This window comes from Aulonocara stuartgranti (assembly GCF_965226115.1).
Source record: "Aulonocara stuartgranti genome assembly, chromosome: 12".
Classification (NCBI taxonomy): domain Eukaryota; kingdom Metazoa; phylum Chordata; class Actinopteri; order Cichliformes; family Cichlidae; genus Aulonocara; species Aulonocara stuartgranti.
This window is the reverse complement of record NC_138948.1, coordinates 8,474,402-8,546,490: the sequence shown is the minus strand read 5'-3', so window position 1 is coordinate 8,546,490 and position 72,089 is coordinate 8,474,402. Positions and strand designations below refer to the sequence as shown.

At 39.0% G+C, this 72,089-nt stretch overlaps 1 long non-coding RNA gene across 1 annotated transcript; it reads left to right on the top strand.

Moving 5' to 3' along the window:
• The first annotated feature begins 15,904 nt into the window (after positions 1–15,904).
• On the top strand, positions 15,905–50,320 carry LOC309718901. The gene is made up of 3 exons (XR_014280107.1): positions 15,905–16,060; positions 48,300–48,385; positions 48,954–50,320. It is a non-coding gene; the product is annotated as an uncharacterized lncRNA (long non-coding RNA).
• Positions 50,321–72,089: the final 21,769 nt, after the last annotated feature.

Genomic DNA, 72,089 nt, shown 5'->3' with positions numbered 1-72,089 from the left:
CGTTTGCAGACCCCCCATTCATCTCACCTGAGACGCCTTTGTTCTCTGGCCCTGGAGGCCGCAAACGCCGACGCAGAGGGAGAAGATCTGGCGTTCTGGTTCGACTGAGACGGCGCACTTACAGACCACCGTTACCCAGTTTATTACTGGCTAATATGCAGTCTCTGGAGAACAAGCTGTGCGAGCTTCGGGCACGGATCTCATTCCAGCGAGAGATGCGGGACTGCTGCGTGATCTGCCTCACAGAAACCTGGCTATCGGACAAAGTACCGGACTCCGCAATACAACTGCCGGGGTTCTCTGTGCACCGCGCGGACAGGTCACAGGATCTTACTGGGAAAAGCAGAGGCGGTGGTGTGTGTTTCATGATCAACAACAGCTGGTGTGATTATGCGAACGTGCACCCGGTCAAATCCTTCTGCTCACCGGACCTGGAGTACCTGATGATTAAGTGCCGGCCATTCTGGCTACCGAGGGAATTTACAGCAGTGATTATTACGGCTGTTTACATTCCCCCACAAGCCGACACTGACCGTGCACTCAGGGAACTGTACAGCGCGATCAGCAGCGAGGAAACCGCACACCCAGAGGCAGCGTTTATCACAGCCGGAGACTTTAATAAGGGAAACCTGAAGAAAGTCTCACCAAAACTCCATCAACACATCCTTTTCAACACACGTGGAAACCGGCAACTCGACCACTGTTACACCTCTTTCCGGGATGCGTACAAAGCCCTCCCCCGCGCCCCATTCGGCCAATCAGATCACTGCTCCATCCTGCTCCTGCCCGCCTACAGGCAGAAGCTGAAACAGGAAGCTCCAACCCGGAGGGCGGTGCACTGTTGGACGGACCAATCGGAGTCTGCGCTGCGGGACTGTTTTGATCACGCGGACTGGGAAATGTTTCACGTGGCCGCCAGAGACATTGATGAATACACAGACTCAGTCTGTGGATTTATCAGGAAATGCGTGGAAGATGTCGTCCCATCCAGAACAGTCAAATCCTTCCCAAATCAAAAACCCTGGATTAACGGAGATGTTCGCGCGGCACGGAACACCGCCTTTGCCTCCGCGAACACATCGGACTACAAACACGCACATTACCAACTCCGGAAGACGATCAAAGCAGCCAAACGTGAGTACAGGGACAGGGTGGAACAACAGTTTGACAACCCTCGGAGTATGTGGCAGGGACTAAACACGATCACAGACTTTAGAGGGAAAACCAGCACACCGCAGACCACGGCCTCTCTGTGTGAGGATCTAAACGTATTCTACGCTAGATTCGACACAGCGAACACCATGAGACCGGACAGTGTGCGCACCGCGGATGACATCAGTGCGCACACTGTGTCTGAGGAGGATGTGCGGAAGTGCTTCAGGAAGGTGAACGCACGCAAAGCTACTGGTCCGGACGGGATTCCCGGCCGCGTCCTCAGGTCATGCGCGGCTCAGCTGGCTGGAGTGTTCACGCACATCTTCAACCTTTCCCTCTCTCTGTCTGTAGTCCCAGCCTGCTTCAAAATGGCCACCATCGTCCCTGTACCCAAATCCTCCACCATCTCCTCATTGAACGACTGGCGACCTGTAGCCCTGACCCCCATCGTAAGCAAATGCTTCGAGAAGCTGGTCAGGGACTTCATCTGCTCTGCACTACCCGACTCACTGGACCCTCTACAGTTCGCATACCGCCACAACAGGTCCACTGATGATGCCATAGCCCTGACACTACACACTGCCCTGTCACACCTGGAGAAGAGAGACACGTATGTGAGGATGCTGTTTGTAGATTACAGCTCAGCATTCAATACCATCGTTCCCTCGAAGCTGGACAGGAAACTGCAGGATCTAGGACTGAGCAGCTCCCTCTGCAGCTGGATCCTTAGCTTCCTGTCTGACAGACGCCAGGTGGTCAGACTGGGCAGCATCACCTCATCCCCCATCACACTGAACACTGGTGCTCCACAGGGGTGTGTACTGAGCCCTCTCCTGTACTCACTCTACACCTACGACTGCACAGCCACTAACAGCTCCAACATCATTGTGAAGTTTGCGGACGACACTACAGTGGTGGGTCTTATCACCAACGGTGATGAGACGGCTTACAGGGAGGAGGTCAGCGCCCTGACCCACTGGTGTCAAGACAACCATCTCACCCTCAACGTCGCAAAGACAAAGGAGTTGATAGTGGACTTCCGGAGGTGCAGAGAAGTACACACCCCCATCACCATCAACGGCGCTGCTGTGGAGAGAGTGAGCAGCTTCCGGTTCCTTGGTGTACACCTGGCTGAGGATCTTACGTGGTCAGTACACACAAACAAAACAGTGAAGAAGGCGCAGCAGCGCCTCTTCTTTCTCAGGAGACTGAAAAGATTCGGCATGAGCCCCCGCATCCTCAGGACCTTCTATCACTGTGCCATTGAGAGCATCCTCACTGGATGCATCACCACCTGGTATGGCAACAGCACCGCCTACAACTGCAAAGCTCTCCAGCGAGTAGTGCGGTGCTCTGAACGGATAATTGGAGGTGAGCTTCCCTCCCTCCAAGACATCTACAGGAAGCGGTGCCTGAGGAAAGCGGGGAGGATCATCAAGGACTCCAGTCACCCCAGCCATAAACTGTTCAGACTGCTTCCATCAGGAAGGAGGTTCTGCAGCATCCGGTCCCGTACCAGCAGACTGAGAGACGGCTTTTTCCATCAGGCCATCAGACTGCTGAACACGTCATAGACACCTCAGCTTCACTACTGGAACTTCAACATTATGCACTCCACACTGTATATAAATGCCACTTGTTTTGCACATATTCAACTCTGTATATTTTATATCTTTTATTATTATTATTATTATTATTATTATTATTATTATTATTATTATTATTTTATTTTATTACTATTTAATTTGTAAAAATGTGTATACACACACACACACACACACACACACACACACACACACACACACGTAGGAAAATATTTAGTATACACATCCAGAAATGCATACACTATTATATATTGTACATATATTTATTAGTTTCAGGTTGGCCATTCTTGTATTTTGCTCGTTTGTGTTGTTGTGTTTGCACATCTCTGTTGCTTGTGGGGCTCGCACACAAGAATTTCACTCGCATGTGCTGTGCCAGTGTGCCTGCACATGTGATGTGACAATAAAAGTGATTTGATTTGATATATATATATATCTATCTATATATCTATATCTATCTATATATCTATATATCTATATCTATATCTATATATCTATCTATATATATATATATATATATATATATATATATATATATATATATATATATATATATATATATATATATATAGATAGATAGATATCTATATATCTATATATCTATATCTATATCTATATATCTATCTATATATATATATATATATATATATATATCTATATCTATATCTATATCTATATATATATATCTATATATATATATATATATATATATATATATATATATATATATATATATATATATATATATATATAAATAAAACACCCAGCACGCCCCTGCGGGCGGTTTATCCTTCAAGCTCGGATCCTCTACCAGAGGCCTGGGAGCTTGAGGGTCCTGCGCAGTATCTTAGCTGTTCCCAGGACTGCGCTCTTCTGGACAGAGATCTCCGATGTTGTTCCCGGGATCTGCTGGAGCCACTCGCCTAGCTTGGGAGTCACCGCACCTAGTGCTCCGATTACCATGGGGACCACCGTTACTTTCACCCTCCACATCCTCTCGAGCTCTTCTCTGAGCCCTTGGTATTTCTCCAGCTTCTCGTGTTCCTTCTTCCTGATATTGCTGTCATTTGGAACCGCTACATCGATCACTACGGCCGTCTTCTTCTGTTTGTCTACCACCACTATGTCCAGTTGGTTAGCCACCACCATTTTGTCCGTCTGTATCTGGAAGTCCCACAGGATCTTAGCTCGGTCATTCTCCACCACCCTTGGGGGCATCTCCCATTTTGACCTCGGGACTTCCAGGTTATACTCGGCACAGATGTTCCTGTACACTATGCCGGCCACTTGGTTATGGCGTTCCATGTATGCCTTGCCTGCTAGCATCTTGCACCCTGCTGTTATGTGCTGGATTGTCTCTGGGGCATCTTTACACAGCCTGCACCTGGGGTCTTGCCTGGTGTGATAGACCCCAGCCTCTATGGATCTTGTGCTCAGAGCTTGTTCTTGTGCTGCCATGATTAGTGCCTCTGTGCTGTCTTTCAGTCCAGCTTTGTCCAGCCACTGGTAGGATTTCTGGATATCAGCCACCTCCTCTATCTGCCGGTGGTACATACCGTGCAGGGGCCTGTCCTTCCATGATGGTTCCTCGTCTCCCTCCTCTTTCTTGGGTTTGTGCTGCCTGAGGTATTCACTGAGCACTCGGTCAGTTGGGGCCATCTTCCCAATGTATTCTTGGATGTTCGTTCCAACATCCAAGAATATATATATATATATATATATATATATATATATATATATATATATATATATATATATATATATATATATATATATATATATATATATAACTATTTGGGCTAAGTATAGCATAAATGCTTCAATCTGTACAGTGAACCACTGGGTGAATCCCACTGGTAGTATAGCAGTAGATGCACTTCATTTGTTCATCATTCGGAGCTCTGTAAGTGCCGTACTCATATTCTGGGAGAAATAGTACTAAAATATCCATGAGATGGATAGGCCTGGTCGAACCTGGCCTTTCAAGATCAGCCAGGATGGAGCATCAATAATATATTATCAGTCATCAGTGTTGCATATTAGATGGAGACTCAGAGACAGGCTACAGTACTAAGGTGATTACCATCTGTAACCCTCCACTGCTCTTTAGCTGGACTTTGAACAGAGGTACAATTTTTCTTGGCAGTATGCAACACTGACGGGAAGGTTTGCAATTTTTAAGAGTCCTCTGTTATCCATCACTAAGCTGAAATCTTTAAAAGGTTTCACTTCTGTGATTTTGTTTCTGAGAGCAGTAAAGCAGCCTTCTATGAGACTTCAATATGCTATCAATCATTATTTTGACATTACATACTTTGTTGTTCCAAAATAAATTAGCCTGGTATCAACAATTTAGTTCATTTCAGTGAGCTACAACAAATTGATTTATTCTGTCTATTCTGAAAGTTAACATCAAAGTGAAATAAAGGATGTAAACTAATGTAGAGCTTTAAAGCTGATATTAGTAAGGGGAAAAATTTTTATAATAATCCAGAGGGTAAAATATATTGGATATCGTATATTGTTTTGAGTTTTTTTCCATTTTTGATCTTTGATTTCATCATTGTTATCACTATTAGTGATATTAAGTCTCTTTCTCAGTATTTCCAACACTCCCGTTCTTTGTTCTATGATTTCCAGTTCTTAGGTTTTGTTCCTGCGTCCCTTTTGCTCAGTGTCAAGTCTGTGTCTCTGTCTGTCGTGTACTTCCTGTTTTATTTTGATATCCTGTGTGCAGTGTGTCTGGTTTTGCTTCCTCTTGTCTCGTTAGCCCTGATTTCTCCCAGCTGTGTTTCCCTCCTGTCTCCCATTCCCTGATTACTCCAGTGTGTTTACAGCCCCTGGTCCAGTGTGTATTTGTACCCTCACCATGCTGTGTGTTTTCCCTCTGTGTTCCTGGGGAAATTCAAGTTCCCAGTCCTAGTCCATTTTTCTTAGTTTCTAGTTTTCTAGTTAGAGGTTTTGGTTTGTTTTTGTGAAGTTTACTTTTATGGAAAGTCTCCCAGCATTAAACGCTGCCACCTTCCGTTTCCAAGTCCTACATGTGGGTCCTTCATCCTGCCTGCTGCACAGCACATCATGACAGAAACTGCTCCCCCCAATTGATGCAAAAAACCTTGAACCAATCAGATTACCAGAACTAAATGTTGGTGAAATGGCCATAAACCAGGACTTGATTAGTGATTAAGTGGAGGCAATATTTAAGATCTCAGATTAATGTGTTAGATTTACTGTTCAGAATGCAGGAGGTGAGCATCTGTTTATGAGGGCGGACAGTGACATTCAAGAATCAGACATGAGTGGGAGTTCTTGCAAAGCTTTGAATTCAGACATAAAAGTGAAAAGTTGATGTATGAAAAGTGAAGAAGTTGTTTGATCTTGTGATTTATTTGCCCTTTCAGTAAATTGTTTTGGGAAATTAAAATTAATTCCTCAATTCAATGTTTTGTTTCTCATGTCAGATGTGCAGGGATTTGATTGTACTCCTACAGCCCATTGAAACAATGCTTTATTGCTCCTGAAAAATGATTTAGTTAAATCAGTTCTCTGTTATATAACTGCAGTTTGATGTTAATGTGATCACCTCACTGAATATGGATCAGAAAATCTGGCTGTTAAAAGATATAAGAGCATCTGCAATCTCCAAGTAGCGCTCCCATTTAGCTATAAATATGTGAAAAATGGAGGGGGCTTGATTTTGTTTTGAAGCTGCTTTGCTGCATCTTGCACGGGAAATCTTGAATCTGCAGGGCACAGCAGAGGCGGAGCCAGACATTGTATACACCCGGGGCTTAGCCCTAAAGGGTAATACGTGCGCGGGGGGTTGGAAATGACAAAAAAACCTGCTATGAAGTTGAAGATTTATTAGGCTGTGTTGTAAGCTTTAAAGAAAAAAAAAAACTTAATATGAGAAAAAAATATCACATATGTAGCTTAAAAACAGTTTTTTACTTAAACAGCAAGGCAGAACAAAATTAGGGCTGTTTCAAGATACGGGGACTAAACCCCATTTCAACCACACCCAGAACTGATCCGGAATGAAAACAGGACTACTTTAGTAAAGTAAAGTAAAGTGTGCGTGTTAGTCCCCATAGGGAAATAGTTCCTCTGCATTTAACCCATTCACCCAGTGAAGCAGTGGGCAGCCACCAGTGCAGCGCCCGGGGAGCAGTGTGTAGGGACGGTACCTTGCTCAGGGGTACCTCAGGGTAGCCGTTCAGTGGAGTCGAACCCCCGACCTTCCGATCATGGGGCCACCACTCTACCTACTGAGCTATCCCTGCCCGTTAGGACTTAACCAACAAAGAACCAAAATCAAAACTAGATGACAGTAGCACTGAAAATCATCACAGATCTGCACTACACTGACAACACCTCTTTATTGTGGTAACATGAGATTGTATCTGCGAGGCTTGAGTTTTGCAAACCTATCAATGACATTTTCAGGGTCAACATTATCCAAGTACTCCTTTTCAATAGATAATATGGCCAAATCATTCAGCCTCTCTTGTCCCATGGTTCTCCTTAGCCACATGTGGAGATGACGCAAGGCACTAAAAGAGCGCTCACAGCTGCAGCTACTGACAGGAATGGTTAGTGCAATTCTAAAGATGACCTTCAGAGTTGGGAACATGTCCTCGTCAAGCAAGTGGAAGGCAGTTGTGATGTCGCAAATGTCCTCTTTTTCCATTTTTCTTTTCATGAAGTTTTTTGCCACAACAAGTTCTTCAGGCTTTATCATCACATGGTAGTGTGCCACAATGGGTTTTAAGGCACCTTCGGAAAGGAATGTTGAGGAGGATGGATTGCATGCCTGAATGCCCTCCATTATTTTCTGTCCTGCCCCAGAAAATCTGTCTGCTAGCTCCTGCAACATTCGGTCCAAACAAGGAAAGAATATCTCGTACCTAAACTCTGCTGAGCTTGTGAGATTTGGTGTTGCACCACAGCTGGACTCAAGTACAAATCCTTCAAGTCTTTTCTGTTTGTGTCGTGCCCCCTGAGGAATCTGGATGTTGTAGCTTCCACAAATGTCCATGGCCTTCTCAAATATTTCCTCAGTAGCAGCCTCTGTGCGCAATTTACTTAGTGTATCAACTACCGACATCTTGTACTCCACAGCTTTGCCCATGTCTAGCCTTTCTCCCTGCAGGTAGCGGTGCAGGCCTTCGGTGATCCCAAGCAGCTGTGAGAACATGATTAACATGTACACAGTCTTGGGTTTTGAAAGCTTGGACAAGATCCCTTTAGCAATAGGAGTGTTTGTGGCTTCGAGAGTTGCTAAAACTGCAGAAATGTTGTTGAGAAGGGCTTTGATGGAATTTACTTGGCAGGCCCATCTTGTGTTAGAGAGCTGAACAAGCTCAGATGCAAACAGTCCAAGGTCCTTTTGCAGTTCCTTAAACTTTGTGTGGTTTACCAGGGAGGTGTTAAAAAAATGTGTAGACATTTTCCAAAAGTCCAAAGAAGTCAGAAGCAGCTGGAATAGCCTTGCATGTATGGAAAAGGACAAGGTTGAGCTCATGTGCATAGCAGTGCACATATACTGCTTCAGGGTGTCTCTGTCTGAAACGGGACTGCACACCACCCACAGCACCACTCATAACAGATGCCCCATCATAGGATTGAGCAACACAAAGTAAGTCACTGAGCGTGTGATACTGCAACAGCTCCTCAATAGTGTCTGTAATGCACTGTGCACCAAACCTTTCTAGTTTCCGTAGACCAAGAAAACATTCTTTGACATGGCCTTTACATGACACAAAACGTACACACACTGCAAGCTGTTCCGTGTGCCCATCTCTAGCCTCATCAGCCATAACAGAGTACATCTTAGCTTTCTTCATCTCTTTAACTATATTTCCAGTTATTTCATGTGAAATACTGATTATCATCTCATTTTGTGAAAAATGAGTCAGATAGGTAGCATGTGAGACAGGACTGTAATTTTTCAAAAATGGATCAAATGTTTTCAGCAGCTTCATGCACTCAAGGAAGTTCCCTTGATTATGACTGGTGGATTCCTGCTCATCGTGGCCACGGAATGGTATTCCTTGTTTTCCAAGGAAACTTGTTACAGCTAAGATCCTGTGGAGATATTGTCGTCTCTCTGAAATCTCTGCTGCGCTTGCTGATCTAAGTTGCTCAACAACGTCACCTTGGTTTTTTGTGGTCTTAAAGCTGTGCCAGCAGATCATAGAAGACGAATGGCTGGAACTCTTTTCGTGCTCCCTAAAGGCATTTAAAGCCCTCTTCCAATTGCAGAACCCTGAATGACTGAGGCCATCTTTTTTTTAAAGTATTCTGCTTCCCAAAAATGCGACATGAAAAACAGAAAGCCAAGTTCCTCACAACAGAATACTCCAGCCATGTAAACTGTTCAAACCAACTCTTATTAAACGCCCTCTGCTGGCCTCCAAACTGGCTCAGCGGATATTGTGGGAGGACATTTTGTCTTGGACCACTTTCTAGAGTTCCTTCCAGTAAACCTCCTTCAGCTGTCCTTAACGATCCACCTGCTGCTTCCTGCTGTGATGCTGTTGTGTTTTGGTTTTCTCTTGCTTTCCTGATTTCCCCTGACCTCTCTGAATGATCAGAAAGAGAATCATTACTAATTAATGATCCCTCTGTATTTGTCTTTGTGAGTCACAAGTTTGTGCCATATTATTTTTAATTCTACCAAAGTACTCTATTTAGATTCAGAAAAGTTTATATAACTAATTAGCCTTGTGGTGCAAATAAGTTTGCATAACTTAATAAATATAGAATTTGAAAAATAACAAACCTAAAAAGATACACTAGGTACTAGATATGTGTTCTGATGTTTTGGCAAACAACCATTTGACTAACGTCTCACCTGGTTCTTGTTCCATTTCTCTTCTGTCCTCATTCTCCTCTCCCTCACCCTCTCTCTCCCTCTTTGTGCTGACAATCAAACCAAAACCAACATCATCAAATATACAGTTGAAACCAGATATTTACATGCTCTTCAGATAAAAACACAAACACTTATTTAAGGTAAAACCTCAAATTAGACTAAATGTTTAATTTATATTTGTTAAATTTAAGAGTAAAGAGAGAAACTATCTGTATTTCTTAATTGCAAATGACACCCAAATTGTATTCAAACTTGAGCCACACTTATGGAGCTCCACAATTCTTTTCCTGGTGTTTTGGTTGACATCTCTTGATTTTCCCATTTCAAAGAAACAGGCTCTTTTGCCTTATATGCATCCACAGGTGTGCCACCAGTTTACTCACATGGACTGTACTAACCTATCAGAAGCTTCTTCAGCTCAGAATGGAATCATCTGGAGTTTTCTTATTATTTAACAATAAACTTAGTGTACATGTACTCCTAAATTTGATGAAAGTGATAATAAATAGACCGATCTCTCTCTCTTTATTCTGACGTTTAACTAATTCAGAATATATTTCAATATTTATCTAAAACAAAAGTTTACTCTAAATTGATGTTGTACAGTAAAAATGTTTTATGTTTTCTCCCTAAAGTGTATGTAAATATCTGGTTACAAATGTGAATATCCTGCTGTGTACTGAAATCCCTCTTGTTTTGCATAGAAATATACTGAACAACATACAAAGCATAATATATAAAATAACATTTACCTGAGTTTTTTCTTTGAAAGAACCCTCTAATGTCCATTCTTATATTTCAGTACATAACTGAAACCGATTTAGTCGGGGAGGGTAAGAAATGAAAATATGAAATAAACACACGTAAGCTAAGACTCTCTAAAAAAATAGCATTTGTTCGGCTTTTCATTTCGCCATTTGTTGATTCACTTGAAGAGCAAGTAACGTAATATTGGTCAAGTGATCAGTTTGATATCAATCTTTCGTGATACACCGTCATATTCACATTATTTTTATGGTACGAATGATTTGCTTTGGTACCTGGTCAAACTTAAGCTCTCCTTAGTATGGCTGGCTCCGTTTCTCCAACAGTGCACTCACAGGCAGCAGCTGCCCCGCCCTCTCGCTCAGTTGATTAGTGCCTGAGCTCGGATCATACCAATATCAGGGGGGGATTCACGCACAGTCGTAAATTCCCACAGTGTGCACTATGTGCTTCGAATATTGTGTGTACTTTTTGTTTTATACAGTTGTCAGCCAGGCATCTAACTATGAAAAAGTTACACTCCAAAAGACCCCAGGCTTCTGACAAAACAACCCGGGCTTAAGCCCAGTAAGCCACCCCCACGCTCCGCCCCTGGGGCACAGTGAAGTCTGAAGACTACAAAGGCATCCTGGAGCAAAACATAGTGCCCTCAAAAAAACACTGGACTATTGTTAAATGGTCGTCCATGAACCTAAATGTTAATCCTTGAAAATTGAACATCTATGGGAAGATCTGAAAAAATGCCCCCTTCAAATCATCTTGGGTAGTTTGCTGAGGAAAAAGTGGGCCACATTACCTGCTGACAAATACATACTCTTATAGTAAAGTAACATTTATTTATTTTTCTATTCAATAAAATATTCAACTGAATCAATAGTCAGCTTTGTGTTAAAAATTGAATAAACAAAAAGGGATGCAATTAAACTTAATAGTTTTAAGTTAAGTACCAGAGATAGCCTTGTTTTATTTATAAAACACCCAGCACGCCCCTGCGGGCGGTTTATCCTTCAAGCTCGGGTCCTCTACCAGAGGCCTGGGAGCTTGAGGGTCCTGCGCAGTATCTTAGCTGTTCCCAGGACTGCGCTCTTCTGGACAGAGATCTCCGATGTTGTTCCCGGGATCTGCTGGAGCCACTCGCCTAGCTTGGGAGTCACCGCACCTAGTGCTCCGATTACCACGGGGACCACCGTTACCTTCACCCTCCACATCCTCTCGAGCTCTTCTCTGAGCCCTTATATATATATATATATATATATATATATATATATATATATATATATATATATATATATATATATATATATATATATATATATATATTTAATATTGTTTACTGTGGAAGGGTAGCAACAAATTTGTCCACATCTGTTTTTGTATTTGTCTTTAAGTTATATAAATGGCTTACTTTATGAAACAGGAGCACAGTGGATGATTGTTGTACACCCAGCCCCCACCCACCAACTCTCCAGGAATCACAATTTCTAAATCCAAGTTAAATCCCTGCTTTTATGGACCCACAAATGTCTGTTAGGTAACCATAGTGTGCACTTGAAAAAGTTTTTGTGTATGTGGGTGTTTTCCGATGCTACCCACTGCTGTTAAACCAGCAATAGACTGCTCCCAGAATTAAGTGCCAAAGCTGGTGGCTGCCACTAACACCTTAAAACTCTGTTTTATAAAGGCAAAATGGGCTTCACACCGGATGACTCCCATTAAAAAGAACTCCTACAAACTGGAGCCCTATGTTTGAATGTTTATGAGAGGAAGCGTATAAGGAGCTTGTCAGTGCTGTCCTCTCAGATGCCCTTAACTGGAAACCTCTTTGACAAATAGTTTTAATGGATGAATGCTTATCTCTATTCTGGTGAGATGAGTTATGTGATTTCACTGTTCACCTCTGCTGAATGGTTTCACTGGTTTTTGCTAAATAAATATAGAAGACTGCAAATGGATCCTGCACCATCTCGGGGCAAATAATTCATGGCTCATGACCATTAGAACTGAATGCTACGCCAGTAGGCTGATTTTTATCATCATGATGAACCTAAAAAATGTTGAAGTACCTTGCAAGGTCATCGTGTGACATTAATTGAAGTTAATGACACGAGGCTTTTGTGTAAAATTTGACCTCAGTTGATGGGTTATTTGGAGCATGTAATTGTGTTGGATTAACATGATACCAATCTCTTGCCTTTAATCTCCCAGTAATGTAAACCCAAAATTGATCCACTTGCCTAAATGGACATGTTTTTTTTCCCCCCTTTAAATCTGCACCATATCAGATGTATTACCTCGGTGAGGCACTACATCAGAACAACTCACAGTCAAAGTGACATTTTGGGCTGCATTGCATTTTTTTTGCCTGCTCTGAAAAGCCCCTTTTCCTTCTTAGTGTTTCAGAGGGACTGACAGGGCGACCCTTCTCCAGCAAGGCTAGCAGCCAGGCAGTCTACGCTGTGATACATAAAGCATCAGATTGCACATGAGCACCAATCCAAACAACTTGTCATGGAAAGATATTTACTCCTCACTTCAGACATTATTCACACACAACTATGCCCTTGGTGGATAGAGAACCATCTTGGGCTGAAAGAAGAGTAATCTCGTTCACCTCATCTGTCCCGGAGAAAAGGATGAACAGACAAAGGCAGAGGTGTGGTAAAAATATAGCGTTAGAGCTTCATATCATGAAATTGCATATGGATTACATGGAAAGTATCCTTTTATTAAAGCATATACTGCCAACACAGTGGATGTTTCCCCTTTTGAGTGTCATTTGATGCCATGTTGTGTTGAACATGGACACCTAAGACTAACCCTAACCATTATTTAGTGTTACATATAACAAAAATACATTTTCAATACAAAGTTGAAAATCCAAAATGTGCTGGCAGAGAAGCAAAGATGGAAAAGTTAAAGGAGACACAAGCAGGGGGAGGAGATAAAATTCAGGGAAAGGAAAAAATGGCTTTTGAAAAGCGTATGTACTTTAAAACATTCTTTTTCTGTAATGTTTTCAACTTCACACTGTAGATGTTTCTTGTGGATTTGTTGTTCACTTTCCCCTGTACTCTTCAGGTTTCTGCTCATTCATGTTTCTTGAGTTTTTAAAAAAAAGAAAACAGCTCTTGGACATTAAAAACAAACAAATCAAAAAACTAATGTGATGGATTATTGTCACAGTAAAGAGAAAGATGTATGATTATAACATTTAGATTTTAGATGATAACATTTTGTTTGTTACTCTTCATTCAAACATGTTTTGCAATAAAACATACTTGAGTTCTTAGAGCAATTACATTTGTATTTTTTCATCTGTGGATTCAGAACAGGGGTTGTAAACTTTTCTGTATGTAGGATTTGAGCACTCTCTCCCACACTCACTGAAATCTATTTGAATACATACGGGTTAAATTTGACCAGGAAATGCCAAAAACACAAATTACTGAGCATTTTGGCAACTTTGAGGTAATTGTTTTGCTTTTTATGCCCTCGTCGATATTGTTGCAAGATTAAACTGTTTTCAGTAAAAATCTCATTACTCTGTCAAATGGCCAGGAACAAACAAATTAAATAAAATGCCTGCTTTCTACTGGACATGTAAATTAACAACCACTGCTATTGATAATGTTTCAGAGCTTGTTTTATTTGGGACTTGTTTGAAAAACAAGAAGAAAGAAAAGAGAAAATGTTGGAGTCACAGAATGGTTGGACACAGAAACATGTAGTCTAATAGATGCTGAGAACCCCCACCATCATTTTATGTTATTGGGTTACTTATTGTTAGTGTTTATTTACATTGTCATAAAGTTATTATTGATATATATCCTGTTCACTGGCAATTCAGCTATAATGTTTTAGTAGGTCAAGGGCCGCGTGGGGACCTAGGACTTTTAAAAAATGGCAAACATAATTTGATGACAGCATGTTTGTGTTTATTTGGTCGCTGTGGTCTCAGATTTATTGGGGAAAGACTTCATATTGATCAACAATATTGATTTCAAGTTGAAAGGTCTGACATATCAGTACAACTAGCTAGTGGATTTGACTCCACTGATAATGCAGAAAACATCCAGGTTTATGTTAAACCCTGGTTTAAGACTTAACCACCAACTGAGTATTAGACCGTTTGCTTTCAGACTCACAACAGGGATGACTGTCCATCTTACTGCTGTAAATCATATCTGTCACTCAACAATCATCCTCTATGCAGAGCCTCATTACTCTAACTATACAAGAGCTGCTTTTTAAATGCAACATTAGTGTTATGTGTGGTGCACAAGTCCTGATCGATGCTGTTGCTTTTGGCTTCACACAGACAATAAACATGAAAGACAATGTCCATAATCATGCACTTAAGCATATATTGTAGTACTGTAATACACAAATGTTAAATATACTGTATGACATTAGCATAAGAAGCAAAAAAAAAATGATATGAATGTAGATTACTGAGGAGAAGCCACCAATCCTACTTTAATTTGGACTTTACTACAGGAACCACTTTAAAAGGCTCTTAAAGGCAAAGTCTGACACAGGATGCCGTCACCTAATGTGTATGTAATGGGGCGCACTAAAGGGGCCATAAACACTGCCTGGCATGTGGAAAAACAGTTTAATGGTTTAGAGGATCTTATTGTTTGTGGAATTTATAGGAAGAGACAGCAATTGTGAGCCAAGAGGATGCCTGGCTTCCAGATAGACTTATCTGGCTTTGAGTCAAATGTCTGCAGTGCATTCTTGGAACTTTGATCTCTTGCTGGAGTGTTCATATCACTCCAGCATTTAGGGATGGGAATTGATATGAATTTAGCAGTTCCAATTCCATTACCAATATCACTTATCGATTTGATTTTTTTAAATTAATCTCTTATTAACGGTCATTGGGTTCTCTTTAACAGTCACCACCACCACTTTTCTGTGATCAGTGTCGGAGTCTTAGTATTTAGGGCCCAACACAAAGCCAACAACACAAAGCAAAGTTGAAAACTAGCACAGAGAGACTTTCAAGTGATCGCCACATCTCTGCATCTTGTTGATGCTAATCTGCCAAAAAGTATTTATGCTAAGCAGGAGCAGAAAAGCCCTACTTCTATAAAGTCCTCACCAGCATAGAAGGAAAAGTGCAAACTTTTCTGATAATGCAGGGACATTTAATGATCATATAAAGTTTCTGCTTATTTTTATTTGTTCTCTAAATAGCATCAAAAACATTACCTAATGTAGCTTAAATCACTAGAGATTGCTAGCTAACTTTAACGTTCTGACGCACTAGTTTGCTGGTATATCGTGAATGGCAAGCCAAGGTGTTATGCCTTTTGGTCAAAAGTCAGTAGTTAGTGCATAGTCTGATTAAGTTACATAAGCAAAGTGATAAATAAGTTCAAAGTTAAGAAATATTATAAGTGATTCATGCTAAAAACAGTTAAAATGTATGGGTTCGTAATTTGCTCGGAGTGAGACATCGTTATCACAAGCGATCTTTGTATTGTATGTGCGGAAATGGGAGCGAGGGAGCGCTCTGATCATTAACCTATCTTTGAAGTATTTTCTCCGTTAATGCCGTGAAAAGTGTTTCGGCAGTATTAAAAGAGTGAACGAGTTCATGTACACGCTAAGAGTGCCCTACACGCTTGTACCTTGGGAAACGTTCGTCTTTGTGAGTATTAATATGTTCAGAGATGACTTTTATGTCTTTACCTGGAGTGAACTGCGATGCTAATGTAACGCACGTGTTAAGCTAGGCTAATCAGTAAGTTTGTCATTAAGATGTGTATTAGCTAGCAATTTATTTTCATTTTCTGTATGTTTCAGTTACAAATAAGAAATAGCAAGGAGAAGCCTTGAGAGAGATAAGGCTTTAAAGGATCTTCATTAAAAGCAAGAAAGGCAAGCCTTGTGTGGAAGATCTCCTCTATTTTGTTCGCTAGCTGTCTAGCTTCACATGGTGTTACGTTCCCCCCGAAAGGGTCTAGGCATGTGAGTGAGGGGACCAGTAACAAATGAGTCCAGAACAGAATGAAAGGAAAACAGACCAGTGTTTTCAGTAAATAAAATAGTCTTTATTATAGATCATCTTAACATAAAGAGCCGGCAACGCCGTTTTACCAATAACACTTGGAAAAAGGGTTGCAACAACAAAGAACACAACAACCAAACAAAAACTCCACACCACGAGGAGGTACTTCCAGGGGCCCACAAGCTCACCCTGTCACTAACAGCAGCTGGCTTTACTGCTGCCAAGGCCCACAAGCCCACACTACTCACGCAAAGCAGCTATGCTGTTTCCACAACTCCACACTTTGAGCAGGCTAACCACAAAGGCCCACAAGCCCACACTACTCACGCAAAGCCGCTATGCTGGGCTAACCACACAACGCAGAGACACCAGAGAACACCCTGCTCACAGCTCATCCCCAGCTTATATGACCTCCGAGAGGTGATTGCTGACTGGGCCCAGGTGGTAAATGAGTCCAATGAGCAGCAGCTGTGTCCTGGGGAGAGAGAAGAGCAAGAGAGAGACAGGGGGTGGAGCAAAAGAGGAGGAGGCGGAGAAAAACACCACGCCCACACAAGGGCAGTATCAGGAGGCCCAGCTAGGGCCGTAACACATGGTCACGTGTCGTGAGGGCAGCATACAAGGAGCTGATGTGCATTAATATTTTAGTTTGTTAAAAATTTCTATTCCTATTCTGATCGAACTGGGCTTTAGTGTTTGTTTACAGCACAGCTCCAGATGCAGGTGACAGCAAGTCAAATAGATGTTACCTGTCTTCGTCCCACAGCAGCCTGTATTCAGTTTGAATAATGCTATAAACTGATATGGATCAGTTTGGCTTCCATTCACTGTAACAAAATTAAATTCACCAAAAATTATAAAGCTGTAGTTTTTGTTTTACCCACATTCACTGATGATGATTTCACATAAGCAGTGTGTTGTCCTGTTGTCGACAGTGAATACCCCACTTGCTCTTATAATAAGTATTATTTTATTATATATTTGTCATTTTCCAATCATCTCTGGAACAGGTGACTACAAGAAGGAAAGAGTTGCATTTCCCTCTTCAAACTTTTGTGACTTAAATACATATACTAAATCCAATTTTAAAAAAAATTGTGGAATGTCATATTTACATATGTTCTAAATATGAGGACACTATACATTAAACGTCTCTGAATTTGCAGGTGTATATCTGAAAATCGTGGTTGGAATCGCTGCTTTGCATTTAATTGTGTGTGGCTTCCTGTCTGTGTATTTTCCACGTCTGCCCTCAGCTATGCAGCAAGCTTGGGGAAACTCCCATATCAACAGATCTGTTATTCCCCCCAGTGTTTGCTACTTGCAGCAGACAGTATGAGTAGACGTGACTCATCCTGGGATGAAGCCTCCTCGCTCATTCCATCTCCCATTTTCCTTCTTTCTTTCTTGCACACTCCCTCTGTGCACCAGTTATCTGTTTGTGTTCCTGCTTCCCTAGCCTTGACTGGCTGACTCGAGAGTCACAGTGGCACCGTTGCCCCCAGGCCAAAACAAGGCTTGATGAGCAAAGACACACTTTTCTCCCTCTTCCCCCTCCCACATGGGGACCACCTGTGATATGTGTGGTCATATCTCTGTCTACCAATCACTGGAGATGTTGACTGGGTTTCTGTACAGTGGGACTTTTGTATATGGTTCAAACACCTTTATAACCTTCATCATTTTTTTTTCTGGTAAAACATGCCTGAGACTTCCTCTTATCTGAATAACACTTGGCGCCTCAGACACTCTCGCAACAACCCTGATGTTGAAAGCAATGCAGGAGCTGTTTTGTGTGCAAATATTGTAATTCACATCTTTGTTATGCATATTCTTCAGCCTGTTTCATCTATCTTACTTTGTGTTTTTCTGCGTTTCCCAGAATTCTGTCAGACAAGCTAAATGTGAATAGTTGTGGAGCTGAGACTTGATGCTTAGATGCAAATCAGATTTAAACCACAAAAAATGGCTTGATATTTCTTTCATTTTTCCCTTGGAAACATGACCTTTTTTGAATAGGCTTCCTAAAGACTTGAGATGTAAATTCAACACATTTCTAGAATATTGCAGAGAAAAAGTAAGAAAATACTTAAATTATGCTTCGAATCTTGATGAATTAAATATTCAGGCTGAAAATAGTTTCTGATATAAACAGTGTAATTTGTTGAGAAGAAAATGATGGAAAAACAACCAATGAAAACCATGATTATCAACTCTTTGAGGACTGGTCAGCATTTTTTAGCACCATGTCAGTTTGACCTGGCATACCTATTTTAAATATTTAATAGAATTATAGATTAAAAACTAGTTTTCTATCAAGACTGAGAGTTACAACCCTTCTATCAGTTCTGTGAGGCTTTTCTTCTATACTGGATGCTCTGAGATAAATGTGTTGAAGATGACAGTACAAAATGACAATACATGTAGCATGTATACACATATACATAGCTAAATCCATAACACAAAGTACACAAAAAGTGAATGGGTCTAAGTACTTGCTGAAACCTTTGCAATTATGACCACCGACAGTAAAGCAACATTGCTGTTTTGGCAGATCTTTCCCCAACTTCTGTAATTCATATCACTGTAATGTAGTGGAGGAGGACATGCAGAGTTTGTGTCACAGAGGAGGCTGTAAGGATGGAGGTAGAGGCAGATGATCCAATGTGGTGACATTAAAGGGACAAGGTGAAAGAGGAAGTAATGCTATCAGTAATTTCAGTAGTTCTGCTGTAATCCACTTGGTTTACCACTTAAGTATGGATTCTTAAAGTTCCATTACAACGAAGCCTGCTTATAATGAAAGAATTTGGGAGATGCTTGCAGTTCTGTGTTTGTTATCGATTATTATCAAGTGAAGTCTTGGTGTTTCTGTCAGTGGTTTTGGACAGAGAGAGACACTTGCAGTATATCTTGTTTTTGTGTTTTTAGAAGGTGGAAGAAGGAATACATAAAGGGGAACCCAAAGCAAGAAGAAAATTAATACAGACTGTAATGGAAAAGAAAAAGTAGTAGGCATGTATTTCAACTCACTGATAGAGTCAGGTTTTGGCACAAAAAGAACATGTCAAGGGAGCTTGTAATGTGAAAATCACCCAATTGATGTAATATACATCAAATACTTTTCTTTATTTTCAAACCCTAATTAAATACATTAGGTCAAGGAGGTCTGAAAGACGTCACACTGAACGATGGGGAGACCTTAACAGGAAGCCATTACATGTCAATGAACTATGTAATATCAGGATTGGTAATTGGCCTTTGAGGATAAAGGATTGACAGTTTAATTATTTAATGGTTGGTCAATGGGTCCTCTAGCATGTTCGTATTGCATAGAGACAATTCAGTCTATTACGCTGTGACACCAGCAGTGAGATTGTTATCTCGCTGAAGCTGTTGGTCACATAAAGCATTTGCTGTCTCTTTGTGCTGTAAAGAGCCTCGTGCAGCATGGTGCTCTTCACCACTAATTCTCTCCATTAAGAGCCTCCAGCACATTGCTGCTCTTTGTACACAAATCCCCTTTAATTATGGGATTTATACACCAGCAGAGTACGAACATGAATAAATAACTATAGGGGAGCACAGGCAAACACAGCCAGTTAATGCTTCCTTGGAGCGTGAGATTCTGCAAGGTCACCATAGATAAGGTGCACATTTTATGACATGCCATCTCAAGTAGAGCAAAATATTTCCTCCCAAGGGGTAGTCCAGTGTATAGAGTATCCTTAGCTTGGAAAAGAGATACTGCTGCAAAACTTTGAGATTTAAAAAAATATATATATATTAGAGATCCAAGTATTCAAGGTTGAGGATCTTTTTAGAGTGGTTATTGTGATATATTACAGCCTAAAGTAGCATGAACTGAATACAATGAATTTATCACATTGTTTCTTCTTATAACAGCAATTTGAGGTAATCAGACGATGAAGGACACTGGCTGTACAGTGCTGTCTGTAAGCCACATAACTTCCATGTGGATTGTGCCACTGGGGAGGACTGTTTAAGATTCAAGCAGTGTGTTAGACAGAGAATAGGAAAAGCCTTTTTGTGTCCGTGAATACCCAGGCAATCAAGCCATCAATTATTCAAGCTGCATGCAAAGAGAAACCATCGCAAGCTGTCCATTGTCGCTTCGTCCCAAGACTCCTAATGTTGTTCACACAGCAGTGGAACAATGGAAATTCAACAGAGCTATTAGAAACTAGACTGCTGTAAAAATATAGATAAGATGGTCCAAACATGCTAATGAGCTAATCACTAATAACTTGGTTTAATCACAGCATGTAAATAAATAGACCCTAAACAGACATAAGGGAAATTAATAATATATTGACCTAAAGAAGATTTTTAGAGGGGTGGCTGTACTTTGGTGGAGTTAAATCCCCCAACTATCAGAAAAACACCTCAAATGGTGTTTGAGTTTCACACTCACTCAAAAAGAGTAGAACATTTTTCATAAAGGAAAGACTGAAAGAAACATTTCATTTGTTTTTTCTGCACTGTTAGGCTTGCTTTTAGTAACCGTAGCTAAAATATATATGAAAGCTGACATTTACTTGCATCCATTATTTTACATTAACAAGACAGAGGAAAGCAGAGCTGTTGTAACATCTTGTTCTTATTCAAGAGGAAAGTGACAAGCGTGGCTATGATATGGGCAAACCAAGTTTGACTTGTGTCAGAATGACGGAGAAAGAGAAGCATACCGCATCATCTGTTATGACATTATAATAACATGATGGATGCAGTTTTGTGGTAAGATCTTGTTGAATGTTGAATGTGACTGCTCATAGAACCAGTCTGACTTTTGAACAAATAAAAATGATGTAAACACAAAGAAGAATTTGATTATAAAACACAATGTACATCTTAAACTACCTTAAAATTGTGTATTATAACCAGAAGAGAAGCATCTATCCTTATTTAACTCAAACAGGTACATAAAATAACAAATAACACAAAGACTTCATTCATAATCAGTGATAATAATAATAATTATTAGCTAAAATATTGTTTTTTAATAGTTTTTCTAAACAGCTTAAGCCAAATTGCCTATAATTTTCCATTAGAAAATCTCACCTCTTTTAGTAATTAAAACTGACTTCTGTCTGCACTGGGTGTCATCACTTACAGATAATTACTAGGTTGTATTCAGCTAATGCTGAAGAATATTTTCATGAGTCTCTGTGAATTCCTTGTCTCGGGCTGACAAATCAGGTGCTCCTGGTCCTTTCTTTCTTTCTTTCTTTCTTTCCTCTCTTAGTCTTGTCATATTATCGTTGGTGTCAAAACATTTTTTTTAGTGAGTGTCTCAAGCGAAACAATCTACAGTATATCTATTTAGATAGATATACAAGAGGAAGATAGTAAGGTGATAAGTTCTAGTCTGAAGCAAAGAAAAAGCAACAAAAATTGCAGTTCCTCTGTCACCACTTGGTGCTGGCTCTAAAAAAGTCAGTTTTGGTGAGTGAAATTCTAGTTTACTTTATTAGTCTGTCATTTAACACTAATTAGCCTATATATGAGTCTATGCATTATACTCAAATGGTTACAGAATGCAGTTGGCATGGAAAAATTTAACAAGAACTATTAAGGGCTGTACAAGCTAAAATTCATTCTTTCACTCTCACATGCATTCTCATTTCTCATACAGATCTCACATAGTTGGAATTAAAATTTTTATATTTTAATGACACATTTTAACACACACATTATTATATTATGGTCTCATATACATATACATGTTTTAATGTACTCATATATTTCGCTCTCATGCTCATGGATTCAATATGCATTTAATCTTACAAATAATATACGTATTTAAGAAGAGAATTTATGTATGAAAGTCTGAAAAAAATATGTATGCAAGAAAGAATGTCTACGAGAGAGGATAGTGGAAACGGAAGGAGTATAATTGAAGTGGAAGGCAGGCTGTCTCTTCCACTGTGGTTGGCTGAGAAGAACAAGTGGGCTCACATTCAGGTGTCTAACACCAGGGAAGGGGAAGAAGAAGAAAACAGAGTACTTCTACAAGCTATTCGTGTGTTAAGAAATAGTTTATCATCTCCTCAAACAGTCACATCCTGGTCCTCGTTACTTAAGCGAGACAGGACAGGCTCATCTGCATCAGTATTACCCAAAGCATGATGGAAAGGGAGCTGAGGGAGGCAACACCCGTATGGTTTCAACGGGCCAAGCAGCTGCACAAAGTCTGACTGGACAGCACCGGTCTTTACAATATCAGTCCCAGGAACACTCTTGCAACTGGACCTACCAATCAAGAAAAACAAACCAGACTGCTACTTAACCGTAAGTTCCTTCATCTCAGGCAGAGCCGTCTTCCATTAGGCTTTCTGACCCAGTACTCTTCTCTTGCCTTATTGATGACCCAGATTTGGCTAAACCAGTTTTGGAACATTTATACAGGGAGTGCAGAATTATTAGGCAAGTTGTATTTTTGAGGAATAATTTTATTATTGAACAACAACCATGTTCTCAATGAACCCAAAAAACTCATTAATATCAAAGCTGAATGTTTTTGGAAGTAGTTTTTAGTTTGTTTTCAGTTTTAGCTATTTTAGGGGGATATCTGTGTGTGCAGGTGACTATTACTGTGCATAATTATTAGGCAACTTAACAAAAAACAAATATATACCCATTTCAATTATTTATTTTTACCAGTGAAACCAATATAACATCTCCACATTCACAAATATACATTTCTGACATTCAAAAACAAAACAAAAACAAATCAGCGACCAATATAGCCACCTTTCTTTGCAAGGACACTCAAAAGCCTGCCATCCATGGATTCTGTCAGTGTTTTGATCTGTTCACCATCAACATTGCGTGCAGCAGCAACCACAGCCTCCCAGACACTGTTCAGAGAGGTGTACTGTTTTCCCTCCTTGTAAATCTCACATTTGATGATGGACCACAGGTTCTCAATGGGGTTCAGATCAGGTGAACAAGGTGGCCATGTTATTAGTTTTTCTTCTTTTATACCCTTTCTTGCCAGCCACGCTGTGGAGTACTTGGACGCGTGTGATGGAGCATTGTCCTGCATGGAAATCATGTTTTTCTTGAAGGATGCAGACTTCTTCCTGTACCACTGCTTGAAGAAGGTGTCTTCCAGAAACTGGCAGTAGGACTGGGAGTTGAGCTTGACTCCATCCTCAACCCGAAAAGGCCCCACAAGCTCATCTTTGATGATACCAGCCCAAACCAGTACTCCACCTCCACCTTGCTGGTGTCTGAGTCGGACTGGAGCTCTCTGCCCTTTACCAATCCAGCCACGGGCCCATCCATCTGGCCCACCAAGTTTCACTCTCATTTCATCAGTCCATAAAACCTTAGAAAAACCAGTCTTGAGATATTTCTTGGCCCAGTCTTGACGTTTCAGCTTGTGTGTCTTGTTCAGTGGTGGTCGTCTTTCAGCCTTTCTTACCTTGGCCATGTCTCTGAGTATTGCACACCTTGTGCTTTTGGGCACTCCAGTGATGTTGCAGCTCTGAAATATGGCCAAACTGGTGGCAAGTGGCATCTTGGCAGCTGCACGCTTGACTTTTCTCAGTTCATGGGCAGTTATTTTGCGCCTTGGTTTTTCCACACGCTTCTTGCGACCCTGTTGACTATTTTGAATGAAACGCTTGATTGTTTGATGATCACTCTTCAGAAGCTTTGCAATTTTGAGACTGCTGCATCCCTCTGCAAGATATCTCACTATTTTTGACTTTTCTGAGCCTGTCAAGTCCTTCTTTTGACCCATTTTGCCAAAGGAAAGGACATTGCCTAATAATTATGCACACCTGATATAGGGTGTTGATGTCATTAGACCACACCCCTTCTCATTACAGAGATGCACATCACCTAATATGCTTAATTGGTAGTAGGCTTTCGAGCCTATACAGCTTGGAGTTAGACAACATGCATGAAGAGGATGATGTGGACAAAATACTCATTTGCCTAATAATTCTGCACTCCCTGTAGATAGTGAATAAATGTCATTAATAAATAAGCGCGCGCGCACACACACACTCTCCCTTTAGTGTAAAACTATGCTGTTTTATACACATGAACCAATATGACGCAACATCCTTAATTGTGTGATTCATGTTTCTGAATTTCATCTGGAGATATTAAATGATATGGGTCTCACTTATAATCTAACTTTAAACAATATGTGGCATTTTTATGAATGCATTTGGATTTTTTCTATTCTGATCTGTTTAAGGTACATGTTCTTCAGATCTTTAGACAATAGACAGTAGAGAGAGACTATACAGACAGAAGACATGAGATCAGTTTACAGATGAGATATACAAAATTGAACACACACCAAGGGTGACTGTATTGTCATAGAAGGTGAAAATAAACAACCAGGTGAGAGACATGTGCAGTTTCACATGGAACCATGTGAACAGGTTGTGTAAAAAAAAAAAAGTAAGACAAAGACCAGAACACAAGTATTGATTGTTTTTATATCATTAAATCAAAATCCCTCAGCCATCCTGTTTTGTGTTACATAGTGTGTACTTCAAACCAGTAGTTTACTAGGAAACTGCAACTAATAAATTTTTCACCTCCCCGTATTCACCAAATTGTGTAACCTTAAAACCTAAGCAACCTTTCAGAGCAGTGCACTGAGTTTGACCTCTCCTGTTTTATAAAGGTGTCCCTGTATTCCACTCTGTTGTACAGGCTGTATTGTACATGTTCAGAACAAGCTAATTATTTATTTACAGCACTGACTTTCTCCCACACTTTTTAGTTCTACTTTCAAGAGGCAAACAGCATGCCAGAGCCACACTCCGGTACTTCTCCATGTCATATTAGGCTGTGTAAATGTCAAATTTTCGCATTCTTACATTAACAATAATTCTCCTTTGACTGCAGATGAGTTTAATGAATACTCAGTGTTTCCATACCAGTTCCTATATTTACACCAGTTGTGCCATAAAAAATGTGCTTTGAATGACTTAAAATGTTTTAAAATCTCTGTCCCCACTCCAAGCCAAATAACCTTGAGGCAGAGAGTTTACTTTGGAGGCTGGTGATATGATTTATGCAACGGGATAATAAATGTTTTAAATTTATTTTTTAATAAAATTTATATTCATCTTCCCTTAAAAGCTCCTTTAAAGGGGCAATATATTTAGCAGGTAGACATGGGAATATAAAAGTTCAGAGGGAAATATTTTACTTTTTACACCAATACTTTATTTGACAACTTTAGTTACTATTTTCTTCTTATAAATTACAATGCCCAAGAGCATGGTTAAATAGTAAAACCTAGGACCCACCTCCACACTGGGGCAATTTCTGATTGAGGAGATATTTTAAGTAATTTTTCCTGACATTTTCAATGCTAAACCTGTGGTACTGTGCAGCTTCTTTTTCCCTGGGAAGCAGCACCACCTTTATATTCAAGGAATAAAACACTCTGCAGTAAATACCACAGATTATATAAAAGACTGTATGCAGTGATATGTATCTGTAGCTGTTTGTAGCAAACTATATGGTAATCTCCTTCACAGAAATGGACATATGTCAGTTCCTTCTGTATTTTGCAAAACCACATGTTCACTTATAACAGTGTGCCCTCATAAATAAGAGGCACAAGTAATTTTCTCTTTTAGATTTATCTTCAGTGCTGTGGTGAACCATGTCAGCGCTACAATCTCTGACCAGCTCAAAATACTGGAATAAAAAAGGAAAACTGCAAAATAAAAACCAGAACTTAAATGAAATGAAATGAGTTTTGCTCCAACATCTCTTTTACATCAGCTATAGACGGTATAAAACCACATCCTGTTAAAATATTTATGGTGAATGTATATTATAATTCTAAGTATGATATGCAATTACCGATCAGTTCATTAGTTACACCTTGCATGTAGAGGATTAGACTTTCAGAACTCCTTGTATTCTTTGTGGTATAGATTTAACAAGGAGCTGAAAAATTTCTCAGAGACTTTGGTCCCTACTTATATTATAACATCACACAGCAGCTGCAGATTTGTCGGCTGGAAATCCATAATATGAATGTACCGTTCCACCTCATCCCAAAGGTGCCTTCAGATAGCATATATTAGATTGCAATCTAGTAACTGTGCAGGCCATTTGAACTCATTTTCACATTCAACAAACCCTGAGATGATTTGAGCTTTGTGACTTATCTTGTTGGAAGTAGCCTAATAGATGGGTGTGTAGTTATTAGGACATGGTGAGAAATGATAGTCTAGTTAGCTGTGGCATTTAAAAGATACTCAGTTCTCAACGTGCTCAAAGTGTGCTAAGAATATTCAGATTGCACCATTACAACAACAGCAGCCTGAACTGGTGATACAAGGTGGAATGGATGGATGCTTTCATGTTGTTTATACTAAATTCTGACCGTATTTGCAGTAGAAAATGAGACTCAACAGTCCAGGCAGAAGGCCTCAGTTCCCTGTTCTTAGCTGACAGGACTGCCATCCAGTGGGGTCTTCCGCTGCTATGGCCCATGTACTTCAAAGTTCAATGCGTTGTGCCTTCAGAGATGCTCTTTTGCATACCATGGTTATAACAAATGGCTATTTGAATTATTGTTGCCCTCCTGCCAGCTTGAAACACTCAGGTCTTTTCTCTGACTATTCTCAGAGAACTGCCGTTCACTAGATATTTTCTCTCTTTATGACAATTCCCTGTAAACCAGGGGTCTCAAACTTAAATGAGCTGTGGGCCTCTGCTGGCACGGTCATCTCATGCGAGGGCCACTTTAGTGTCCAAGTAGCACAAAACCCCCCACAAACAAACAAACAAGAAAACACTCACAATACTTCTGAAAACATTGTGTTTTGATTGTTTGTTTAAAATTTCAAATATTGTATAACAAGACAAAACTGCAAATATTAACGCACATTTTTTTTCACTTGTAACTAACTGAACCATTTCATTGGACTACCAAATAAACAGATCGGTACTCTCTTTCTGGACAGACACGTGGCAACACATAAGTTTACAAATTAGCTCTTGACTGCTAGTGAAAACTGTTTTCTTTACAAATGACTCTTTCACTGAACTAACACAGCCAATCCCTCAACATGTTTGTACTTCAGGCTAATATTGCCTTCATATTAAATATTTTTTTGATTTTTAAAGAATTTATTTTAAGATTGTACTCAACAACAAACAAATCCTCCCTAAAAAAAAATTAAAATAATAACTTCAAGGGCCAAATTGCATTATATTTTTTCACGTCAATATATGGGCCGTAAGTAGGGTGGCATGGGCCGCAAGTGGCACCCGGGCCCCTGCTGTAAACCCTAGAGCTGATTGTGTGTGTGTGTGTGTGTGTGTGTGGGGGGGGAACCCCAATAAATCAGCAACTTTGGAAATACTCAGACCAGCCAGTGTAGTATTGACCACCATGCCAAATTCAGAGTTACTTAAATCACTTCTCCTCCTGATCCTCATTGAACTGCTTCAATGTGAATAACTCAATAGTTATTCCTATTAACAAGCAGTTGAACAGGTGTACCTAACAAAGTAGTGGGTAAGTATATTCTTTTATAATAAGGTATATGTAAAGCAATTGAACATTTATGCTCGTACCCCAAATTCATAGCATTATGCTGTAATGCATTTTTTTTTTAGCTATAATAATCTGTCTTAATTATAACTGCAGTGCAGGTGTAGATGGAAGTACCACACCATGTGCTGACACTTTGATGTGCTTCAGCACTTCACTCTGATGAACAAGATGGAATCTGGAAAGGCAATATTGGTTTGAAAATCACTTTTTTAAACTGGCAGACTCTCCCGAAGCCTGAAAAATATCACTGAACCAATTAAAGTGCACATCTGTTTCATTAGGGGGCCTCATATCCATCCATCTTATCTGTCAATCTTATCTCTTAGGCCCTTCATGCACCTCATCAGATGTCTTCATGCATATATGACTGTGTAGATTAATTGAGCCAATTTTACATCATTTCAGGGAAGAGAAGAAAATCACACTGTGGATTTCTTAGTCGACTTTTTAAAGTCACATTTGCTGAGCAAATTATAATTCAAATATTATTCAGTTATGAAATACAAAATAAAATTGGGCCAAGGGTAATTGTGCAGCACAATGATATGCAACCATAGACTTGGGATGACTGAATTTTTTATTTTAGTTCCATGCTGCTTAAATGAAGTCTGAAACACTCTGATACTGCTTACAAATTAAATTTCAGGAAACACAGGTTTTGACTAAAGAGTACCTTCCGCAAAACTAAACAGATGTAGAGTAAACATGTATTCAAAGTCAATAAAGCATGGCATTCTTGCATTTGAATATAAAACACCAGTGCTTTGAGGGCAGAGTCTGAACAGCTGAAGCCAATAGTTGATTCATCCTCCCCAAGGGACACAAAGACACTTTGGCTCCTTGTTTTAAATTGGATTTTAAGTTTACACGAATAACAGGTAAAGAAACTATTACGGTACCTGGGAATTGCTCTCTTGTCTCTTTTAAGCCAACTGACAGTGATGTAAGGAAATTGTCTGGATTTGACTGTGGCAGATGTCAGTCTCAGGTAGACGTGTTTATTCTTTCCCTCCAGACCAGCTGTAGCTGTTTATTCAGCCTGACTTTATTTAATGTGACTATCAAATCACCTGTGCTGACAAAAAATGAAATCCACAGTCAATGCAGTTTCCTGCAACATGAAATGTTTGACTGAAGAGTTGGGGGCATTTTAGCAGTGGGCAGAAAAGACATCAGTTACTATACGTACATTTTTGCAGCACATCAATCTTAAGGTTTGCTGTCTATTTGTTATTTTTAGTGCTTAGTCTGTTCTGTTGTATCATTTATGTTTACACTCTATTTTTTGATAATGGATTTCATTATAAAATCAAAAAGGACATTTAGAATTGTTAGAATTGTTTGATGCAAAGGAAATACCACTGAATTTTAACCTGCGTGCCTTGTCTATAGCATGTTATTCATGTCATCAGTTGTCTTCAGCTTCCAAATCGCTGAGAGTTTCATGGTGTCCCATTTTTTTTCAGTCTCACTGGCACGAAAGACAAACAAAAGTGATGATAGCTTAAAAGAAGAGGAATGGTAATGATCCCTTTGAAATAAACCCAAATTTAGTTAGTTTTTCCTTCCTGAAATGGGATGGCACATATCACTGCCTGGATAGCCTATGATTTACTACAGACTGAGATTGCCTTTTGCCATTCTGTTTTCAAATGTAAAAGGAGAAAATGGCTAGTGAAGAAATGGCACCGAGTAGAGCAAAGTGCAATGGGTAAGTGTATAACTACAACAAAGTGCCCTTTTTCTCCTGCATTTTAACAAGAGAAAAGTGCTGGCAGAATATAACAACCTGTCTCACCTGTATTTTGCATTTGTTTTTAAATCCTGCCATGTCACCAACAGTTGAACACTTGAGGTTCACTATTCCCTGCAATAATGTTTCAGCTGTCAGCAGTGAATTTTAAGACAGCGGTACCGTTCACGTTTAAACTCAAGCAAACGATCACCAACTTGTGGCAAGAACCATTGAAACAGAAAACTGAAGGCACAAGCAGGTAAAGTCATTTTTTGAAGTGTTTGCAAGTATTGATCAGCATTTGCGAGGGTGTCCATGCATCCATTAATATTGCTTTGGTGCACTTAAAGGCATCATTCTTGTCATCATTAGAGAAGTAGCCTTGATTAAGTTAGATGAAAGGAATTCAGACAGAAAGAAAGCCATCATCCTCTTGACAGTCTAAGGCCAAGGACTCACTCTTTGTTCTTTTAATGGTGAACTGACTTATAATCTAGGAAAAAATTGCATCTCTTTCATTCAGCTATATGAATCATTTTACATAATGAAAAGTACTTTTCTTTTGTTTTTAATTTTGGATATAAGAAAATTCATACAATGGAGTGTTGTAATCATACTAAAGGACCACAGGAGCCTACCAGCCTTTTGCTTTGCAGTTACTGTGTAGTCTAAGTATGATAGAATACAATTTTAATCTAAATCTAAGCAGAAATCCACAAAATGTAAGAGTGTTATGGAAATGCATAGTAAAAAGAATTACTTTGTTACTTTATTGATATATATTACTTAACCATTTTACCTGTAAACTGAATGCTGTTGTTTTAATCAGTACACTGCAAAAACTCAATCTTACCAAGTATATTTGTCTTATTTCTAGTCAAGATTTTCTCATTACACAATCAAGACACAATCAGCTACAGGGCAACATTTCAGTAAGCTAAAGGAACTTGAAACCAGAGGAAAAACTCGAGAATTTTCACTCGTTCCATTGGCAGATTTTTTCACTTATTTCAAGCTAAAATATCTTGTATTAAGTGAAAAAAAATCTGCCAATGAAACAAGTGAAAATTCTCGAGTTTTTTCCTCTAGTTTCAAGATTCACTGTCTTGAAACAAGTTCCTTTAGCTTACTGAAATGTTGCCCTGTAGCTGATTGTGTCTTATTTTGACTAGAAATAAGACAAATATACTTGGTAAGATTTTGAGTTTTTGCAGTGTATTGACTTGACAAATCTCTTACTGCTTAAACAAGATACATACATCAGACTGGGAACATTATGTATATATTTTCTGAACTGTAAAAATAGTGTACAGATTCTTGCTTTGAATGTCATAATGTCACACTCCCTCAGTATTTTAAAATGCACATGCAACATTATTAGCAAAAATAGCCTTTTCTCAGTGAGTTGCACAGCAACATGAAAATATTAAATGTTGTCTATGGAAGCTTTTTCTCATTTTTGTTTCTGAAATGGAAAAACAAGACAAGAAATGTGGCATTTGAATGCCATGCATTCTATTTAAATTTCAGACACAGTAAGCCTATGTGTTGTCAAAGAATTACATGGACCATTTCTCAGAAGTCTAAATTGGTTTTTAATGGGTGTTATCCGTTCATTGACCTGAGCTACAGTTTCAAAGTGTCCAGCAGGATGAGTGAGTCTAATGTGGCTACTTGACTATTACTCACACTAAGCCAAGACCCTCTTTGGGAAACCCATTATGTTGCAGTCCAGTGGTATCTGTTTCTTCACACTGGGACGGGCACTAGTGTCTATTCTCATTTTATCATTGACATTTTCTCAGGAAGGTAATCCAAGAATGTTGAATTCAAAACCATCTCCATGGGGTCTTATTTCAGATCAGCCACAGAAAAACTAAAGCAGTCTTGTAAAAAAAAAAAAAGAAGAGGAAAGAAGCTTTCAAAGTCAGCTGTTGACAGATATGTTTACAGCCGTGTTGTTACAGATTCCCGGAATAAAAGATCATTAAAGTTGTATACTACATTTTTTTCATTAGTGAAAAAGAAGTGAAATTTATATACAGTGGATAATGAAAACACTGGTATAAAAATAATGAAACACTTAAATCACTTACGGATTCATCATGAATTAAATATATATGTTGAAAATGTGATATATATTCTATTGATAGGCATAATAGCTGAGAACAAAATGAAATTGTCAATTGCTGGATTCCAAATCATACCAAAAATCAATAATGTGTGGGCATCATTCGGCTTAAATGATAGATGGGTTCCTGGGGAATCTCCTCACCGACCTCAATTAGGACACCACTGAATTTTTGAATGTCTGTGGTCCTTTCAGTTGGCTTAATATCCAGAAATGCGAGGACCTGTCAATGACATTAGCATCTTTAGCACCCAGGATCTTGCTTACATAGTCTTGCCACATGCATATGAATGTTGTCCTGAACCAGAAAAAACTGAGGGCCCACCGTCTCAGCGTAGGACTTCCATCCTAGTATCAATAACAACAGTCAGAGTACCATTAGCTAGGACAAACTGTAGAATTTGGTGCTAGCCTGCAAGTACGCCTCTCAGAGTATCATTAACCCATTACCAAGTTGGTCATGCAGGAGGATGCTGAACAACCTGTGTTGTTAGAATCACAGACCCAATGACAGATCTGCCATTTGTTGTGTTTTGCTGTGAATGCCAATCAAACTGCACAGTGCTGGGCTGTGATGACAGCAGGTGGCATGAGGATGATGGGCCTCATGCCACCCTCGTGGAGTCTGTTTCTGCCAGTTTGAAAATTTTACTGACATAGATTTTGTGGGGTTCCCACAGTGCATAGCTATGGCTATGCCCAGTTCTCCTCACTTAATGGCTTGTATCCTCCACATTCTTTCAACAGCACATATGGCTGTACCATCCTATTAGGAGTTGTACTACCTGTGAAACCTGAATGGGCCGAAGGCAACGTCTCATCCAACCAATTGTGACAACACTTTCAAAAAGCAAAACTAGAGAAAAATCTGTCAGGAAAGTTAAGCCGGAACAAGGCTGTGAAGCCACCACTTGCAAGCTGTTTCTTTTTTTGGGTTGTCTTCTTGTTGTCTCTCCACTGTATCTGTTCTCACTTTTATTTCCACCAAGCAGGAGAAATGGATTCACAATTCTGTATGCTCTCCTCACTGGACAGATTGACACTTCTGAAGTTAAAACTACTTTGTTTTATATTGTGGTGATCAAGTGTTACCTTATTTTTTTCATGTTACTATGTGTTGACACATTTTAACAAGTCAGAACACACTTCTGTATTAATTCATTTGACCAACACTGCTTATAAACTCTGTTGAATTTGCAGCGTCTTAAAGTTGCATTACTGTCTCTTTATGATGCATTTTTCATATTTACAGCAACGTAGACACTGCAATGATTTTTGTTGACAGCCCAGAGAGAACTGCATATAGGACCACTATCTATTAACTGTGGAAAGTGTAAACATGCAACTAGCATGCAGTGAGTAAGTCAATACAATTATATAATATTGGGCACAAATGTAAAACTATTGGTGGAATGTCCACATGTGGTGTTTACTCTACAGTGCCAATAAATCAAACTAGCACAGAGAAACAGAGCAAACATTTTCCTGCCGGGTCTGAGTGCTTAGCGGACAGTTACAAAGTGGGCAGTGTGTTTTTAATCGCTTCATGCCACACTCCTCCCTTTGGAGGCGGAGAACAAGCTTGTCGATCTGTTCCAGTGAACATCAGGGGAGAACACCTTGAAGCCCAAAGCCGCTATCTGCCATGGTGCAGCGGTGGTAATGATTAAGTATCAGTCCAGTGCGCGCTGCTCATTTCCAAACTATCAGTTTCACCTTCTCCACTACATCATATTTGTGGAGCAGAAGGTAATGATCCACTTGGGTGACTGCCAAGTCATTTTCTTTCCTGTGTTCTCACACTCCCCATTTTACTGTGCTTGCTCTCACTTTCAGCATCTCCACCACCTTCCTACTTGTCTTCAGTCATTCAGTTTTGATATTCATTTCTCAAGGTTGCCCATGGAGATAAAATAGCCATGCCCACTAGGTAAGAGAGTCAGCTCTGTGAACTGTCTCTGGCAGGGGGTCACAGAGACTGGCAGTTGTCTTACAGACTTCTTAATGGCTGTCACAGAGCATCCAAAAGAGGCAGAAAGGTGAGAAAGGTTGTGCATGCTGTGATTATTGGCTGTGCACTTTACCCTGCTGTTTAACTTTGGATATCAATCAATTCCACAGAGAGAGGAAATGGTTTGACTCAAGCAATGTGCTGCAATACAGTGTAGTAGATTAAAAAAATGGTGTTTACAGTAATTAAATAAAATTGTTTTTATTTCACTTCTCTAGTTGTTCTAGTATTTAAAGACACAGACAGATATTTTGAGCCGTTTCTTTCTATAGGTTCACATTTCAGTTCACAGTTTCCTACAATTTCTTCAACTGTGACACTGAAAAGTTATCAGGGGCCGCAAAAAGCCAAAACAGATTAAACAAGTGTTACGTTACAAGGAAAGGGGTTAGATGAAATCAGTGAATGCACCTAGCTGGGTTTTATCAATCATGTCTTTTAGATGTTTCTCAATAGTGTTATTTTTCCACCTGTCATTTAAAATCAGAATGTTGAAACCCAAATGTTTTGGAATAAAGTGACAAATGTAAGATGAAAACTCCCAAATCTACAAATGTACAAAACATGTTATCTATTACATTATTGTTCTAGCCTATTTATTTTATGCAGCCCCTACCATTGCCATTTAGTAAGCAACCCTCACTAAATGACTTTCTCTATATTGCAGTTACCTGTAATAGCAGAGAAAAACAAACAAACAATGAAAGTATATACACTTTACCAGTTAACATAAAGTGGAAAAACTTGAAACTATTTCAAATGTACTTTAGCTCTGAAATAACTGTTGTAGCTTATCTTATCCTTGTCTTATCCTTTGGTAAAGATTTCCTATTTCATCAATCACTTCCCAAGACAGTTTAGATTTCTTAATTTAATGTGATCTTTCCAATTTTGCTCCACTGTTAACTTATTCTGTTTTAATATTAGTTTAATATAAAAAGCAGTATAGTTGTTTATAGTGCATCATATGCAATGCAAGCACTTCAAGACATCCATTCATTTGTTCATTGTTCATCTTGTCTGAGCAACAATCACATGTTATGTTGCAAATGCATTTTAAACTTTAGCTATTTTTTCTCATTTATTGAAAACTGGACCAACAACATTTTTCAAAACATTTCCATAACTGAGTCTATCATCAATTCAGAACACTTGTGTTAATTATCAGAATTTTAAAACAATCTAATGTTGTCATAGTTAACATCTGCTGTAATTATCAAGGATGGCACTTAGTGGTGTGTTATATAATATTCTTCTAAAAAAATATGTGAAAATGCATCTAAGTATTGCATCAGAAGTTCAGTCAAGTTCAGCTCATGTTTCCTGCATTGTTCATGGCTGAAGAGCTGTGTGCCACTATAGTGCCCTTTTTGATAGATTAAGATGTACAGATATTAAAAAGGTCTTTAATGTAAACTTGCACTGTAAAAGGCACTCCACTAAAATGTTATAATTTTGATCCTTGAAAGGGTGTATTTTGATGTTCATATTTTGGTTCATTTCATATTTAATTATGCATAGTTTTAGCTACTGAGCAAATGAAAAAAAATCTTTTGCTCAGAATATTTTTTTCTGTAAGCATTTATCTCTTAAGATGTGCAGATACTGGCCTTTATCAACCAAAGTTTAATAAATTTCTCTCCAGAAATAAAAACACCTGTAAAGTTCAAACAGGGTCAAAGGAGCTGGACAATTCCACAATATCCTGTGTTTTTTCTGCAGAAACACCACTCAAACTTAAATACCGAGTGAAGCTTACCGAGTATGTGGTTAGAATTTAGAGATGACCTGATGATCTGGTGTGCTGGCATAAGGGAAATGGCTGCAGAAAGACAATTTGGTGCCCTGAGAGTCATATATACAAGAGGTTGCTCACAATGGATGGACACTTAACTCCCACTGACCACATCTTTCTGTTTTAGCAATCAAGTTAACTTGTAAGCCTCAAAAATGTGTGTACTGCATATAATGTGGACAGTCTTAGTCTGGACAGTCTTAGTCTTTATCATTTATGTACGCAAAAAATAAGGGGGAGGTTTTAAAAGCATTGAGGGGATTATATTTTACAAGCAGGACAACAACCTGATCTGTGCAAGTGCACTTTTAGAATTTAGCCCTTGCATTTCAATTAAATTGACAATTTTCTCAGCAAGGTGAAAATATGCTTTTAAAAGATAGGTGCTGAAGCACATGAGTTGCATTTCATGTTCCAGAAGATAAGCTTACTACATCCCTCTAGCCTTGTCTTGTTTATCTTCTGAGTGTTGATAATCCTCTTAATATGGTAATATATGAAATACCTTGCCAGAATGTCTTTAAGTCATCTGCCCCATGTTCATATTTCTGAAGCTCAGATTCATTTTCCTTTACACAGAAATCAAAGACAGATTTAAAATAAGATTTGGAATTTCTTTTAATGCGTCTCAGAGAGTTTACATTTAGTTGGACAATGTCATTGACTTACAGTAGACCTACATGGCTCTCTGGTGTTACATGACAGTTCTCCAATACCCTGTCTATTTTTCTGCATGCATCATAGATGCATCTAGGGCCCAAAACACAGAAGAACTGAGGAGAATCATAAACAGGTTGGATAATGAGACTAAGATAATTATCTTGGAGCTACAGCACAGTATGTAACTGTGTTGTGCTCCTCTGTGCAATTACTCCATTTAGGTCCCATTAACACCAAAAGTCCCAGCATTATTGTAGTAATTGTGAGTTTGATTGCATTCTTTATTAATCAAACTGTATCTGTGACCACTGCTAATTACTTAATCAGACAGTGTGAATTCCAGGATTAGACTAAAAAAAACTGTGCTACATGTTATTCCAGAATCAATGGCAAGTCTTCTTTTATGTTTCACATTGCTTCTCTTTGCACTGTCAAATAGGCTAATTACACGCCCCTAATACCTTTCCATTGGTGTCTCTGTAGATAGCAAAGACCACCTGTGACTGAATTGGGCAGGATAGTGGCTTATTCACTTGGCAACAAAGAAGTATTGATGTGTCATGGTTGAGGTTGCTGCAATTTTCACCAGTGAAATGCAAATGTGACCAGGGCAGGGTCCAACATGGTCAGCATTCAGATTAGTTTATCGCGTGGCCACGGGCTACGCTGCACTTCTGACCCGCTGCTGCTACATCCACAGTGTTTCCATGCTGTTTCCTTCCCATGGCTCATGGAATCAGGTGTTCAATAGTCAGTGGGAGGGGGATTTCAAAGAAAAAACCTTGGAGTTATCTATTGTTAACAGCTGCACGGTTGGCAGGGGGCAAATGAGTTGTGAGAAACCTTGACCTTGTTTTTAGCTTTTAAGCATTTGTGCTACCTACAACATTAAGTGATTTTTTTACTTTAGAATAACTTCAAATGATCTCAATATGTTTTAGAAGGTATAAGTAACCTTTTTTGACAGATAAAAAATCTCTTGGCAGCTTCTAAAAAGCCAATGAAGCAAAGCAAAGTTTAAATATTATTATTCATTGGCTTTAGAAAAGAACAAGTCTTGTTGCCCCATAAAGGAAGATTTCAATTTGTAAAGGGTGGGATAATTATGACTTTATACATCTTTACTCCGACAACTGTCAGTGACTTTGGTCAGAAAAAAAAAAATCATCAAAAAATGATTAGTTCATACCATAATACTTAACACTAGGGCAGCCAAGAGGGTCATTCTGACCCCTTGAACAATCCTGTAACTCCGTGAAATATGAGATGAGGGGTTTGTCATTTAACAATCTTTCTTAAAATGGGCTTATTCATCAAATTCTGAATGTTGGGGTGTTTGGGATTAAAAGAAAATAAATTGACAATTTTTTACCTAGAACCATCAAGGACCATAAAAATTGAAATCACTATTGTTTACATTCATTTTAACATGAAGGCTGCTATAAGATAAGCTGAGTGGCTCAGAATGTGTGACTAACAGTGTGCGTCAAGTAACTTGAAAAAAGTAATTAGTAATTAACTACTGATTACTTCTCAAAAAAGTAATCCTGTTACTTTACTGATTACTTATTTTCAAAAGTAATTAGTTACTTACTTTTTAAAATATGATATACAAGCTGAATAGGTAATAAAGCAATAGACTTTTCAGCCCAATTCTATTTTTATGCATAATCCATCATATAAAATGTAATCAAATGAAAAAGTCTCTTCTTAAAAATTGTTTTTAATGGGCAGTAATCACTGGTGAACAAACATGTGGAGAACCAGGTAGTTGCTGGCTTTTCAGTGGGAGAACAGTTGCTGAAATGTACAGAGAGTCCTTAGAACGAATCCTAACAAATGAATAGTGAAAAGAGTAGAAAAACCTGGTCGAACAGTTTCAGGCAGGAGACCTGAGGACCTGAAGGTGCAGACTGAGGGATCCAAGTGTGTTTTTATTCCGTCTTTATCTTAACACAGCTAATGCCACATGTTATCCAAAATTCATCTTTGACTTTCTCAAAGAAAAATCTTTCTTGATAATTAAATTATTTAGGTGTGTTAGCTGTTATGTTATTTGATTTTACCTTAGTTTATTAGTTCATTATAACATGCTATTTTACAATCCATAATGAAATGAACAAAATCATTTATAAAAGGAACCCCTTGAAATTAATCTTAAGTACCCTTATTTAATTAATTTAAATGTGCAGAATCAGGTAAAAATCAATTATCTTCTTCAAGAAATTATTTACTTGTAGGTGTTGTAGGGCAGGGTCAAAATGGACTTTCCTGGCAGTTGTACTGTTAATTCTAAAACACAGTAATTCATCCTTGATTTGATTGGTTAAACTTATTAATTAAAGATTACAAACTAAAACTGGGAAAACACAAAAAATTAAACAGACAGACAGGCTGACAGAACAGACAGCACGGAGGGAGGTCGCAACAACGAGCAGAGGAAGACGAGACGGAGACGGAGAAGGACGAGTGACTATCAAAGTAAAATACGAAGCACGTGAAACACACTGAAAGGCAGACTGACTAAATAGGCAAACAGGGAGCGAGAGAAACACACAGAGGCGAGACAAGACAAGACTAACGTCAAACAGAGAAACCCAATACTAACAAGGGAAACTAGAGGATGGGAACACAGGGGCAAGACCAAGAGGCCATTAAGACCGATCTTTGCCTTCTTCTTTGATCTACAGGTTACACTCATGGGACGAAGAAAGTATAGCTTCTGTCAAGGTTTTACATATGGAAGAATAAAAACATTATGTAGTCCTTATCAAGTCTTAATATTAGGTAAATATAAACCAAGATCTACAACAGCACATGATATTTTACACTGTCAATATTTATTTCACAAAAACTATGCCAAAATGCAGAAGCAGCGTGTCAAAAACGAATTTAATTTAGTAATTCAGTTGCTCGTGGAACCGCTTAGTAGCAGCAAAGTGAGCTTTTCTTTACAACATTGCTTTAGTTCAATGAAGGCTGTGGAAATTTGTTTATAGAGAGTTTTAAGTTCCTGCCACAAGTCTGGTATTTAAATGTTTGTATGACTTGACACTAAAAATGTTTTAATATAAAAGAAGGCTTTTACTTTAGAGGCTGAATACCTCTTAAAGACGTTGATTTTTAAGTTTCAAATTCTTGTCCGAGGAGATCTAAAAAGTTTAATTTCACTACATAAAAAATGAAATGTGTTTCTCATGAATGAAGAGAGGAGAGCCACAGGTCTTTTGCTCGAGTCTAATAATGTGCATCTTAAAGTAAAGCATTGCCGGAGGTCCTTTAGACACAGTTTCCACATTTCCTGTCTACAGATTTTGTTTGTAGGTGAGGAAACCTAAAGATAACTGAATAACACTGACTCCAGAGTTTTTGAAATCTGAAAAAAATATATGTAATACATTATATGTTCCAGAGTATGTCTGGAAAATGAAAGGTTAGTTGAATGGGGATGAGCCTGCTCTCCTAATCTCATTATCTGATGAAAACCTGCTGTGGCAAATATCTGAGCTGATTTCAGTTTGTCAAAAATCCAGACATACTCTCACATACACTGTCTAGAGTTGTGTTGATTTAAAAAAAAAAAAAAAAAAAGAATAAATAAATAAAAAATAAAAATCAACATCCGATATATTCTGTCCACGCTCCAGACACTGTGTTGCACATCTCTGAGTGTTTGCTATGATATGGTGCTGCACTCAGCAACTACAGACATCTGAGAAATAAGGAGGCTGTTTCGGACTCAGGATTTGGACAGGTCCTGTGCAGTTTTACACATTTCATGCATTATTAATGTTTCTACCAGAGAAACTTTTGGGTCCATTTTGTTAACAGTTACTGAATGTATATGCTCTTGTTGAATTTTGAAAGCTCACAAAATCTGTCCTTGGAGTTGGCTTAGATGCATGAAATTTTCAGTTTGGTGCCGTAGAACAGGAGCTAACATGACTTTCCAAAACCCAGTGATTCAATGTAGTTTTGTAGAAAAACAGTAGATTTTTTTTTAAAGTTAATGAGTTGTCATATTCTTGAGCCCCGAAAAAAACCACATGACCAATTTCTCCTATTTTATAGCTCATCAAACATTTATAAATTAGACATTAGACATTTTGCCTGACCAACTAAAAATCCAATAGACCGATCCGGTACAACATGACTGAATAAGATATGGATAGATACGATAGTTTCATTCTTGGCATGCAACCCCAAAACTATTTCCTGATAACAGAGCTAATATCTCTTCAATCACTGGATAAATCTCTATTATAGGCCTTTGTATCACTAGGTTCTCTGCTGAAGGGGAATAAATTACGTGAAAAAACGGAAAGCTAAAAGTCAATGAGCTTGAAGGGCCACCTGAAGATAATGACTTGTGTCAAGGGGAACACATTGTTTCACTGCAGCCTCGGAAATGACTTCAGTTGTCAGGTAGACAGACAAACACTGATAAAAGAACAAACGTACATTATAGTGGTGCTCACACCTCTCATCTGTAAAGAATCTCATTAATATCACTGGATGCTTCTTGCACTGTGTCATCACAGCCTTAAGCCCAATTCTTAATCAAAATTCACCAGTAAATATTCATGACAGCATGAGCAAACATGAGGTCTTGATTACTCCCATATGAAAATGACCTCTATCAATATGTAAATCATTTAAATGGAAGAATCTGCAATGGACTGGTTTCAGGACCCATACAATGTTTTAGCTTGTAGGGGCCAGCAGATCCCGTCTCCCCTCTGTCTCTCGCTGTCTGTTTCAAGCCCTCCCAGCCAGAGTGCCTTGCATTATTTACATGTTTATGATTAGTTAAGCCTCACATGGAGCCGCCATCTGCTGGAAAGTGGCATGTAGAATTGGACTGCCATTAGGCCTATTTATTTTTACTGAAGGAAAGGGAAAAAAATAAGTAGGAACAGCCGTATGGCCCCCAAAACAGTCCTAAAAACCACGAGTAAGCCATGAGTACCTAAAGTCATAAAATGTGGTATTTATGCTTAATTAAGTGTTCTATTGCTCAACATTAGTTTTTAAAATTTAACCCCAAACTAGAATAAACAGATGTACAGATGGTGCTTGACAACCAGTGCACTATCTGATGAACAAGTGCACAGCAATACAGCATCTACAGTGGGGCAAAAAAGTATTTAGTCAGCCACCGATTGTGCAAGTTCCCCCACTTAAAATGATGACAGAGGTCAGTAATTTGCACCAGAGGTACAATTCAACTATGAGAGACAGAATGTGAAAAAAAAATCCATGAATTCACATGGTAGGATTTGTAAAGAATTTATTCGTAAATTAGGGTGGAAAATAAGTATTTGGTCACCTCAAACAAGGAAAATCTCTGGCTCTCACAGACCTGTAACGTCTTCTGTAAGAAGCTTTTCTGTCCCCCACTCGTTACCTGTATGAATGGCACCTGTTTGAACTCATCTGTATAAAAGACACCTGTCCACAGCCTCAAACAGTCAGACTCCAAACTCCGCCATGGCCAAGACCAAAGAGCTTTGGAAGGACACCAGGAAAAGTATTGTAGACCTGCACCAGACTGGGAAGAGTGAATCTACAATAGGCAAGCAGCTTGGTGTGAAAAAATCAACTGTGGGAGCAATCATCAGAAAATGGAAGACATACAAGACCACTGATATGGGGCTGTTTTTCTGCCAAGGGGACAGGACGACTGATCCGTGTTAAGGACAGAATGAATGGGGCCATGTATCGTGAGATTTTGAGCCAAAACCTCCTTCCATCAGTGAGAACTTTGAAGATGAAACGAGGCTGGGTCTTCCAACATGACAATGATCCAAAACACACCGCCCGGGCAACAAAGGAGTGGCTCCGTAAGAAGCATTTGAAAGTCCTGGAGTGGCCTAGCCAGTCTCCAGACCTCAACCCCATAGAAAATCTGTGGCGGGAGTTGAAACTCCGTGTTGCTCGGCGACAGCCCCAAAACATCACTGCTCTCGAGAAGATCTGCATGGAGGAATGGGCCACAATACCAGCTACTGTGTGTGCAAACCTGGTAAAGACCTATAGTAAACGTTTGACCTCTGTTATTGCCAACAAAGGTTATGTTACAAAGTATTGAGTTGTATTTTTGTTATTGACCAAATACTTATTTTCCACCCTGATTTACGAATAAATTCTTTACAAATCCTACCATGTGGATTCATGGATTTTTTTTTTCACATTCTGTCTCTTACAGTTGAAGTGTACCTCTGGTGCAAATTACTGACCTCTGTCATCATTTTAAGTGGGGGAACTTGCACAATCGGTGGCTGACTAAATACTTTTTTGCCCCACTGTACATGACAGAAAACAAATATTAAACCCAATACATTTGCATTACAGCTGACTGAGAAGTGTATATACTGTTTTCATATAACAACTGCATTTTTTTTCTTCTTTTCAACATACATGACAAACAACACACAGAAAGGTACCAGATAAGCTTCACACTAGTAACTTTCTTGCTGTGAGGTGCTGTATATAGTGTAGTTGATAGCACTGTATGGCTAAATTTCATTTCATTGAAATCTAGAGGGATTTTGAAAGTGGGAAATTATGAGAAAAAAACTAGAGCAGCATGAATATCTCAAATACTCAAGACTGAATGTGCAGAAGTAGATATTCTTTCTTAAAATGGCATATGAGCTACATAGAAGCACTGTGCTCCTGTTAAGAATGTGGTCACCCAGCTAGCATCTATGTTGCACAGGGATAGCTGTCTAGCTTGGTGTGCCTGACTGCCAAGCAGGTAGATGGGACTTGTCAGGTGCAGTGGGCTGTGTCCTGACCACCAGTGCCAGTTGAAAATAAATGGTTTATAGAACATCCCAGAACAGCACATGCAAAGGTAATTTATGGGTCTCGCCATTCATTGACTACTCGAGATATATTGACATCAAACTGATCAGTTGAAAAACAGGTAACATAATGAAGCACTGAGCAGCGTCAGGAGATGCCAGAGAAAAATGGTGCTGAAAAGAGCCCGGAGCCTGAAGAGGTGGAGGTATGCTCTAAAGAAAAAAGAAAAAGTCAGGAGAAGCTAAAATAGGAAGAAGGCGTAACAGTGAGACTGCAAAAACTGAAAGAGTTGAAGATGTTAAGATTTTTATTAGGAGTGACAAAGATTAGAAATGAGTGTGTCAGAAGGACAGGTTAGAGTGAATTATTTGGAGGCAAAGGGCCAGATTGACTTTTTTTTTTTTTTTTTTTTTGCCTGTCCCGTTTGGCTCTTTTGCCATCAGAATTGTTGTCTAAAGGCAAAGAAAGATGCCCAACGGATTTACTTTACCAAATTGACCATCCCAGCCTTGCCATAATGGTCCATTTGATTCACCTTTTATTGTTTATTTTATTTTCACTTACTGAACATGGGACAGACTTGACTGGGGGAAAGAAGGGGAGAAAGAAAGAGGGAAAGAGAAACAGCTGAGAAGAGGGACGGGGGAGAAGGGCAAAAACCAAAAACCAACAGAATGAGCAGAAAAAGAAAAAAAAAAGAAGAAAAAAAGAAGAAAAAATGCATATATCAATCACCTGGGTCACCTGCTGAGAAAGAAAAAAGAAAACAAGCAGAAGAGAACAAGAGTAATAGAATAAACAACATCACAATGATATATGGGAATATGACAGTAAATACTAAATATTAAACATTATTGTGCAGCACATAAGATCAACAGAACACAGTGTGCTTTGAGGTAGGAGCCAAAAAGGGTGTAGTTTGTGGGTGTGATCACCCGTGTGTACACCTGTGAGCATGGACGCGCTTGTTTTTTGTTTTTTAAAAGGTTCCTTCATGTAATGATCTGCTAGAGGGTGTGGGGGGGCCACAGCCCCGTCCTCCAGGGCATGAAGCAGGTATGGAGGAGATCAAAACTCCAGACATCCAGAGGCCCCCAGAACACAAGAGACCAAGGAAGACCAACAGAGGGGCAGCCGCGCCACTATCCCAGAAAGAGCTGAGGAGAGTCCCAGATGAGGGGTCACTCAGCAGCCGCGGAGCAGAAGCCAGGGGGAGTTGCAGTGACGCGCCCGTGAGCTCCGCCGGCAGCCAGCCGTGCCTGAGTGACCGAGCCCCAGGCTGAGAGGCCGGGGGCACCCCACCTCCGAAGTGGCCCGAGCAAGCCCCAGGCTCCAGGCCCCGATAAGCGGCCGCCAAGGAGTGAGCCGGTGTGTACCTGGACGCCCATCCCCGGACACAAAGAACCACCAACGCACCGTCGTCTGAGGGAGTCCGCCACTGGCAGGGGAAGTGGTGGTAGGGGGAGATAGGCCTCCATACCTTGGAGGGCCTGAGATGTCCCCAGAGAGGTGGCGCCTGACACCCAACCTGACATATAGACACAGAAATACAGGCACACACATATACAAACATCCATTCCCACCCTCATGCTCTCATATACACTTACTCCACACTCAACCAACGTGGAGACAGACATAAAGAGACGCTGTACACACGATCACACTCCCCAAGCGTACTCTAAGCCCCGGGTCTAGGTACCCTCGCCCCTGGAGGGGGGGAACTGCACCCAGACCCAGGTGGTGTTACCCTTTTCCAAGCGGTGGGGGGAGGCAGACCACCCCGACTCCGCAGCAGCAGGGAGGCCCCACACTCCAGACCGCAGTCGGACGGCCAACTCCTCCTCCTAGCCCCCCCGCTCCAGCAGGTCGCAGAGAACGGGGGTGAGAGAAGACTCCAAACCTCCCTCCACCCGCTCATTGTAGTGTTGATGTATGTGTGTTCTAAGGTGCATTTAAAACCCAGGAGGGCATGGAGCTACCTGCCAGAGAGCAGCAGGTAAGCGCATGGTCCCTCCTGCTGGCCCTCAATGTCTACGTGTATTTAACATTGAGAGGTGGGCAACGACGCCAGGGGTGGGGTGTACACCCTGATGGTACTTTGGATTCCGTGTATCGTGCCCACCCCCAAGATCCTATATGTATGTGTAATGAGAGTGTGAGTAATGTGAATGTCTAAGTTGTGGGATAAAATTGAGGCAGGGGCAGCCAGAAGGGGACGGGGGGGTGGCCTCCTCTGCACCCTGGTGACATACCCCTACTCCAAGGTCCTGCATGTGTGGGTGGTTGTGATGGAGCGGGAAGAGGGAGGCAGCTGGAGATGGGGAGGGAAGGAAGGGAGGGGCAAGTGACCCCTCCCTGGGGCCAGCTCCCCCGCTGACCCCAGTAGGCACCCCCATACTCCGCGACCCACCAGGGAAAGGGGGCCCAGGCCCATCCAGACCGGGGCCCAGCGCAGCAGCACCTCCCGGCCCCACAGAGCCCAGGACAGTCCACCCAACCCCACCACAGAGAAAACTGCACCCACCCCACCATCCACTCTTCTTCCAGACTACATATGACAATAAACACCCAGGCTGAGATCTTCCTCCACCTCTCCTGTATCTCCCCCTCCTGTAGAGAGAGCCCCTGAGGAGAGGAAAGCTCCTGCAAGATGTGACAATCTTCCCCACCAGTTGAAGAGCCCCCCAGGTGGCTCGATGCACCGGCGGCACCCTGCTCCAGGGCTGGGCCCCCATGCACCCACCCGCCCACAACCCCGGCAACACACCAACCAGGACCCAAGCCCCTGAGGCCCAGCCCGGGCCCCAGCCCAGAGACGGAGCGCCCCCAGAACCTCACGCCCATCCCGGACCCACCCAGGGGCAGCCAGGCTACCAGGTCAGTAACCCACGTCCGTCAGCACAGACCCTCCCCTAGTCCCGCTGCACGCAGCCGCGAGGAAACAGTCACCTGAGAGCCAACAGAGCCCCTAACCGGACATGACCGCTACCCCGGGTTGAGCCCCCCAAGGAAAATGCCTCCGGGGAACCCCCCAACGCCCTAAGCCTGTCCCTACCCCCACACCAATCACAACAGTGAAGGCGGGACCAAACTATGACCCCCCACCCCCACTAGGTGATGGAGCTGATCAAAGGAGCCCAGAGCAATTGATCTGATGTGGTGGCAGAGGCTGTATCAAGACTAATGTAATCTAATAGATAATTTCTATATTGGTTAGAATTAAGATTATTTTTATTTTTCCAGTTCATGAGGACTGTTTTCTTGGCTATGCATAGGGCAGTGAAAACCATATGGGCGATATTCTTTTCTGAAGTGACATTATCTAAGCTGCCCAACAAACACACTAAGGGGGAAGTTGGAATGTTACATTTCAGACACTTTGAGAAGTCTTCACATATCTCGCGCCAAAACTTCTGAACTGGTGGACAGAACCAAAGAGCGTGGATATAATTGTCCGGTGAATTGGTTTGGCAGTGTGAGCAGTTGTTGGTAGACGTAAAGCCCATCTTGAACATCCGATGACCTGTATAGTGCACTCTATGTAATATTTTGTATTGAATTAATTGAAGGGCCAGATTGACTAACACATCGCATCAGCGCAAATTTGCTTTAGGTGTAAAAAAAAAAGTACTCACTACATTTACAAAGACAGCTCCGGGGCAAGATTGAATGCAAGGTGAGATCTCAGAGATGTTTTACCTTGTTGCACTTGTGTTCCTATGAGTTGTTTTCTCAAGGTACAAAAAAAATATAAGCAGGGAAATATTTAAATTAAGTGCACGCTAAAATTTGCTACATGCAATTTCCTGCTAATTGCACTGACATTTAATGCCTAAAAAAAATCATGTGCTGGCAGGCTGCAGTGCATGAAAAATAAGCTTGTATGACAGTATTTTGTTGTTAGCCCTCTATCAGATTTAATCAAATCTGCATCCATCCTGCTTATCCAGGTCTATGTTGCGGGGGCAGCAGTCTAATTTCATCAATTTTAATTCTAAGTAAACATCCTAAAAACTCATTTGGTAGCAATGAATCCGTTTCATAAGAACGGTTGCTTTATAACAGAAAACACATTGTTCTGATCTTAAAGCCAAAGTAAATACATCTACATGGCATTTCCTGAAGATTGTAGCCTGTTCCCATAACAGCACAACCCAAAGTTCAAACACTATAACATCTGCTAACAGTATGGGTGCAGATTTGCTGTCTTCATGTAAATCACTTGGCTCAGACTTCTCTGTTACTCTCATTATATTATTGCTGAATCTCCATAGTTTGCACACCAACACAATATTTGAATCAGAATATAAGAATTGAATGCAGTGGATACTTTCTAGTATCAATAAACAAATAGTAGTGGAAGGGAAGCCTTCACAGTAAAAACAAATAATCATTTATTATTGCTTTCAAGTTGGAAATAATCATTTTTTTCTTTGTCTGTCTACCAACAACAACTCCAACATGTCCTTGAGTGTTTATTTTTCTAACCGCTTTTTACTTTCAGTCTCTAAATTTTTATACAAACATGTTTACTTTCTAGTCCTTAAATTTTTTTAAAACAACCTTGATTGTTTAGGTTCAACAGTATTATCTATTGTGTTTATACTCAGGAGTTAAAGGGGGCCGCAAGGTGTACGCATGTTGTGGTGGAGGTGCTTTGGTATTTACATTAAAGCTGATGATGCTTAGATTAATTCACTGCTTTCCAACTTTACACTAATTGCATATTCTCTAGTGTCAGTGTAGGGGATTGACGTCAGAATAACCTATAAAACTGCTGTTGTTGTTTGTGCAACATAATATGTAAAGTAGTTTTTTAATACAGGTATCTGTACTTCTACTTAAGTAAAGAAAGTCTCAACGTTTGCCACCTCTGTGAGAGCCAAAATAACATATTGTAAAGGTAGCCTTCATTGATTACAGCTCTCTATTTATTATAGGTCCAACACAAAAGCATCAGAACAAACATTTTGACTTTGACACCATTTAAGGACAAATGCAAAAGCGACATTCCTTGCAAGTGTTGTCTTATTTGATGTTAGTTGATCCCGACTGCAACATGGTTGACTGAAGTCAGCTGTCATTAGATTGTGATGGCTGTCTGCCTCGTACGAGTGAATCCGATCAGATTGTTCCAGTGCTTTGTCTTTTCATTGCAGGAGGTGGAGCCCCTCCTGTCAGACACAGGTGCACTGAAAGAGTGATGTAATCAGCTGTAGACGGCATGCTTCACTCACCCACCGAGGTAGATAACCCCAATAATGCATTTGTTCATTTCTCGTGTTTTTGACAAGAGGGAGCAATAAAACCAAAATGTAAGAGTTGACAGAAGCCGAGAGCCGACAGATTGCACTTACACGCTATCTTGAAAAAGGATGTTTCTGTTGTCAAGTGTTGTTCTTCATGCACAGAAGGTAAAGGTGAAAACAGTTTGATACTGTATTTTATTATGAACTACAGCAGCGTGAGTATTTGAGCAAATTCACTTCATGCATATTTCAATTCAGGTGGCAGTTTTTTAATCCGAGCACTCTTACACTGATTTATTTATGACTTTTAAATAATCATGTACAGGTAGTGCAATATTTAAGATCTGTATCATCTAAACTTTGTTAAATGAGATGTTGCTAACAAAGGACTTTTTTAAAATAAATAATGATAGAACTTCAAATTATGGGCTGCATGGAATAATGATTAGGAAACTGAAATCTGAAATCAATACAGTAAAAAGATTTTTTTGGGAAAAAAATCTATCCCCATTGTATCCCCCATTCATTGCTCCACTCTACGCAGTATTTTGTGGTCACTTACAGACACTCCATTAGCAGTCCATCCACTCAACCTTATGGAAGACCAGTTCCTCCAGAAAGCTGTGGGGTGAAATGTGACGCAGCCTCAACAACACTCCTTTTGGTGCCACTAGGGAGCTGTACACATTGATTAGTAATTGTCCTTGCTCCTTTCCTGAGATGCTGTTTGTCCCACAGGGAGGTGGCCATTACACCACAGCTAGCCACAGGGACCATTCAAAGGCAATCAGTGCAGACAGACTCAGGATAACCACTTATATGGCAGAGTGCACTGGCTGGTATTGGTAACAGCAAGCAAAAAACAAGAAAGTCTGGAGAGAGAAGTGGGATTGGTTTGGAAGTGGAATTGGTTTGGTGTGGGAATGTCACAGCAGTGTTGGCACTGTAGTGAAGGACTTTTTTGAAAATATTCTGCTTACCTCTGTGTAAAATCCACCAAAGCTCATTACTTATGAGGATGTGTCTATTCAAAACCCATACCTGATTCAAATTTGTAATCCCTTCTAAGGTCATTTCCTTGTGTAACCATATACCAATGCTAATGTTTCTGTTACATTTGGATACCTGCACGGATGTCCTGTCCTGACACAGCAGGCAGGAGGCCATTTGTGATCTCACCATGCACAGCTTGTGCAAAATACCTTTATTTTAGTCTGATGAGCCTTTAAATTGAGCATCACTACTGGTGATTATACTATCAACACCTCTACTGTATCATCCTGAGGAATAGAGGGAGGACATTCGGAACAAATGACCTGAACACAGTGCTTGAAAACATACACATACATACAGTGTTGGCTTCACACAGTATTAACACAGTCATCCTTTACCGCTCAACCTGCTTACCACATTTGGCTCCACATGATTTCATAGAAGATCCAGCACATGCAACAAATGCAAACCTGTAAGTGGCTTGAAGATTACTTTGTAGGGAGTGATCAAAATTTCTATCGTGTATGTTGTTTTTTGCCCCTTTAATATCTTACATGTGTTTGCAATTTGTACTTGTATTATAAAGAATTCTCTTGACACAATTATGTTTTGTTGTCTTTTGCCTATGAAGTGCACTAAATCCGTGGTGTAAAAATGAAAGAAATTTGCTTTTTGAAGCTAAATCGTTGGATTTTACATATAAAGAAGCTCATGGTACCTTTGGTCCCTTACCTTCAGGCACAGTGACAATTAAGCCTGTCAGGATATCTCTCTGAATTTTATAATATACCACAGTTTTAAATGTGGTTTCTATGGTGACATTTCAGAATTGGACCAAACTGTTTGAGATGGGTTTACAGTTGTGGTCAGTTACATTCAGTCATTAGGGTGTAAATGTCATAATTTGGTCTTTTCCTGATTTCTTTGTATATTTCTTTATCTAGAAACAAACAAATCAAAACAAATTTTAATTTATTTTGGAGTTTCTCTAATCCACATATGGTCAAAAGTATAAATAAAGGTTCAAATTTAAACATACAGATGGCGGTGTACCTACACCAGATGCTTATGCTAGCTTTCAACAACTTTCATGCATAATTTTAGTTTGATACTTGAAGAATTTATAGACTTTATTTAAAGTGCTTTGTTTCCTGTCAGGAAACCAGCTTTTAAGCATAGTCCACAATTTTTCAGGGTTGACGTTGGCACTTTGGAAAGGCTATGCTAGAAGCTTAACGTTAGGATGTTTTATCCCTTCCAAAATCAGTTTTGGTATGTGTTGTCATTGCTGTCATTGTCCTGTTGGAACACTCATTTCTATCAAACCATTTAGCTGTTGATCTGAAATGAAGCTGAAGAATTTGGAGGTGGTGCTGCTCCTTCATTATTCCATTCACTTTGCAATGTACCAGCAGCACTGGCACCAAAATAGACCCAGAGGAGGATGTTACTACCACCATGCTTGACAGTTACAACATTGTTTTGAAGGTTGAAAGGCTCACCTTTACTCCTCCAAACATACCTCCGGACACTGGACCTAAATTCCTTGGACTTCCCCATTGTTATGTGTATTGGTGAATCCAGTGAGCCCTAACTAACAAATAGTTTTCATGCTGGTAAAGACAAAATACCAATCTATGTTATATGTTTTTATATGTAATTATATGTCTTTATGTTTGCCTTTGCCACAACAGTCATTTAATCTGGATCTCTGCATTCAGTTTTGTATTTAATTTCTAAAAAGCCTTCTTTATTGTGTGTCGATCAGCTAACTAACTTGGGCATTGAAAATGCCAATTTTTTGAGAAACTTTTGGATTTGTTTTTGCAGTCAGTCAATTATCCAAGTAATTTTGAGCTCCTAAAAATGGGGGACTGTGTATAAAGATGGCTGTAATTCCTAAACAGTTCATTTACATTTTTGTTAAACCCCTTGCATTAAAGCTGAAAGTCTGCTTTTTAACCACATAATGATTGCTTGGTTTAAAATTGATATTGGTAGTGTGCTGTGGGGAAACTATAAAACTGTGATATACAAAGACCCAATCGTGTGAGTTTTCAGTGTTCATAAGGTAGAAATCTCAAGATAAAGTTAAAGGTCATATTTCATTGATGATAAAAGTCAATTAATTAAATTCATTTAGAGTTAACAGGATAAGGTTCAGGGTGAATCATATCTAGATGTTCTCATATAGTACTGGAAAGCCTTGGGTGTCTCTGCAAAACCAAAGATTCAATTTTCAGTGGAAATATCAATATTAATTACATTCTTGCTTTCGTCTGTGTTTGTGGAAGATATAACGTAGAATCCTTGAAGACCTGTGAAATAATCCAAGAAAAAACATTAATAGTTTTTCAGCCATTAAAATTATTTGCTTTCATGTCCCCTGAATAAGCTTGAAAAAAGACATAAAACAGCATGATACAAGAATAAAGTTACAGTGTAGCCACGGGGAGTACATAATAGACTATCCAATTGCGCAGTGATCAAGCAAAGTCACACATTCTATTCAAATGTATAGGAAATACTGAAGAAATGAACTGAATTGGAAACATTATGAAGAACTAGACATCAATATGGTAACATGCATACATAGTATCTCTTTGTCCAGACATAGGCCTTATACGTCCCATAATCATTTCATCCATCACTTCCAATGGTGCCAATATTCTATGGATGACCCGTTGAAGACATTTGCTCTCCCTAGAGGGGAGTAATGAGCTGAAAATTTCCCAGACAATAAATTCAGTATGAAACTATCATTAAATGGCAGTGTCAGAGCCAGGTGCGAGTGAGTAGGAGCGAGTGAACCAGATTCTGTCACTTAGCTCATTATTATTCACTGTTTTGGACCACTGCAGTAAGTTAATTTTGCTGCAGAGAGAGGATCTCAGATGTCTTGTCGTGACTCAGACTGAAAATGTTGAAAAACTGCTACAACACTGTAGAGATGTGGAACGCGTGAAACCATCCCTGCTTGAGCAGTATATTGATCTTCTTTCTGCAAAGTGTTGACACACTGCATAACTCCACAGAGCGGGTTCACCTGCTCTGCACCAAACCAAATCATCGGAGACTCTTCATGTTTACTGCCCCTCGGCAACAAAACAATGAGACAAAAAAACAAAACAAAACAACAACAACAGCTTTGTTTGAGAAGAGAAGGAGAGATGGTGTATGTTTGAAATATTGTGACGATTTATTTTAAATGAAGCACAATGGATTAATTTCCCTTCACTCGTGCAATGAAAAACTGACACATCTCGCCCTTTAGATTTTCTTTTCTGTGCTGCTGCAGATGAAAGCAGGGCAGGAATCACGCAGCTTCAACATTCTCACTTGCAAATTCAGGGATGACAGGGTTCCTCCGCCAGCTTCAATTATGAATGACAGCCTTTTATCTTTTGCCTGCTAATTAGGTGAGATGATGCTATATGCTCGCATGACGTTCTCTTCCTTTTTTTGTTCTCTTAGATACCTGAATTCAGCATTTCACAATAGATACGTGGGAAAAAAAATGGGTCAGGAAGAATTATCTTGGAGTTCAAAATAGTTAAGTTTAAAGAACAATAGAGGGACTCTCAAAAGAAAATGAGCTGCCTGTATATCAAGAACAAGAGTGAAAACATTAACTGTACTACTCCTGGAAGTTAGTTAAGTGGACACCCTTCATTTTTTTGTGAATGTATTAATAATATAGAATAATCCTTGAATACTCCAGCGTTCCCACTGTCTTTCTTTTTTTCCTCACGCTTCTCTTCTTTTCTTTTCACGGCCATGTAACTGCTCCTTGTCCAGTGTCACAGAGTCTGATTTTAATCTGGTATCCAGAACTTTAAGTCATTTTGATAGTAACATGGAAGCCTAGATTTAAATACATGTCAAAGAGGCCACTCAGAAGGATTAGGTCACAGTTGAGAATCGAGGGTCATTCTGACTGGATCCAATTAGCTGTCTTTGACAGGAGGCCATGACAAGCATTACTCTGTAGCGACATCTATTTCTCTGAGCTGGGGTCGTCCCTTGCAGAGGGATGGAGGGATAGAGGACTCAGAGAATAATAGAAGAACAAACAAGTCACGACTTCAGGAGAACACCCACCAGATACTCATTAGAAGAGAGTGCCTCCGCCCTCCCCTTCCTCCAGTATCCCCGCTCCCTCGCTTTCCCCTCCCATCCTCTGAGAGTTTTCTCCTTGGATTGGATAAGATGAGAGGAATGTGCTTTTTCTGGGCTCTTGGACACTGACAGCAATTTTTCCAGTTTGCAGACTATACCTTGAGCAGTATTGACAGCACTTTTGATAGCATTCAATTAAATTTTTTTCCTTTTAAATCTTCCAGTGGTGACGGTACTTTTTGTTTCCATTCTGTGCAAGGATCGTTATGTTCATTAGAATACCCACTTCTAATTTTTTTTTTGAGCTCCTGCTATCTTTTTAAAATGATGATAGCCTTTAATTTTTAAACTTTAATATTTGAACATTTGATGTGTGTCATTAAAAAGGAAAAACTGAATATTTAAAGAGTGGCTCTGCTTGCTAAGAGCCTAGCAGATAGCAAAGTACAATGAATTGAGCGATCAGTGACACACAAAAAAAAATCTACTGGCTGTAAAAAATCTTAAAACATGTCACCTTATATGTGCATAAACTCTGATAAGCAGTTGCTTGAACAAATGGTATTCTAGAAAGCTCAGTCCAATTCAGACCTAAAAGGTTATTTCCAATGCATGAAACTAAACCTCACAGGAAATGAAGGTGGTTAGAATTCAGTCTGATAATGGCATGTATATTATTGAGTAAAAAAAAAGGGAGAAAAATCGTTTTCAACAGATAAAAGTAATTACACACACAGAACACTGCTCCCAGGGACTAAACTCTTTTTACTTGTCAAGACAGTAAACAAGCGGTGGAAATGGGGCTGAGGGTATCAGTGGTCCTTTGAAGTGTTCTCTTCTTGTTTAAAATAAGCACAGTAGCTTGCTTATTCCCCTTCACTACCATGGGAAAAAGGAGCAGCTTAGGCAGGAAGCTCTGTGGCCTTGGCACCCCATTGCAGGGACCCTGGACAACAGCCTTGAAGCAGGAAGCACTGGGTGATTGACTAATCATATTCAGGTCCCTGGACAAGTGCCTTCTAGACCAACTCCTGCACAGCTGTGTGTGCCTCTGAACCATTACCAGCTGGGCTGAACAGATAATCCAGCTAAGGTTATAGAAAGGACAGCAAGAGCACAGTAAAGACTGGGATCTAGAATTAAGGTTTCATAATGGAAATAAAAGCAGCTATCACTAAATTTGAGATTTTATATCAATGCTGGCAAGACTTGTCCAGGGTGTAGCCTGCTTCTTACCCCATACTGCTGCGACAGGCTCCAGTTGCTCCCATAAAATGGATAAGTGGTTAAGATAATAATAATAATAATAAAGCATGCAAAAATCCTCTGTCTCTCATTATTTTAAATTTAAAAAACCTGACATTTCATTATGCCCGCAGTTATTTGTCTTGCATTTAGACAGTCTGTCACTTCATGCTTACCTCCCTCATATATAGCATCGCATAAATGACAGGTCACATAGTGCACAGTCTTTGCTAACAGGGATTTGCCATTCATAGCAACTGCTGTCATTGCTGTGGAAGATGGAATCTGATATCAGATCATTCAGCATTCCAATTAAGGATGGTTTAGGGTTTTAGGTTGCCAGCCAAGGCTAGATTAGTTATATTATAGGAGCACATCTCGTGTGCTTGTAATATTTGTTTGAAAGGGCTATTTGCTTGAGTAGTCCTCTGCTCAAGTGCATATTTGTAACACAACTTGACTTGAAGGAAATCCTTGGCAACTAAAACTATAATGTTACACTTAGGTTAAGCACTTTAAGCACAGAAATGCTTAAGCACCTTTTGAAAGCAATCCAGTGAAACTTGCCCCCTTGAGGAGGCATTTTTAATACAAACATACACAGGAATGGTAGATAAACAGCACAATGTGTGTTGACTGTAGAAATATATTTTAAACCACTTGGTAAATCCTGTAAATGCTGAAGATAGCTATCTTTATTATCCTCAGACACAATTGTCTGAATTCATTTTGTCTTACAAGGTCTTTTGCTTCATCCAAAACAAGTATAATCTGTTGAAAAGGATTCAGGGTCACAAAAGAAAAAAATAAGAAAACCAAGACCTATAAATTGTACACAGTAACAAACAGATCCCTTGGTATTATTTTTAAGGAAAGAAAATATTTCCATATTTTTAATATTTTTTTAGTCATCATCATTGTGGATTTCCAGAAAACACAGTCTTATTTAGGATCCAGCTCACAAGTAATCATTACATTTTATAACTGACTGACAAATGGTATGATAACTATAAAAAAAACCAGTTTGTCTCAACGCTGTGTAACACAAAGAATTTGTTTGCGTACTAACAATTTGTTTTCAATATTACAACGCGATTGAGACTATAGATCAACTGCTGATTCAAGCGAATATTTTAACAGAGTATAGAGCTGCAACCCTGTGATACATGCTATATCGAGTTTAAGCATAAAAATAATTTAGGTGGGTTAGGAAGAGAAATCACTGTAATAAAAGTGTAATAATGCCTAACTAATCATCCTTCAGGGGATAAGGCTGGTTTGTAGAACTTACTCTGTGTATATACACTACACATGTCTTCAACATAATCGAAGCATGCATTTCATAACATGCAAACGACTTGACAACAACAATCTGTCTTATAAACCTGTGTTACATTCTTTACAACACTATAGTTTGTTATTTTTTACAAAAAGCTCTAATACCTCTATTGTAATGAATAAGGATAAAACAGCAAGAATCTTAAGTGAGTTGTAACCCACTTAGCTGCCACTGACAGCTGAGCTTCTCCCTGTAACAAGGCTGAGACTTGTTATGGTAATTGTGGTATATATATCCAATAGAGAAACCAAGAGCCAGAGTCAAAGCTGGAGTTCGTCATTTGCTTGTGTAATGCAAATTTGAATCTTCATTACACTCTTTGTCACATTGAATTACAATGTTCTACATTTGAATAAGAAGCTGATTTATATATTTTGTTCTGGATAAAGATTATTGCTAAAACTGGGCACGAAACAAGTGTAAGGCTTTAGGCATCGGAAAAAAATCTAACTTAAATTTGACATGGTTGGAATAAGGAGGGACGTGATGGAAGATGGACACCATTTTCTGTGACCAAATCGAGGACTGCCAAGCCGTCAAAGGAGAAGGAGATTGGAACACTGTTCTCATCATCTTTGAGCCACTGGGTAATGGTTTAAACACTAATCCCGAAGGATGAGTGTGGTAGAAACATCCACTACAGCATGCTCCAAAGATTGCACCTCTTCTGTTTGATCACATGAACACAAAAACGTCATGGAACAGAAAAGCTGCAGTGGTGAAGCACCTCTGCTCTGCTGTTCTCACTGTAAGACTAATCATAGCACTTTTTACTTACTGCATCTGTGAAATATTTGTATAAATTTTTAGGCTATGGCTAGGTTTGATATGAAACACATTTTGTTTTCTGTTCTATCACCGCAATCAATACAATGCTTGTACACTAACCATGGATGTTGGCTTGACATTCAATAAGTGGTGGTACTCTATGACACTTAGAAATGAAACCCAACAGGTGTAGCTGTCAGTGGAAAGTCAAAAGGCATTAGAGCAAAGGCTACCACCAGCTCTGTTTGCATCACTGCCAGTTTAATTATTGTTTTGCTGTCACAGAGATAATTCATTAAAATTACCATGCTGCTGTGAAACATTCAGAGGCTTGCCAGCTTGTATTGGTAGGACAAATACTGGAAGTTGCAATGTACTATTAATATGATAAGCTAAAAAACAATGACATGAAGAGTTACCCATAAAAATGAAATTGTGTCCAACACTAGCCATCTTTAGCTGAGTACAGAAAGAAATCATATGGGCACAATGTTACTTTTATTTTATTTTATTTATTTATTTATTTATTTTTGTGCATCATTAGCTGAACGTTTTATTTTGTAGTCGATTGGCTTATTGTTACTGGACTGAGCTGTAATTAATGATTCAGAGAATGTCATTGTGTTTAATTGCTGAGGAATTTGTTATCATCTATTTTACCCACTGGCAATAAAGAAATCCTTGATAGAAGTGTGGCCAATCTGGGAACTAGCTGCTGCAGTATAGGAGAGGGATTCATTAAACCTCAAGGTTTTAGTGGACTTTAATAATGATAAAAACCTTTAGTGAGGCAATTTCATAAGCAAACAATGGAGTAAAACAAACTGAAATGGGTTTTAAGGTTTGCTAGGAAGTTAAAGCTTATATCTTTAAAGCAACAAAAAACGAAGAACATAATAAATGTTTATATTCATTTAACAAAATTTACATTTAAACATCAATAGCGAACCTCTATTTTTTAAGACTAATTCATTTAAATATATAAAAGTATAGATCTGAAATTGATCTTTCCTCTTCTTCTCTGCTTCTGCTTGCAGAAAAAGAGCAGATATAACATGACTATTAGCACAACAAAGCTGATGCATTGTGGGAGATATTTCCATCCGTGATGCATCTTACACCTGCAAGGGACGTGTCTCTTACTGCCAGACATGCTGTCACCTGTCCCCGGAGGACCAATTATTCTTCGTGTTTGCCCTAAAGTCTAACCATGAAACACATGAATAAAATAGAATATTTGAATAAAATATCAACTGAGGTATATGGTTCACATTATTGATGGCCTCATGATTACATCAGCCTGTAGGTTTTCTGGTTGTGCATCATTGTTTTTTGTTCCCACAGTGGGAAATTTTAGTAGACTGTATAGGTTCCTTTTAATAATAAAGTCAAAGTTCTATATGTTTTTATCATCCCTATATTCTGTGAAAAGATTAAGACTGACACTGCTTTAATCTCTCTATTAATACTGGTACATATTGGGTTATATTGAGCAGTACTCTTAAAGTGCACAGTGTATTTAACAACTTTCAGTTTCAGTATTATTAGCTATATGAAAAATAAAACCCAGGGGCCTTTCATCAGAAAATGCTGCTTATTGCATTAATGTTGTTGCCTTTATTGACATGTAGCAAACACAATTTAATTTCTATCAAAGGAAGGCTGTGTGCATTTGCTTGTCTGAAATGTTGTAGCAATCCTCTGGAGTCAAAGCTGTCCAACCCTTGGCAATCTCACAGCCTTGAAGGTCAGCTTCTCTAAGGCAAGTGATAACCCTGACTGCAGCTCTTTTTGCTCATCATCCATTTTGGCAAATGGGAAGACCGAGCTAATCAATCAAGTGCCATCAAAAGGCAAAACAGGAGTCCTGATCCTCTGTATCGACTACTTGGATTATAGAGGATGACCGTGTATGCTCGCTACGTGATTTGGCTATAACTACTACCTTATAATAACAACGGCTAACTTCAGAATTCAAACAGTGTACATTTGTCTCGCTGTAAAAAGATTGATCTGTTTGAATGAAATGTTTGTTCCATGTTCTAACTGCAGGAAATTTGTTGAATGTTAAATTATAGAGAAAATCAATCTATTCCAACATCAAACACTATATTCCCATAATTTCTTCTAGCAGATGGATGGAGCAATAACAGAAGTACTTCAGAATGTATTCAGTCATAGCAAATCTGTTAGAACTACATTTGATATTAAATAGTGGGCATCTGACTAATAATCTCATTTGCCAATTTGTTTTGTTTTGTGTGCATAAAATCAAATTCTCTGTGTATAAGCATAATATTTAAAGGTTTGACAGCATAGCCCAGTAAGTGATTTTCATGCCTGTCAAGAGTAAGAATCTTAGTCACATACACATAAATAACAGTTTACATAAAGCTAACCTGTTAAGATTTTTACTTCCACTGCTCAAATGGAAAATAAAAATTAGTGTATTTTGGGTATTTTACTGCATTTGTGGAAGGAGGAAATGCTATTTGAATTCCTATAGTGTTTTAGTAACTCATATTATTAACTAACCATCCATAGTACCTTACAACTTTGCAACTTACACTAGGCAGGAGGTGAGGTACACCCTGTATAGCCAGTCTTTCACAGGCCTATTATGGGGAGACAGACAGACATTCAAAGCCCACATTTACATCTACTGCCAAATTATAATCATCAATTAATCTTAACATATTTAGACTGTGGGGGAAAACAGGTGCACATCAAGGAACCTCATGCTGTGGCAAAGAGTACTGTATATGCAAATTAAAACGCTCAGCACAGCTGACCAGGAAGTTCAACCCCCCAAACTTCTTGCTGTTAGTTAGTAATATTAATTACTGCACCACCTTGTAGCCCACAACAAAGCTAGTTGAAGTGCTGAGACAATTCTGCTTTTACTTTTTCTGGTATTCTAATTAATATTGATGCCCTGCAGCTACCACCTAAAAAATAACATATAGAATTTTAGTTCTTTGTCTAAGTATGGCTAAAAAGTGTATTGAGGCAACAGAACAAAAAATTGATTATTTATTTTCTACATACAGAATTTAAATATAAGAGATGCAAGATTGGGGGACTTTATATAATATCATTGTAATTTTTGTGTCTAAATCCACAATACCTCAGCATTATCCTACAGATAACTGCTGTACATTGTATTCAAATCCCTGTTTCTAAGAGGAACTGTCATTCGAGTCTACCAGTATTTTGTCAGCTCAAAGGCCACATCCAACAGCTGATAATCCATACAATGCAGGAACTTTTAAAGATAAACGTGTAAAAGATTCCTGAAATAGTTAACACGATATACTCAGACATTTAGAAAACACTGAAGATCAAACACTGGGCTAACTCTTCAGAGTGTCACTCCTGCCTGAGTCTGGATCTGAACTGTGTCACACAAGAGCTTTGTGATCAATAGTCATGAATTCTCCTTGAAAGAGAAAATTCAGTTTTAGTGAATAGATGTTTCACAAAATTACATCATGTATCAGACTATACACAGTGAGACACATGTTGAGTTTTCTCAGTAAATCAGAACACAGTCATTCTGATGCCATTTTAACTCATGCATTGTCCAGTTGAACGCCAGCTTCAGGGTTCTGAATTATAAATGCAAAAATAAGAAGTCATTCATTTTGTTTATACAAATATTTAATGGAGAACAAGGTCATTCCTTTTTTCATAGTAAATAACAGCTCAAGACGATTGTTTGTGAACGTTTCCTACAGGTTAAATTAATGAAGATCCAACAGGCTGATGAACTTATTGTAAAACAGTTACTTAAAGTCCTATTATTACAATAAAATACAAAATAAAAAATAATCTAGAGACAGTGGTAACACTAGTTAAGAATAATAATAATCAAAGAATGAAATACAAATTGTGTGCAACTGTATTTATGAACACTTTACATTATAATAGTGTTTCTTCACACCTTATAGCTTGAGGTATAGAATCTCTTTCTTTTTCAATATTAGATTGTTTCATCGAGATGAGTTCAGCACAAGTATGTATTGTTGTGAATAAAAAGAAGCACATATCCTGTATATCATATATGACTGTGCTTTTAGTCTCCTGATGCAACAAAGAAATCATTGTTTTTCCCCCCTGTCCTAGAGCTACAGCCCCTTTTAAAATATCCTAAAAATATAAAACAGTTTTAAGCTCGTTGTGGACACAATCTGACAGTCCAAATGTCAAGACAGTGCATTATTTATGAGAGTGCAAATTCCAGAGACTTAACCCCCAGTGCTTGATTAAAAAAAACACAGATATTTCCTGAGAAAATGGCCATGTTGGAGTATCGATCCAAATGTTAGATAACTACAGGCAGTTTGTGTAATGAAGAACTTCTCCCAACACAAATTGTGCTGCTATAATCACAACTCTATTCACTGGCATGCCATTTTCCTCTATCAAATGAACAGTACTCAAATGCACTGATATACTAATCCCTGTGCAGCCTTGAGATTTCTTAGCATTTGCCAAGCTTTGGCCCTACCTCGTCTGAGCAAATATACAATCAATTTTACCTTCTTGTCTCCTCTTTCCTAATCCCCCAACTTCTCTCCCTGCTCGATACAGTTGAGGTTCGGAACACTCTGCTCAATGGTTTTTGCCCTATCAGGTGCTTTGTGGATCGAATGTCAGTACTGTCAGGCAGCTTGTCTCAGTTTCTGTAGATGAATACCAGACAGTAACTCCTCTTTATCCTGTCTTCTATACTTCACCTTGTCTTGCATGTGGTTACCTTTTTTGCTATGCTCTCAAATGAATAGATGTAATAGCTTTAACACAAAAATCCATTTCTACAGACTTAATCATTTATATATATATATATATATATATATATATATATATATATATATATATATATATATATATATATATATATATATATATATATATATATATATATAATAAAAAACCCTCTATTACATTATTGTACACTCATTATCAGTTGGATACAAAGGCATATTAGAGGCCTTAGCCCTTTTATGATTAATCAAAAGCACTTGAGGATAAAGGCTTTGTATCTGATACCTTTGAACAAATTTATCCAATTTCACACAGTAATTGTAATGGCTACACTGGAAAATCTTCTCTTTTTTAAGATTTTGGCACAGTGCCTCATCTTTGTATTTTACTGCTTTAATATAGATGTGATAAAGGCATTTCACAGTGGTGACTCAGGATCTGGGATATTATATTGTACACCCTGAATAAACAGAACCTCGTCAATCATTACCTAGCACGTGTTTTAAGATGCTTCATTAATGACTTAATGAATTGCGCTTTCATCTCTTGTCCTTGCTATAGTTAGATATTTCCATGTAAATGAAGCTTAGATTTAACTTAAGTAAAGAAGATCTATATTCACTTAAATGCCTGCATTCCTGGCTGGTCTATTCTTTAGATCACTTCTGCTTTCCCACGCTGTCAGCCTTAATTATGTTGTCATTGCTCTGGACAAATAATTTTCTAGCCCACCTTCAGCGAGCCAATCACCCTCTGTCCCATGTGCTTTAAATCTCGCTGCTTTTCTGTCATTCTGCCTTTCAGGCTCTTATTTGTATGACCTGCCTCCTCCCTGTCTCCACCTCATCCCAATAAAGATCCTCATCCAAGTCGCCACTTGGATCACTTGCCCAGTTTAGGTGTTACTCCTCTAAGTGCTCCAGTTATCATGGGTACGACTGTTGTCTTCAACTTCCACATATTCTCTAGTTCCTCTCCCAGCCATTGGCATTTCTTGAGATCCTTCTTCCTGATGTTGCTATCACTTGGGATAGCCACGGCCTTCTTCCTCTGCTTGTCCACCATCACTATGTCTGGTTGGTTAGGCATTGCCCGTTTGTCCTACTGTATATGAAAGTCCCACAGGATCTTAGCTCGGTCATTCCCAACCACCCTGGGGGGCGTATCCCATTTGGACCTTGGGACTTCTAGGCAATACCGTCAGCACAGATGTTCCTGTATGCTATGCCATCCACTTGATTATGGTGTTCCATAGATTGATAGATGTCCTCTATATTTCGATAAATTTCTATATGTAAATGTATTTTAATGAATCAATTTCAATTCCTTTAAATGACCTCCCCATATTGAACCTATATTGTTAAATTAAATGTAAATTTACTTAAATTATTTCCCTTAAAACTTTTATATTAGGATCACTGAACTAACCTCCAGTCATGTGATTGTGTCACATCTGCACCTCACCTCACCTAATATCATTTAAATTGAAATAATCCATAACAAAGGAGAAAGCAGGAAAAACGAAAGGTAAGATTTACTCATTCGTATAACACTTAGTATGTAGCTGCAGGAGGTAGCAAAGAGAAAGGCTTTAGAGCTTGAATACAGATGGGGCTGAGTTTGTAGTTTTAGACAAATTCACTATCATGAGATTGATATCAATTTTCAGTTGATGAAGGGGCTCATTCAGTTCTTTGATTCACCTCTTGTGAGTTTGCTACAATGTAAAAAGATCGATACTTAATCACAGTGGGGAAAATACCAAGAAAATTGATGTTACAATATGTGGAACAGTCTTCCAGAAGAAACAGCTGGGGTATAATAGAACCCCTAAAGAGATTTTACCAACTATTGCCTTCCCAAGGTCAGTCTTAGAACATAGGATACTATTCCAGCCATTAGCCACAAAGAAGATATAAGGTAGCATTTAGCTAGATGATGGACCTCCTTTTTAGAGGTGTTAGTCTTATGTCTGGCTCCTAGAAACTGTGAAAAAGGACATTTTAACAGATAAAAGCTGCTGAACTGCCAATAATTGTATTCAGTTATTCTCTAGAGTAGGATAAATACTAAGCGTTATCTAAAATCTCTTGAGAAGAGAGGAAGAAAATCAGTTTGTGGCCACTGAAACACTTTTTTCTGTAATCTTTAGTTTTTCATGCTTCGCACAAGAGAAAGTTAAAAAAAAAGAGCACACTATAAATGGGTTTCCTTAGATACTGTACCTTCAGTCATAGTAAGAGTATAGACAGCACTTAAAATGGATCGCTATTATATCCTGCTTCAAGCATTCTCTCGCACCGTCTCTCCCTATCTCTGCTTCCCCCAGGGATGAGTAGGAGGCTGCCTCTGCCCTACACTGAGCCATCATATAATGTACTCCTCGTATTGTTGTTCCATCATTTCATAACATGTTGTGAAAGTACAGGAAGTTAAAAAATACTGATACTGACCAGCTAGACAAGCTTTAGCTCATATGGCATCCTGAGTGAGGACACTGTCCAACTCCTGTGCATACTGAGGTGCATCATTGCACAAAAGTCTCTGTCAAGGGTGTGCCCTTTTGTTGAAGCCTGCTGTCTAAGGAGGACACAGTTAATAATTTACTAATGAATATTTGTATGACTTTACTGTCCACAAACTCAGGTTGCAACAATTTATCCAATTTAGCAAAAGCTAGCCACTGCCAACAACCTTTTTTATTGCCAGAAATGATTTATTATGGGAAAATTCCTGTTCTCTTACAAATACATTTGATTTTTTCCTACTTCTAAAACAAAAATACAGACAGCATTAAATGTTCTTAAAAACCTCTGTTGTAGAAGAAGCACACCATTCTATGCATCAAAGATGAGGTCATGAAAATATAAGTATTCCTCAGTTGCTTGTCTTGCATATGATTTGTGATCATTTGCAAAACTGGCATTTATCTTGCATGAAATTTGATGAAAGAAATATATAAATAAACAAATGTGCATTCACTGTAGACTTAGTATTTAGGTGTTGAATTTAGAATTTACTTCGGTATCCTATTTATAGTGGTAATTGTGATAAATTAAATGTAAATTCTGTGTGAGAATGTAGGCAGATAAGAAGATATGCCGGAAAATCATTCTAAAGTAAAAGAGATTGATGAACTCATTATTTAGCTAACATCTTTAAATGACCAACCAGTGACATTGGATCTATTGTTTGTTGCACTAGCGCACCAGGATATTAAAGCAAAAGAAATGGACACATTAGCCACACATCCACCCTTACTTTAGAGTGAAATAACAAGAAACTAAAAACAAAGAAAGTCAGCCATTTATCCCTTCCCCCTGGAATTCTGCAGTGGGCTCAATGCTTTTGATTAAAGTAAACTGAACTTGTTAAACTTCCCTATATAAGACTGAACAATCATTTCCTCAAGGAGCTTTATATTGTAATGTAAAGATAAAAACAGAAACAACCCCAACAACTATGATGACCCCCTACAAGGAAGTGTTTTGGCAACAGTGGGGAGAAAAAACCCAAATTAACAGGAAGAAGTCTCTAGCAGAACCAGGCTCAGGGAGGGGTGGTCATCTCCCGCGGCTGGTTGGGAGTGAGAGAAGGAAAACAGGACAAAGACACACTGTGGAAAAGAACACAAGATTAATAATAACTAATGATAAACTCCAGAATAGCATTTAAGCTTAATCTTAAAAGTAGAGAGGGTGTCTTTCATCAGAATCTAGACTGGGAACTGGTTCCACAGAAGACGGGGCCTGAAAGCTGAAGGCCCTGACTCCCAATCTACTTTAAAAAAATATCCTTGGAACCACAAGTAAACCTGCAGTCTGAGAGTGAAGTGCTCTATATGGTTGATATGGTACGATGAGGTCTTTAAGATAACATGGGGCCTGATTATTTAAGACCTTGTATGTGATGAGAAGGACTTTAAATTCAATTCTGGATTTAATAGGAAACCAGTGAAGAGAAACCCGTAAGGACGAAATATGCTTTCTTGTCAGCACTCTTGCTGCAGCATTTTGGGACAACTGAAGGAGTTTCAAGGAGTTTTCTGATAATATTGAATTGCAGTAGTCAAGTCTAGAAGTCAGTAGGTACATCAACCTGTTTTTATGCATCCTTCTGAGACAGGACAAGTCTAAGGTTAGAAATGTTGTGCAAATGGAAGAAAGCAGTCCTATATTTTTGTTGGACTATTTGCACATTGAAGGACATATGTTGTCTGAAAATTAGAGGTCACATCCTGTCTTTAAGACATTACTGCAGCTCAACAAATTGGTGTGCATTATCTGGCTTGCTGGATAAATAAAATTGGGTATCATCTGCATAGCAGTGAAAATGTATGCTATGCCTTTTGATGATATTGCCCTAGAAAAGGATGTATAATCTAAACAGAACTGCTCCTATCACACAACCCTGTGGGACTCTATAATTAGCCGTAGTTTATGAAGAGGACAGCATGCTCTAATCATTGCAACAAAATATGGTAAGCAGTATCAAAGGCTGCACTGAGGTCCAGCAGGACAAACACAGAGATGAGGCCACTGTTAGAGGCTATAAGAAAATCATTTTTAGCTAGACTAATGTTGTTTCTGTACTGTGATGAACCTGACTGGAACTCCTCAAAAAAAACTATTACTCTGTAGATGATCTGTTAGCTATTTAACAATTACTCTTTCAAGAATTTTTCAGATAAAAGGAAGGTTGGAGATTGGCCTATAATTAGCTAGGACAGATAAGTCAAGTGATGGCTTTTTAAGCAGTGGTTTAATTACTGCCAGCTTGAAGGTCTGTGGTACATAGCCCATTAATAGAGACATATTTAAGATTGAAGGATTAATTAATGGGAGGACTTGTTTGAGCAGCCTTGTATGAATGGGGTATAAAAGACATGTTGATGCTTTGGAGGAAGTAACTGAAGCTAACTCAGAAAGATCAATTTGAGAAAAAGAGTTTAATTGCACATCAATGGTACCGAAAGAAGCTGTAACGAATGTTACATCCGTAAGATTACGAATAATTTTTTGTCTAATCATTAAAATTATATTTGTGGAGAAATTTATGAAGTCATTACTGGTTAAGGTTAAAGGAATGCTTGGCTCAACAGAGCTCTGACTTTTTATCAGTCTGGCTAAAGTACTAAAGAGAAACCTGGGGTTGATTTTCTTCAATCAGTGATTAATAGTAAGATAATAAGATGCTCTCGCTTTATGGGAGGCTTTTTATAGAGCAAACTATTTTTCCAGGTTAAATAAAGATCTAAATTAGTGTGATGCCATTTCCTGTCCAGCTTAAGAGTTCTGCTCTTTAAGATGCGTGTTTTTTGTCAATGAATTAAGTACTTCTGAATTAATGTTTTCATTTTCAGAGGAGCCACAGCGTCCAGAGTGGTACACAGTAAAGATCTAAAACCTATTAACCTGATAATTGACCTCTGGGGGAGTAGAGTTCATGTGCCGCACATGGCATTGGAGAAAATAACAGTGAAAGAATTCTATCTTTAACCTTACATTGTTGTAAATTCTGTTTAGTTACGGCACTTGCGGAAAGACATCTTGTCATGGTCCTGGATGTTACCTGGTGTTTTGTGTTTAATTTATATTTCTTGAATATTTGTTATTCATGGTTTTAGTTCTCTTGATGTTATATTTGATGTTCTTGCTTCTAGTTTAAGTTGCTGTGTCTTCCCTGTGTTCCATGTGTCATATTCATTCAGTCTGTTTCTCAGTGTCAAATCATCTTTGTGAATTGTCAAATGTTTCCTGTTTTATTTTGATAGTCCCAGTCCTGCGTGCAGTGTATCTAGTTTTGCTTCCCCTTGTCTTGTTATGTTTGATTACTGCCTCCTGTGCTCTCCTCCCGTGTCTCATTCCCTCATTATCCCTGAATGTATTTAAGCCCAAGTAATCAGGAAAATTGACACAGGGAGGGAGTAAGACTCCCATCTCTGCTAAGAAAGCTATGACACAGCCCCCCCCTCCCTTAATAAAGTTTGGTATCCTATTACTGTTAAAAGAAAAAAAAAATTAATTTCTCAAAGCTTTAAGAAAAGAAAAAAAAATTCCATGTGCTAATTCCCAAAACTGAAGAACTCATGATCTATGCTTTTGCAAAGTTGGATTCTATTCAAATCACTCCACTGCTCTTTGAATTAAACTATCTGGGATCATTAAACTCACTTAGTTTGAATACTGAATATTTTGACAAAACCTTCAAAATATGTCCCAAATGTGTTCATGCTGAGCTTAAAAAAAAAAAAAAAAAAAAACAACTTCTCAGAATACTTTTGTCACATCTCTTGAGCTTGTTGGGGGAATAAGTCTGGTTGTCGCATGTTTGTCACACTTTACAGAAACTGCTAGAAATGTGACAACATGCCTTCTTATTCCCTTGGAACATATTGGAGAAACCCAAAAGGCGAATGTTTTTAAGCTTAGAAAAGAGCACAAAGAAAAATGGTGAATATCCTCCGAGTCAAATAAGATATGATTCCCTCATGAAACACTATATATTGAAGCACACAGTAAAACATGACTAAAATATGGTATTTTTAAAAAATGTAAGATTACAAGGTGACAGCAACAGGGGCCTTTCTGTGTGGACTTTTCATCTTCCTCCTGTAGTCCAAAGACATGCATGTTAGGTTAACCAGTGATTCCAAATTAGCAATAAGTATGTGAACATGAATGGGTGTCCTATCCTGCAATTGTTGGCAATCTGTCTAGGGTGTGTTCTTGTTGTGTGTCAGCAGAATGGGTAAGAAGAGAGGAAAAAGGAAGAAAATTGATAGATATAATAAAATGTGACCTGTTATACTAGTTGCCATGGTTTTCTGAAAAAAAAAAAAAAATTTTCTTTTTATTTATTTTTAATCAGGATGATTCAGTTTAACACTGTTCCAACAGCATAAAACTGATCTGTTATACTTTCCAACCCTTGTCCCTTGCTGGGTTTTCATATTCACAAGCCACAAATAAAATTTTATGGTATTCAATTACATAAAACCACAATACACCATAGATGCGAAACTATAATAAATAAACATTAACTGGGGAACAATACAGAACTATAATAAAATACACAAACAGAAACATCATTTAAAATATGACTCCCAAAAATATTATTAATTATAACATTTATTGTAGTAGAATTTGAGCACCCCAAGCCTAGCAAAAAAAGGCTTCTAATAAAAAATATTAAATAATAGCAATAATAAAAATGGGTCAAATTGCTCTTGTGAAATAGGTTGCTAAAGCTACTTTAAAACACTAAAATGGTTTGCTTTACAATCGAGATGCTTTGATGTTTCCACTTTTTGTGTTTTATGTGGATCAGTGTCAAAGAGAAAGTCAATATTTTACCTTCTTTAGTGTCATGTTGAAAAAGAATAAGCCTTGAATGGTTCAGAAAGTATGAAAACTATTTACAGTCAGTGTGGTGCAATAAACAGAAACATCACATACAGTAGACAGGGGTCTTAAAAAGGTTTCACCTAAAAACACATTATCACTGTTTAGAAAAGCTATTAGCAAAACATGTTGCACTTCTGGGCCCATTTTGTTATAGAGTACTTTCTCTGTTACTGTGGGTAATTGGTCACCCAGTGTGACCCAGTGTTACTGTATAACAGCTGACTTAAAATATTTCACAAAACTATTATTGCTTAGTTCCATTAAAAAAAATATATATATATATATATATATATTTTCCCCCTTGACATTGGATCAACATTTTATTTCTTGGTCTTAAAGCTGCAGCAGATTTATTTAGAGGTAGAACAAGCAGTTCTGAAAAGGTACTTGCAAAAGGATGATGGTATATGAGAAAGATACAGAGATTTAAAAATAATTAGAGTTTAGTGTTATGTGAGCTATGGTAGAATGTGAAAATAATGAGATTAAACCTTAACTGAAAAAAAAGCTACAATATTTCTAAGCTGGATCAGTTCCTATGAGGCATAACAGGAAGATCTCAAAAGTTCAGCCTTCAGAATGAGCCTGGTTGTCTGTTTACATGCAGCATTCCATGTCAGCTCTTGGTGATTCTCAAATCAACACTGGTGTAGTGCAATTTTAAGACTCAGTAAATGACTTTTGACATCAGGTGTAAATGAATCCCAGAGGGGAAAATGAAAGTTAATCAGACAGAAGCCTCTGAAATGAAAATAAGTGTAAACTATGCAAGACTACAGGGAGTGCAGAATTATTAGGCAAATGAGTATTTTGTCCACATCATCCTCTTCATGCATGTTGTCCTACTCCAAGCTGTATAGGCTCGAAAGCCTACTACCAATTAAGCATATTAGGTGATGTGCATCTCTGTAATGAGAAGGGGTGTGGTCTAATGACATCAACACCCTATATCAGGTGTGCATAATTATTAGGCAACGTCCTTTCCTTTGGCAAAATGGGTGAAAAGAAGGACTTGACAGGCTCAAAAAAGTCAAAAATAGTGAGATATCTTGCAGAGGGATGCAGCAGTCTCAAAATTGCAAAGCTTATGAAGCGTGATCATCGAACAATCAAGCGTTTCATTCAAAATAGTCAACAGGGTCGCAAGAAGCGTGTGGAAAAACCAAGGCGCAAAATAACTGCCCATGAACTGAGAAAAGTCAAGCGTGCAGCTGCCAAGATGCCACTTGCCACCAGTTTGGCCATATTTCAGAGCTGCAACATCACTGGAGTGCCCAAAAGCACAAGGTGTGCAATACTCAGAGACATGGCCAAGGTAAGAAAGGCTGAAAGACGACCACCACTGAACAAGACACACAAGCTGAAACGTCAAGACTGGGCCAAGAAATATCTCAAGACTGGTTTTTCTAAGGTTTTATGGACTGATGAAATGAGAGTGAGTCTTGATGGGCCAGATGGATGGGCCCGTGGCTGGATTGGTAAAGGGCAGAGAGCTCCAGTCCGACTCAGACACCAGCAAGGTGGAGGTGGAGTACTGGTTTGGGCTGGTATCATCAAAGATGAGCTTGTGGGGCCTTTTCGGGTTGAGGATGGAGTCAAGCTCAACTCCCAGTCCTACTGCCAGTTTCTGGAAGACACCTTCTTCAAGCAGTGGTACAGGAAGAAGTCTGCATCCTTCAAGAAAAACATGATTTCCATGGAGGACAATGCTCCATCACACGCGTCCAAGTACTCCACAGCGTGGCTGGCAAGAAAGGGTATAAAAGAAGAAAAACTAATGACATGGCCACCTTGTTCACCTGATCTGAACCCCATTGAGAACCTGTGGTCCATCATCAAATGTGAGATTTACAAGGAGGGAAAACGGTACACCTCTCTGAACAGTGTCTGGGAGGCTGTGGTTGCTGCTGCACGCAATGTTGATGGTGAACAGATCAAAACACTGACAGAATCCATGGATGGCAGGCTTTTGAGTGTCCTTGCAAAGAAAGGTGGCTATATTGGTCGCTGATTTGGTTTTGTTTTGTTTTTGAATGTCAGAAATGTATATTTGTGAATGTGGAGATGTTATATTGGTTTCACTGGTAAAAATAAATAATTGAAATGGGTATATATTTGTTTTTTGTTAAGTTGCCTAATAATTATGCACAGTAATAGTCACCTGCACACACAGATATCCCCCTAAAATAGCTAAAACTAAAAACAAACTAAAAACTACTTCCAAAAACATTCAGCTTTGATATTAATGAGTTTTTTGGGTTCATTGAGAACATGGTTGTTGTTCAATAATAAAATTATTCCTCAAAAATACAACTTGCCTAATAATTCTGCACTCCCTGTAGAGAAAACTATTTATAGCCTGAGGTGTTTGGCTCGCAAAGTGATGTCTGCATCTTAATATGTCTGATAATAAAGGACACCTTCAGAAGATGAATTGCTCTCTGGCAGGCTTAGATTTTAGTATTGAGCTTAGCATCAGCGTCACTAATAATTCAAAGCTACCAACAAGATATTAATTACTTACCTCATGTTGTGGGTCTCAGACAGGTCTCCAGCTTTGTCCAGCAATTCACACTGACCAATCAAGGTTTGTAAAGAATGGGCAGAATTTGTCATTTTTACAACCCATAATCTAGATGTGTCTATTTAAATTACAGTTACAGGAGTTCAATTGGGAAAAGCCTTTCTGGGGCATGGGCCCTACTACAGTCAGTCTTTAAAGTCATTAGAGAAAGGACAGCCTCTCTAAAGCCAGCCTCAAACAAGCAACTAGAAAATATCAGATATTTTATAGGAGTTTCTTTTTGTTCTGCTTTTGATAACTGACACTAAATTGATTGTAAATTTTGTTTAAATAGATGTTTATGTAATGCTATTAAACAAGGTATTAGCATTTTTGACATAAGCCAGCTAGGGCCACATTAAGCTAGCAAGGAAAAAACCTTTAGAAACTGCTACACTAGTGATTTTAAGTAGAGGAAGCTTGGATTAAAAAGTGATTTTTTTTTTCTCCTTGTCTGTGAGTATCACTGTGACATAATAATCACAACTGATCACATCCTT